At 29.1% G+C, this 72,089-nt stretch overlaps 1 pseudogene; it reads right to left on the bottom strand.

The window, feature by feature from the left end:
* Positions 1–46,828: 46,828 nt before the first annotated feature.
* LOC113376055 lies at positions 46,829–47,518 on the bottom strand (annotated as a pseudogene).
* Between the last annotated feature and the right edge of the window lie 24,571 nt (positions 47,519–72,089).

The following is a 72,089-nucleotide window of genomic DNA, read 5'->3' as shown; positions in this document are numbered from 1 at the left end:
CATTCAATTAGGACATGTCTGTGCATTTTTGTATATACATAATAATATATAATACATACCAATATCAAAAAATATTCGGTTGATTTAGTTGACCACTGGGTTGCCCTCTCGATAATAACATATTAAGAATGTAAGTTAGCAAACACAGCTCATGGAACACGTAGTTCTGAACGCTGATAAAAAATGTTTTGAAGTTATATCTTTGTTATAAGTTTATTAATATAATAACTAAACGAATTCCGATTCTAGATAAGACGAAATACGTGAAAATATTTGTAAAATCACATATGCCCGAACTATATTTCGGAAATACGAAGCTCGCCAATTATATAAAATATTATTAAACGCACAATAATAAAAAAGAATTCATAGATTTTATGCTATCATTTTTTTAATTCAGTTGATCAATAAAGATTACGATTTTTTACTGTCAATATTTTTTGTATTGTTTCAATTGTTAAACTTCAGGAATTTTACTCACCTTACTTATATACAATACTTAATTAATAATTTACTTTTTATAAAAAAACGGAATTTTAACTATGATTGTTTTGCATTATTTCCATTTGCTTTTTGAATAACATATAAGGACAATATCTTCCATATAATTAATAATGTAGTTAATAATGTTTTTATTAATTATTATGTTTGAATTATTGCTTATGCTTATTTCTCTCAAAAACTGCCATTTTTGTACATTTAGCTGTGTATCTTTGAAATGGCTGGACCTACCTTTGCCAAAAACCAATCACCACTTCTTCCAATCCCAATTACAAATTGAATGTTTTTTGGATCATTCAAATCGAATACTCCGTTCTCTCAAAAATTCGATTTCCATTTTCTGCACTCCTTGCTTCGTATCTCCGTAACGACTGGACCTGCCTTTGCCAAAAATTAATCAGCACATCTTGCTATCAATAGGAATAAAATATTGTTTTAACTATTCAAATCGCTTAAGCCTTGCGCCCAAAAACTTGCTCGAAAAATTGCGGACACACAAACAAAAACATATACACATATCCATTTTTTCTGAGGTAAGATATGCAAAAAAATTTATTTTGCATTTTGGGCTCATTTACCCTACGGGAAGTTAAACTAGTGGGGCGCATGGCATCGTGCCTTAAGGCAAATTGCTGGAACTTCCCGTACTAAAAATTATTTTTTTTAAAAGAAGATTAACATGATTTAAATTAGATTTTTGAGAAACTATAAATTTTTGAAAAAAAATTACTTTTTTTGAAAAAAAAAGACTTATTGAAGAAAAATTTATTTTGAAATGTTTTGGAAATTCTGAACTTTTTTCAAAGCAATCGTACTGCTTTAACTGCCTAGAGACGAATTATCGACGGGCGTAAGCGCCGCGTCGCCGTCTAACGGATAAACGTTGGTACGGAACCCATAGGAATGTAAACAAACTTTATACTTATTGTTAAAATCTCTATAAAATATCAGATAATTTGATGTGCATATGTTCAATGATCATTTGTGACCGCCAAATGGCATTTTTTTTTACTTTTTTAACTAGATCTCCGAAACCGCTAGAACTGCCTGTAAAAGATGCAAGAGAAAATATGTAGAAAACAACAAGCATAAATTCAATTATTACAGGAATCAAAAATCTTTCTTTAAAAACAATCGACATTATTTACCCATTGCCTTACCGAATTTACGTATGCCCTGCCGGTAGTAAATTTATATATGTTTGAGATCTCGACCTTTAGCACCTGTAAACCAGTTAATATACAGACCATAAGATCGTCTTATTCGACTTAATACGAATCTAAATGGTAATATATGAAACACAACATTAAATGAGCAAATTTGCAATTAGATTTGACGACTCTGTTTGAAATATCTTTCATCAGTCGTTCATTGTTATGAATGCAGTGTGTGGTTTAATTTCACTGGCATTGTTATCTTCTGCTGTCGGTCGTATTCTGTTTATATATCATTTACCGAAGCTTTAATTATATTCGTTATTTGAAGATGTTTATTTCAAGTACAATGGGAACAATTTGATATATCGTTTTAAACAGGAGCATTCCACAGAATTACAATCTCTTGTTTTAGAAGATACACAAACGCATATTGGCATATGTATAATAATTACAATCGGTCTCAAAATAACCGTAATTGTTTTATGATAGCACTATATTGTTCCATCTGAACTCAATAATAATATCGAATTTTTTTTCAAGAATTTAATCAGTGGAATTTGCTTATGTTAGAGCGCTAGATTCGTGGGCCTATTATTGGATAACGTAGCTATGATTTGTTATCAGTTTCCTGTGGTAACATAACATATTTTCATTATAATTTTAATTTCAATCTGCTATACTAGGATGTTCAGTAATTGTTTTGGGCGATTAATGTTGTGTTTCTTATATTACCATTTTTTTATTCTCACATCTTAACAGCAATCAGAACCTTACGTCCTTATAGTCCAGTCATTTAAGCTTAAATTAGGTAAGAATCTCAGAATTCGAGATATCCAGCTGTAAGTCTGTAAATACTTGTATATTGACATCCTGAAGTTGTCTCAAAACCTACATATGGCATTGACACCCTACCAACATAATAAAAAAAATTATGAAAACACCAGTTTTTTATGGTGAACCTTTTTTTTAACAACATTGCTTTCTAGAAGACAACCCATCGGTTGACCTATCTATGTTTGATATATTTTTATTTTTCAAATGTTTCTAACACTTATTGGGTTTTCTATTTCCAAGCAAAAATAAATATCACTACTGCTCAATATCATGTTGGCCGACGTGGGTATCAAACTTGAAACTCTGTGGTTATACGAGTAAATTTCTTATTTCTGAATCAAGACAAGCCCACATATTAAAAACGTTACACATCATTAAATTTATTGATTGTAATTTTTCTGAAAAAAAAAACAAAAAAAATAAATTGAATATATTCTAAATAAATATTTCCTAATGTCAGAGGTATAATTAATGTCAACCAATATCAGAACTAAATATATTATATGTAATAAAGTGCAAATATAATAACATGGCGTCTATAAATAACACCCTGTCACTCAGGTTTATTATTTCTGGCAGATACTGAACTTAACAAGTTTATCATTGCACTTTACATCGTTGCACTTGAATAACATAATTAATTATTTTATTACATCAAAGAACATTTGGCACTTTTAGCACACCTTGTTTATCAAAATCTTCAAATACCGTAGTAGTAAAATAGGTTAATTAAATGAACTAGGACATTAAGAAATACCAGAATATTATTTCATGGTCCAAGTAATGAGTTTAAAACTAAATTATTAGGCAAATTTTTGGATAAATTAGCTTTGTTATGTTACCAATATCTTTTGCTGAATAATCGTATGAGATTTTAGTCACGAACGGTCAAAAATCATGCATTTTACTAAGGTGACCATATTTTTTTGAAATCCGGAACGGACTAGAATGTGTGTGAGAGCGGAGGGGGGGGGGTGTTGGTGAACTACAAACGTATATACACATTTTAGGGTTCATATTTTCTAGTTGAAATATATTTAAAAAAATATCGGCAATCAAACTATTTTTAAAAATCCGGGACAATCCGGGACAAAACACCTAAAACCGGGACAAAAATTGCTTTTAGAAAAAACCGGGGCGCAAGGCGGAAAATCGGGACTGTCCCGGCCAATCTGGGACGTATGGTCACCTTAATTTTACACTTAAATCCTATCCTGCATAGGCACAAACGTGATAATATTAACTTTAGTTAGACTTTACGTATGTATTGTTGAAGTCACATCAGATAATTGTGCTAATGATAAAATTATTTAACATCGCTTTTGTAGTGTATGTCATCAAAAATAGAAGTACTAAACATTATGTAAAAATTTACAATCATCCTAATGCAACAATAATACATTTGCTGCATAATTCGCTTTTAAGAAGACTTTGTAAGAAACTGCCTACAGACTTTTTATATTAATGGGCCAAAATTCAGCCGTAAAATAGACCAATGTTGTAACAAAGCTATGTTACGTAGTGTTTTGCATATAAAATGGTACTAAAAACTGTCAAAATGCTATGTATTTGCTATGCAGTCAAGCGTTTTACACATAAAATGTAACTTCACTCATATGCTATTATGCCACATCACAAAGATGCACTTATGATAAGATTTTTTTCTATGTTTGTGCGTTTTCTAGGTTATGTTTTATATCTAAAACGTCCTACTGCACAGAAACCATATATGATATTGACAGTTTTTGCCTTGCCATAACATTGGTCTATTTTATGGCAGATTTAACCCATTAATGTAAAAAAATAAATATTACATAGTCAATTGTTTGTTGGAGCATGGACTACCATTATAAAAAATATTTTTTAAATATTTATTTTTCTTTATTTGTTATTTATTTATTAATTTTTTATGCTTTTTTTGTTCTTTATCTCATTCCCTAATTATTTATTTATTCATTTTTATATGAAATTAAGCCATTAGACATTATACTACATGGACTGCTAGTCTCCTTATGTTTTCTGTTGTATATAGTGCTCAAATATAGAAGAGTATGTGACGTCACATGTCTGAGCGAACAATGTCGACGACAATTGCGGAATCTCCCGATTGATTAAATGTCATATGTCATGTTCGTGCCTATAATAGGCCTTATAATATATAAACTGATTTCAACAGGTGGATTCGATTTTATGTACATTTATTACATAGGAGAAATATTATTCATATTTTTCTTACAAAATTATTAGCCATCACAATTTCCATTATATTATTGAAATAAAACTATCACAGATGATATTTAAGTTAAATCAACTATTATGATAAGTATTATTAAATACTATTAATATCATTTCTCACAAAATGATCAGCCATCACAATCGCCATTATATTAATAAAATAAAACATATGGCATATGATATATAATCAATTGGGAGAGTCCGCGATTGTCGTCGGCAATATTCGCTCAAACATGTGACGTCACATACCCTTTTATGTTTGAGCACTTATTTTGCACGCGATTAGCAGTCTATGTAATATAAAGTCCATGAATCTGTGCCTTTAGGTTTTATGTGTGCAATGCACAGCAAAAACATAGATTTTTGATAGTTCGTAACTACCAATACTAACTCATACGATTATAGACCCGTTGCATAATTTTTTTATTTTTGCCGACAATTGGCCCCTAAACTGCGTTATAACATCCACAAATGCATAGTAAAATGTTTAGGTCTCAGCGGTATTTATTTATTCCTCCTCCCCCATTACTCACTTTTATTGCCTCTGGCAACCGACCACTATAAGTTATCACCTGAAGTTGCAAAACATATATAATTTTATGAACTTCGAACGAATATTTGGCAGTTTTAGCATACCTTGTTCATCATAATTTTCGAATCCATCACAGAAGCATAACAGGTTAATGTTTGCTTCTGGCAAATGTATAGACTTCCAAACCTCTCAAATCGCACACGTCTGTCAGTGCAGCGCCAGCCGTCGCTCAACGCACGTGGTAGGAGGTATCGGCAGTCGTCAGTCGACACCACGATCGGTAGCAACTGCGGAAGATTTAGTGAGTGAATATCGTGATAAGTTGATACAGTGAATAATTAAAATTGATAATAAAATACAGGTACACTATTCCATTCGTACTGTTTTATTAACACTTTCGGGACGGCACCGTGAACGTAAACTTGATTTCATTGTGTATGTTATGCAATTTGTTTGATAAAAATTTGTGGTCATTGAAGGACATACATTTATAATATTAATTTATTTTTGATCATTTTATAAAGAATGGTGACGTTCAAAACAATTTCCAAAATGCATAGCTGGTTGATTTTGACATGTTTTACAATAAAATGTTGTTCGCCGCCTTCCTCCTGGTGCTTTTCTGTCAGAACAGACAATACAATCCCTTTTTCTTTTAGAATTTAGAATATGCCACTGATTAGTCAGTATATTTGGTCATTTTTTTGCTGCCATAATGGTTTATTTTTTCTATTATATTGTTTAATAATTCACTCATAAAATATAAAGTAAAATAATCTATTGGATGTCTTATATTGCTTGGTATTTGTAGTCGGGGTGTTTGTTGATGTATGTCAAACTCGATTATGGAAGGAGAATCTGCACATTCGCTATTGTCTTCCCGCTCTTCATTTATTTTGTCGAACTTCTTCTATTTGTTGGTTGGAAAATATCATCATCACATTCATCACTATCATCGGTGCGAATAGTAATTTCGTAAAATTTGTCTGTATGAATTTGTCTATTTGAAACTCATCTTCACTACTGCTTAATTCACAAAATTTACAAGTCGTTTTGCCATATTTAAAAGCGCTTGGTCGTTTTAAATAATAAAAAAAGACCATATAGCAAAGAAAAGGGCTAAAAAATTACTAAAATAATTTAAAATTATTTTCAAAATACAATGCTGTTTATCACTGCTATATGTAATTTATTCAGCTTTTCGATGCAAACTGAGTCATTGTTTATAAAATAGCCTGTGCCTCACAAAGTATGTTTGTCCACTGAGGTGGACAGCCGTCCCCAAAGTGTTAAGCGCTGAATAACAATGCACTACTTACCAGTCTCGCTTTGACATCATCTATAATCTGTGTTTTGTAGTAACATCGTTTCCTTCCTCATTCTAGGTCAGTAGTGTACACAGTCCTTTCTACTAATTCATTTAGTGAGTGGTGTGAAGTGATTTTGTCGTTCGTCTTAATTTATCGTAACATTCTTTACATTTTTGGAAAGTGTGATTTGTGCTTTTCAAGCACTTGGCATGGTGCTATAAAATGCGAGTCTTTTGCGACGTCGTGGCGGTTTGCCTAGCGTCCTGCACGCTCGACAGTTCCGCAACCAGATATTGTGAAAATATTATTAACAACAATAACACCGTTGACAAATTCATTAGCGACAATAGTAAAAACGATCAGTTTAGCAGGGGTTCGTCAAAGGGATGAGTCTGCTTCGAGTCCCAGGCACCTCCGGCGCTGGCACTAGAAGACGACATTCTTGGATCGCTGGGTAAGTCGACCACTTTTAGACATTTATACTCTTATATATTAAAAATATAAGATATTTGAAAAATATCTTATTATTAAGTCGAAGTCATAGATCTAAGCGAACGCTATATATTTTTCGTACATCGTGTATCAGATTGTTATTTCAAAGTCGAATTTTTAACGAATTTTAAATTGTTCAAATATTAGTAGAAGATGCAAATAAATTATTTATTTCTTGAAAAAAATATATTATAAATTACATATCCGAATCTCGTGTTGGCGCCCCCTAAGGCGTGCGCCCGTATTTTTCGCATGCATTGCATGCAAGGTAGGACCGGCCCTGGGTATTATATCTTTGAATTAAATGTCAGATATTTATACCAGAACACTTATATATATATATATATATATATATATATATATATATATATATATATGTATTATACAAAGCAGTTTCTTTCTATACATGTGGCAGAAACAAAAAAGGTTAGACACACTATGTATTCCGTTTGTAGTTAATATTATTAATCCCTCAATACAATTGCCTTCTTATCAGTATATTTTTACCGTTCCAGTTGCATAACTGTGCATGCACCAGAAACAAATTTATAGGAATTATTAAGAAACTTGGTGCAATTATTTATACTTAAATATATTAACGAATCTTTCAAAACTATTAGTGTTTAAACAAAAATACGAGAAATAACTCATACAGAATTTCTGGAATACAATTATAATATATTCAATAAAGGGAAAGTTTTCTAATTTTTTCATGTAAAATATCTTAAGGCGCTATTAGGGGTTAGTGAAGCTTTCTTGTTCCACTTTTTTTTGACAATTAATGACTGATGTGATCTGTAATGACTGATAACGACAATCAAGTTTATGTTCTTCGACTTATGATCAAGTTTATACTATATCAAATTATTTTATTAAATTGTTAGGATACAATCTTATATCAGTTAGGTATAAGTTCCTAGTCTGACTAGAATATACTTCCTAATTTATTCTAGATATACTTCATTAAATTATTTGTGTATTGGTATGCGCTAGGTTTATGTTTTCAGTATTTTGATGTATTCTAACTTGTAAATTTTAAAAATATAATATACAAATTCATAATATTAAAAATCCGTCTAAAAACACCTGAACTATTTCATCTACGTAAGCAGAATTTAGGAATTTCCTTTAATACGTGTTAATGGAGACGTTACTACTGTACATTGTTTATTTGACAATATTTCTTTATAAGAGCAATTTTCTTTCGGATTCAAAAAAATTAAAGAATTTACTTATATTAGACTATTGTGAAACATTGTTATATTTGTGTCCGGTGTCTACTTAAAATTAAACTAGCTGTAAGTGGAATTCTGTTTTAAGGCAATTAAGGCATCGTGCCTTAAGGCAAATTGCTGGAACTTCCCGTACCAAAAATTATTATTTTTTTAAAGACGATTAACATTTTTGAAAAAAAAATTACTTTGAAAAAATAAGATTTTTGAGAAACTATAAATTGGCCAAAAAATTACTTTTTTTTGAAAAAAAATTTTTTTTAAAAAAAAAAATTTTTTTAATTTTTTTTTTGTTTTTTTTTTTAAAAAAAAATTTTTCTTTATTTTGACATATTGTGGAAGATCTGAACTTTTTTCAAAGCAATCGTACTGTTTTAACTGCATAGGGACAAAATATAAAGCGCGTAAGTGCCGCGTCGCTGTCTAACGCATAAGCATTGGTACGGAACCCATAGGAATGTTAACAAAATGTATACTTATTGTTAAAATCTCTATAAAATATCTGATAATTTGATGTGCATATGTCTAATGATCATTTTTGACCGCCAAATGGCTCATTTTTTTACTTTTTCCTCCATATCTCCGAAACCGCTAAACCTACCTTCATGAAAATTTTATCGATTTTTCATCTTGTCAATACAAGTGAAACGTTTTTTGAATTATTCAAATCGAACGCTCCGTTCTCTTAAAAACTGAGTTACCGTTTTCGGCACTTTTTGCCCCGTATCTTCGGAACGGCTAGACCTGCCTTCGCCAAAAACTAATCAGCACGTCTCCTTATCAATACGAATCGAATGTTTTTTGAATTATTCAAATCAGTTGATCCGTGTTCCCGAAATCGTCGACGAAAATTTGTATCCGCACATACATACACACACATACATACATACACACACACACACACACATACATCCATTTTTTCTAAGGTATGCCAAAATGTTCAGAAACCTCTGAAACGTAAATATATATAAAAATTTTCATTTTTGATTTTTTTGCGATTACTATAACTTGCCCTACGGGAAGTTAATAAAATTTCACCAAATGGTACATCGACAATAGGTGTATCATTATTGATTGCTTACTTAATTGTTAACAACGATTGGCAAGTTGTTTAATGTAGTTGATACCAATATACAAATATTTTGTTAAAAATTCTTTTAGAATGTTTAATGATTATATTATTAACTTCCCGTAGGGTAAGTTATAGTAATCGCAAAAAAATCGAAAATGAAAATTTTTATATATCTTTACGTTTCAAAGGTTTCTGAACATTTTGGCATACCTTAGAAAAAATGGATGTATGTGTGTGTGTGTGTGTGTATGTATGTATGTGTGTGTATGTATGTGCGGATACAAATTTTCGTCGACGATTTCGGGAACACGGATCAACTGATTTGAATAATTCAAAAAACATTCGATTCGTATTGATAAGGAGACGTGCTGATTAGTTTTTGGCGAAGGCAGGTCTAGCCGTTCCGAAGATACGGGGCAAAAAGTGCCGAAAACGGTAACTCAGTTTTTAAGAGAACGGAGCGTCCGATTTGAATAATTCAAAAAACATTTCACTTGTATTGACAAGATGAAGAATCGATAAAATTTTCATGAAGGTAGGTCTAGCGGTTTCGGAGATATGGAGGAAAAAGTAAAAAAATGAGCCATTTGGCGGTCAAAAATGATCATTAGACATATGCACATCAAAATATCAGATATTTTATAGAGATTTTAACAATAAGTATACATTTTGTTAACATTCCTATGGGTTCCGTACCAATGCTTATGCGTTAGACATTGACGCGGGGCTTACGCGCTTTATATTTTGTCCCTATGCAGTTAAAGCAGTACGATTGCTTTGAAAAGAAAGTTCAGATCTTCCACAATATGTCAAAATAAAGAAAAAAAATTTTTTTTCAAAAAAAAAAAAATTAAAAAAAAATTATTTTTTTTAAAAAAAATTTTTTTCAAAAAATTTTTTTTTCAAAAAAAGTAATTTTTTGTCCAATTTATAGTTTCTCAAAAATCTTATTTTTTCAAAGTAATTTTTTTTTCAAAAATGTTGATCGTTTTTTAAAAAAATAATAATTTTTGGTACGGGAAGTTCCAGCAATTTGCCTTAAGGCACGATGCCCTAATTGCCTTAAGACAGAATTCCACTTACAGCTAGTTTAAAAAATGATTTCATCCGATATGTTCCAGTCCTTTACAAAATTATTTGAATATAGACGAATCTGATTTTAAAGACACATTATTATATTCTGTATGTTTAAATAAGGCTTTTATTTTTTGTATCCAGAAACAATGGCTCATTATAATATTATCTTTGGCGTATATCTAACAACTAATGACTGCGCAAAACATGTGCTACATGTCGCAGCGAAAATAACAGAAATGGATTTCTATAATTCTTCAAAAAACCAAAATATTAAAAAACTCTTTCTCATTTGGTATATTTTCTAGATTGTCAATGGTATTCTCTTCATCGGTATGTGGATGATTTCTTCTGTTATTGATAACGCATGTTTAAACAGAAAATTCTTTCCGAGCGTTTATTGTTTTGTCTCCGGTACAAAGTTGTTGGTGAAACGTTCGACCGTTTCAGCACAAATGGATTTTTAACTTCGATGCGAAATCGTACGTTGTCAGTTTTACCTTTGAAGGTTTTTATTATTTTGTACTGTTTTTATTTATTTTATTATAAAACACTTCATACTCAATAATAAATGAGTACTTAGCTTCATAATAGCAATTGCAGTCCTATCTAATTAATTTATGCAATCATTGAAATTCTTGAACTGTAATGCATTGAAATCATTTTTAATGTATATTACTAATGATATAAAATTTTTAACATAAAAGAATTCTACGGTAAGCTCTTCCATAACGCATAAATTTTTACAGCCCTCTTTTAACACAGTTTTCGTACAACAGGGCACAAGTTCTTTCCGCGCAACTGAATTACTTTAGATATTATTGTAAGATGTTGTAAGAGGATAATAAGGTTTTATTATAGATTTCATTAGCCACACTTTTTAGTTTTTGTTAGTTTATTATGCTGCTAGTTTATATAATAGTTGTGTACGACATCGGATTTAGTGGTGTCAAAACTTAGAGATTGTTAGTTTTTCAAAAAAAAAAAAAAAAGAAAAAGAATTGCTGTGTTTTCTCACATTCTGATATAAACTTTCTAATTTAATAAATATCATTTATGCTCGTTTAGCATGTCATTATATAAGCTTTCAACTCAATAAAAACAATTTATAATTTATCCTAATTGTTATTGTATTTATCTCCATATGACGCAGTACAAATATTGTGGTTTGTTATACCATGGTTCCCATACAGCGCGTTAGCCGGTTTCCATAGAACGCGCTACGAATTAGCCCAATTTTTACCTCAAATTATACTTTCTTATAGCACGGTTTCTTGATTCTACGGTACGCATTCACCGCGTTATCGGAGAGTTGACTAATATAATATATTTTATATCCATTATTTTGATCACCTATAATAATCGACATTTTATATTCACATTTTTCTATTATAGCACGTGGAAAAAGTACTGAATACTTTCGTCATTGAACTTATTTTTTTGTTTTTATCTGTTCATACAATAACAACGTGCATAGTATATTTAACTTCCCGTAGGGTAAGTTATTGTAATGGGCCGAAAATCGGAATTGAAAATTTTTACATTTGTCGACGTTTTGAAGGTTTCTGAACATTTTGGCATACTTCAGAAAAAATGGATGTGTTTGTGTGTGTGTGTGTGTGTGTGTGTGTGTATGTATGTATGGATACAAATTTTCGCCCACGTTTTCGGGCGTACGGATCAACCGATTTGAATGGTTTAAAAAACATTCGATTCCTATTGATAAGGAGAAGAGCTGATTAGTTTTTGGCAAACGCAGGTCCAGCAGTTACGGAGATAAGGAGTAAAGAGTGCAGAAAATAGAAATCGAGTTTTTGAGAGAACGGAGCATCCGATTTGAATGATCTAAAGAACATTCAATTAGTAATGATTGGGAGAAGGGGTTATTAGTTTTTTGCAAAGGCAGGCCCAGCCATTTTGGAGATACAGAGCTAAATGTACAAAAAATGGCAGTTTTTGAGAGAACTAAGCGTCCGATTCAATTGATTCAAAGAACTTTCTGCTTGTCTTAACAAAATAATTGATTTTGAAAAAAAAAATTTTTGTACCTTTTTAATTTTTTGTATATCGAAAATAATTCAGATTTTATTTTTAATTCCGACTATAGTTCTAATATACTTTAAACAAATAATTCAACTCTGCAATTCAGTTTATATAATTCTTATAAATATTAGACAATGTTACAATATTTATAATAATCTATTTGCAAACATTCAATATTCCTCGAACATTTCGTTACGGTACGGGAAGTTCCAGCAATTTGCCTTAAGGCACGATGCCACCCACCCCACTAGTTTGCAACTTCAATCGCTTTCTTATAATTAAACCACTTCGCATAGGCCTATAATATTTTAGGGTGTTCGGTTTGACTATCAACTCTATTTATATAATATAAATTATAAATATATAACAATAAATTTTCAAAATTATCTGAAGAGTAAACTTGAGGACCTGTTGCTATATAAAGTTAACTTTTTTAATATAACCTTATGGACACCTATTTCCCCTTTTAGACATGTTTTAACCTTTGCAACACTGATTAAAATACAAATAATATAATAATAAATAATAATACTGATTATTACTGATTAATGTTAGCAACGCTTTCATTTATAAATAACAAAATCTTGTCCAGAATGCACCATCTTCAGACCAAATTGATAACATGTAAATATCGATACTGATACTATTCAAATAATATGAAAATATATATTTTGTTTCTCATTAAAAAAAAAACATTTATATATTAATAATCTTATTACAAAGAAAATGAACAACTACTGGGTTGTCTTCTACTTACACCAGATTACTTCTAATTACATCATAACAGCTCATATATTCATGTTGATGTTCTATTTAACAATTCATATTTTTTTAAATTTATACTTACGGGTACAGATTTTCACTTTTTTATTTAAACTAATTTCACAATGTTACATATTAAATTAAGTTCGCAATAAGTAACAAACAAAATCAAAATAAAATAAAAAAGACTTGGTAGTAATTGGTAGTATATGTCTTTATTTAGAGTCCTGAACCAATTTTGAAAATTGAAGAATCGTTCCAAATATATTATTGGGAATCGAGCTGATTATTTTCCGGCCTGATTTCCAGAGTTGTTCTTCGTAATAAATTTTATTTGTTTAGCATTTTTTCAAGAACAGAACAATTTTCTGAACAAAAACAAAGTTCAAAATTTTGTATGGGCATGTTTTTAGAAACCTTAAGGTGGGGGTTAAATAAAAATTGTATGTTTTTCTTTCATCAAAACAGCCTTGAAACAGGATTAAATAATCTTATTCCTATTGAACTCCATATTTTTCTATCAAATTAAAAATATAATCGCAAGTTTTTATAAAACTCGAGATTGAAGTTTGAGTTTTTCTTGAACTTTTTTTTTCGTTCACTCAATACTGAATTGGAAAGTACTCGAAGAGCTGCTAGAAAAGATTCATCTTTCTCAATATACGAGCCACTTTAGTGTTATAATGGAAAAAGTACTCAGTGACCAGAATACCTATATCAAAAAGTATTCAGGTTTTCATGTGATACAGCAGGCGTGTTGAAAGCACGTCTGAAGGAGTAACACATGATTATAAAGTACAGTCTAACGTGTTTTTAGATGTTTTTTTTTGTAAAGCAAGATGATGTCTATTAATAAGCAGACAGATGGACGACATACAAAAAATGTAAATTCACTAAAAAAATGTTAGAAGCATGTATACTCAAGGGCAGGGTCCAGTTGATCTTGAGACTGATTTCCTTTTACTAAACTTTCAATTCTAGTTATAAATTTATATTATCTTGATATTGATTCATATATTGTTATTATTAATATTGCCATGCTATTATATTACATTAATTTTGAGATACGTTTTTCAAAAATTATTTTTTCTATTTATTTTTAATTTAGTAAATTTTTTTTAGTTATAATCATATTTATAGAAATTGATTTTTATTAGTACCTATATGCTCTGTTAACAAATATATTTTATTAAAGTAAATCAATAATTTTAAGACAAGACACAGAAAAATGGGAAGGAAGTACATTTTGTATTATATAAAAATTCATCTGATGAGTAAATATAAAACCTGTGGTGCATGACATCATCTTACCTTAAGGCCAATTGCTGGAACTATTATTCATTTTTTAAGTACTTTCAAAAAATTTGATTTTTGAAAATTATGAATTTTTTTTATACTTTGAATTTTTTTGAAAATCTTCAAATACAATCTTACCTTAAGGCAAAATGCTGGAACTGTTATTCTTTTTTGAGTACTTTCAAAAAATTAGATTTTTGAGAATTTTGAATTTTTTTTATAGTTTGATTTTTTTGAAAATCTTCAATCAGTCTAACGGATAAACATTGGTACGGAACCCATAGAAATGTAAACAAAAATTGTACTTATCCATAAATTTTTTATAAAATGTTATAATTTGATGTGCATATGTCTAATGAGCATTTTTGATTGCAAATAGCATTTTTAAACTTTTTTAATCGTATGTATAAAACCCCTGGATCTACTATTAATATTAACAATATTACTACAAAAATATCGAGTGTAGTCAGTTCTTAAAGTGGAAGTAATTTTTAAAGGAATCAAATAATTATTCGAACATTCTAGCTTCTAAAACAACAAATGACAATAATAATGGCTAAAACGAAATATTTTACACCAGCACTTTATCTACATTCTGCATATATATAATTTATTGAGCTTTATTCATTTAATGCCTCCATCAATTTAATAAGTTAACTGTTAACTATATAGAATAATTTGTTTTTATATATGTTCAGTCCAAAAATAGAAGTATGAATCCATATGATTTTGCAGGCGAAGGTAGAACTATTTCAGCAACTTGCAACTTTCCTGTAAATGCAATTTTCTATAGCGTTGAGAAACGTTTCGAACGTTATTTATTATATATTATATGTCATATTTTAAAACAAAAATTTATAAGTACATTATATCGTTATTGAGCGAGCAGAAAGTTAATGCATATTAATGTTTACTTACACTTGGAAATTCTAGACGCGTTGTCTGGAAAATCTTGGCGCGTTGTGTGCTTCAGTTAAGTGCTTAGAGTTCGAAAATAAACATATTCTGCAATTGGCTTCGACAAGAATAATATACATGGTCGCAATATAATATAGATCAACCAGAAATTTTAATTTATTTAACTAAATACACGTCTGAAAAATACGAGAGCCGACGACAAAATTGTAAACAGAATTATATAAAGAATTGATGTTCTTTGAGTAATAACGAGTACGATGTGACTTTAATTTTCTCAAATTAAGATGTAAAAAACACGTATGCACTAGTTAGTTGGGATTGACGAGGATACTTGTCACGTTAACGTAGCGTAATTTAGTGCCTTAAATCTTTGAAAGAAAAAAACACAAAACATATTCTCAAATTTCATGATATTAATTTATTTCCACATATTCCATTTTGATTGCCACCCAATCAGTTTCTTCATCTCTGTGTCATCATTTTATCATTGCAATCTCTGTAATAGGGCGAATATTTTGTTGATGCAGCAGTGTCTGATGAGAAATCTGTGCAAATGCAACGAAATAGCGTTACGCTAGAATAGAGTGCCAATGATTCGCCATTCGCTCTCGATGAAATCATCTCTACACGGGTCGATTGTTATTGGTCGTCGTGTCACGTGAGAGGGTTCTTTGATTGTATGTGTATACGTAGTATTCCCCTGAATGCGAGAACCTATTATTCAGAATGTCATTAGATTTTAAGGTTACGTTCTAGTAGAAATCTTGATATGGTAAAAAATATCTGGATCGGAATAATATTTTATCCTGTCTCCAGTAAATAATTATAAAGAAAATAATGAAATACATGACACATTCGTGCCGTGTAAGAAACGTAAGTTTATTGAAATAATTTCTATATTATTCGTACTTTTTCTAAATCTTTGAAGTTATTAAAATAAAAAATCTTTTTATAGGCAAGACAGATATTACAGCTGTTCAAAGAATGAGATTATATCGCCAACGAAAAAGTAAAAAAAATACAAGCAGTCAATGAATGTATGTTAATTTTAATTACATGAAGTTCTTGATGAGTGAAATATTTCTTTAGGCGTTGTTCAACATAATCCACTGTGGGAACGAATATTATAGAATTTATTAATCATTTCATAATAATTACTTCATTTCTCTAATGAAGGTTCAAGTGTTAAATTATGTATTTATTTTTAACTTAAATGCCATCTTCTACAATAGCAAAAAAGTATACTTGATGAAATGGCTCGGATGATATTCAAGTTTAGTGTTCTTTTTTATGCTGGAATTTTTTGATATTTTGAATAGTGATATGATTTTCTCCTAAAAGCAATTACTTTTTCTCCTAAAAGCAATTACTTTTTCAAAACAAGCAAAAAGTTATTTGAATCATTCAAATCAGATACTCCGTTCTCTCAAAAACTCGAATTCTATTTTATGCTCTGTATTTCCGTATCGGCTGGACTTGCCTTTCCCGAAAACTAATCACTATTCACATCTTTCTTGTAATAGGAATGTGATGTTTTTTGAACCATTCATATTGGTTGATCCGAAGGGAGCAAAAATTGCTCCATTTTTTCTGAGGTATGCCAAAATGTTCAGAAACCTCTGAAACCAACGAAACCAAAAGATATGCAGACATTTCTATTTTTGATTTTCGGCTTATTTCTATAACTTACCCTACGGGGTAAGTTAATAATGTTCGAATTTATATTTATTATAATAAAGTTTTGTTTCTGAAGAATTTTTTTTAATTGTATACAGTACAACTATAGTTAATGAAATAAAACTTCAAGTATCATCAGAAACAAAATAGAAATTTCTCAACATTTGAAAATGACTTAATATAATTAAAAACTATGAAACTTCAGGATAAGGTGCAACTTTGTCGGAAGTTAAATTCCTGAACTACTAATTGGCTTCTTGATCACTATTATTATTATTTCCGGAAAGTTTTACGTCTGATTTAGCCGATATCATAGTTTCACAATTTCCCAGTTTTAATTCTATTTTTCTACCACGCTTTTGCGTCTCTGCGTTTTTGCCACTCACCTTTTATGGAGCAGTTGCCAAAAATTTACACAGTCGATCTAAAACAACATCTTGTAAATTATGACGATGCTAAATTGAGGTAGTGCTTATGTATTTTTGTAATAATATCATAACATACTATAGCATATTTCTTTCTCTTGTGTAATCCTGCGGGATGCCAAATAGAATGACAACTCTTGAATTCGATGTCAAATTTTTAGAGAACACTGTTCTATATGATTCATGATGGAAATTGGAAACAGGTGCGCAGGAATAAATATTAAAGTAGATTTGTCGTCGGTTTAAAACTATAAACCTCAGAAGTGAAGAGAAATGAAATATATTTGACAAGTTATCAGGCAGAACGCTATGACAGCAATTATATGCTAATTAATTACAGTTATTTTTGTTAGTCGTTTATTATGTAAAGTTCTTGAGTGGAGTTTATTTTGAGATGGTGTTGGAAGAATATTTTATGATCATAATATTCATAAATGAACTTCATATTTGGACCAAGGATTAAAGCTTTTTGTAATTAAATTTTATGTTGTCACGTGCGAACTGACGTCTATAATCGATTTTTTACTCCTGCAAGATAGATAACTTATCTATAAATACTATTAGAAACAATTGCAAATACTGACTTCGTTTTCTATATATGATTTTGAATAAGTAGCACCAACTAGTCCCGGGCTCGCTAGTTCGATTTCCGCTACTGCCAAGCCTGACATCAGGCAACTTTGATGTCAAATTTCCACTTGAGGTAATAGATCTCAAACATAGCTTCAAGTGAAAATCGCCTCTCGTGAGTATAGTTGCATATATAATAAAAATGTCAGCAAATACTTCGAGTATAGATAATTACTCATAACTGGACTGGACTACTACTGGGTTGCCATCAATTCAAGTTTCATATAATAAGAAAAGCCAAAACAATTACTGAATATCCTAAAGTGTGACAGATGGTTATTAAAAAAAAGTAAATGATCTCTAGCTTCCAATAGAAATATATACTATTTTTATACACATCAATGTAATTTTTTTTATATTTTTAAACATTAATAATTTTATTCAAGATTTTTAGATATGATGAATGTGGAATATTTTGTCCTTTACGGGTGTTCTTATATATACAGGGTGTTCCAGAACTCAATGTCAAGCCCAAACGAGATAATATTGTATTAACTGTAAGTCCTGGCAAAAATAAAAAAAAGAAATTATTTCACGTTGTTTGGAAATTATAAGCTTTTAAGTGCATCCTAGAGCTTTAATAAAATTCTGACCAATTTTTAGTTATTGTGAGTTATGTAATTTGAACTTTTTAAATGCTATAGAAAATTTCATTTACCGAAAAAATGCAAGTTGCAGAAGTACTTTATTTTCTCATATTTTGAAACATAATTTTCTGGCAAATTTACAGATTTATACTTCTATTTAAGGACTTAATGTTTTTTAGTTATTGTGATTAGCTTCTGTTAACTTTTCATGAAACTTGGCAATACACTTTAGTGTATATTTTTTTTAAGAAAGGCTTCTTAACGTCGACCGATTTTGGAAATTTTAAATCCAAAGTTGAACAAACAGTCTTAATTCTTGAAAACCTGGCAATTGTGTAATTATTTTGGATTGTGGTTCTAGAAATATTTTTAACGGGTACGGTGCCAATGTTTAAATAAACAAAAGTAATAAAAATTGCCGAAAAATGGTCACAATATAAAAAAGGTCAAAGCTCTATATTATACTTAGAAGCTCATGATTTCCAAACATCGTGAGCTTTTTTTCCTATTTTATCCGGGACAATTACGGTCTACACTCAGGGACACCCTGTATTATATATAGTAATATATAATCGTACTCTCTCAACCTCCATTTTTTATAAATATTAACAAATATTCAATTCTCTAGTCGAGAAAGCAATAATTTTATCATTATTTAAATTTATTTATTAACTTTAACCATAGTCTAATCGAGATCGAAATATCTTACTATTATGTTAGTAGATTATTATTACTAGTATATTTTATCAATAATTTATTAGATTTGTCTTTTTGTAATTAAAATATTTATTGTATATTGATAAATTGGAATGTAAGTTCTTAATTTTGTGAACATGACAAGTTTTGTGATTGAAACTTCAGCCTATCGAATAATTTTATCAGCTATATATATAATAATTTATTCAAGTGAAGCCGCCTATATTCCAGCCTCATTCAATTTTACTATAAAATATTACCAATAATATATATATTACCAATAATATATTTATTGGATGTTACCCCATCCAATTAATTTACGCCAAGTATTACAAATGTAGTCCATTACATGTGGTAATTGTACTCAAATAACAATCAATATATTCTAGGTAATATTTGGTTATTAATTTGCATTTCTGTGAATCAAATATTGCCCAAATTGCTACTCGAACCTGATATTAATTTGCGGTGACACATTGATATTATTGTCATTTAGATTTGTACGTCGTACAAGCAACTAGTTTATGAATTATGTGTAGCAATTATTTTGTTTCAATTAATTTAATTCAACATTGATTCTGGATATTGTTATTTTCATTGTTATGATCAATGAAGTTCGAGGCTGTCATTATGTTTTGTGTGGAAATGTATTTGTTGGATTTGTTATAGCCATGGGCGAGACGCATTAGGAGATTACATGTAATGAATTTTATAGCTTTGGAAGGATGTAGTTTGTTACATTTTTATTAAACTATTTTCAGTAAACGTATCTTTAAAAATTTATTTATGGATTACTTTTAAAGTATTTACTTTAATGCTCATACATTGTGTTACAAGTTGTAACTAGCATTGCTTTTATATGTAGATTCTATGTAAAATTGAATAGAAATTGCCATCTTATCAACTTTCATTTGGTCACTTACATTATCGAGAATGATTTGCACGAGGCATCTATTACACAAATTCACATAACAGTAGTTGTACTTAAATTCTTTGCTAAAAATGTTGCTATAAATAAATATTAGTTAAATTAAAAATTTGAAATTTGTAATCACTAGCCAATAATATAAAACTGCAAGCTGCAAGAAATATTAAGACAACAACGAAAACAATTCTGTCATTAATAATAATTTTTAAATACAACGAAATTAATTGAGAAATGCTTGATTTTTTATCTTTTATTATCTGCATCTATTCCACATATGCGACATTAGCAAATTTTTGTTAAACACCTAAAATTGTCTAAATCGAATGCCAATCCAATCATTGGACGTCTCAGTATGATGAATGCTTGAAAATATTCATTATTTTATTTTAAAAAGAGAGATCCTAAATTAAAATTCATAAATAGCTAAAAAATTCATAACATATACGGAAGAAATTTTAATTGAAAATTTCACTAATAATATCAGGATCAAATGTGATAGTGAAAAAAAAAACTCTGGAGAAGTATTAGCTATCCTTAATTGCAACTTAAAATGAAACAAACACCTAACTTTTCAATTTTATAAACTGATATTAGTTAAGTCAAATCTGGATTTGAAACACAGAAAAAAATACATTTATAATTCGTCTAAATATAATAAAACGCTACTAATGAAACGACAATTTTTGAAACAATAATAGGCACTAATCTATTCAATGATTAAAAAAAAACAGTTATCTGTTTTTAAAAGATCGAATTTACTAGAATACTGGAAATTTTATAAAAATTTATAAGATTTATGGATGAATTTTAGAATTACTTGAACGTACTAAAACTTTCATGCCATGTCATCTAAATGGTCATCACCTTAAATGGCAAACTTTTTATTCAAAAATTCCAAAATATATACGAGAATGATTTGAATGAAATATTTGGTTTCAGTAAAATTTTGATAGTCAAGTGTATCAAAATTTAAATAGTAAAATAAATTTTAATAAATTTAAGTAAGAAATTATAAAATGTATAAAACGTATTTCTCATATATTTATTGTCTTGAAATACTTTTGTACTTCAAATGGATCAAATCGAAAAATTTGTCCGATGATGGTCTGTGAATTTATTTATCAATAAACTAATGTGCATATGTATCATTTAACAATTTGGATCTAAATTATATTGTTTAAATTTTGGAATACTTTTTCCATTAAATTGGTTGATTTAGATTCTCAAAAAAATTGTAACTTAATAATATTTTTATTATATTATAAATAATAAATACAAACATACTAATTTATAATATCCTTTCAGAATAAATATATTATATTTAACATTTATATAATATATGCATTCCTCGATGTAATCCGTAAAAACAAACTCGGTGTATGGAATTTTCTTGCTGTTGCTTGCGGGCTTTGGGTTGGCTTTAGAAAGCACTAATTAACCATGTTAACATGACTAATTAGTCAATTCTCAATAAAAAACACTTCAGCTGCATATTATAAAATTAGCAACGTCGAAAATAGTAATTATTCGCTCGGGAAAATGTTTTACTACATATTTGAGATCATATTTTAGGAAATGTAGGAGATCTTATATTCCAAAGAAAGGCATTTACTTATATATATATATATATATATATATATATAACTTTAAAAACAAATAAATATTACACAATAAAATATATAGTTCAGTGTTCGCAAACCGAAAAAAAACTTAAAACTACTGGAAAGCTTTTCCCATAAACATTTTTTTCAACTTCACAACCATACGTCATACGCTTTTATTAATATTTTAGTTTAAAGTGGTTTCGCTAATTAGTTGGGTTTAATTAAACCAATACTTAACAAATAAATAATAATTTTATTAGACATGGATAATTTTGTTACACTTCTTTGTTTTATAGAAAGTCATAGCACATTTAGTCTATATTGCAGCTAATTTGCTTTAACTATTGCATTTTCTATATGAAAGTCTCTCATTTCAGAATTGTCTTTCCTAACATTTTATACGACTTTAGTGTGAATAAATGTCTGTAAATTCTTTGATAGTTGATATATTCAAAAGAAATAAAATGAAAAATAGTTTTTGTTGAACAATGCAAACCATATACGATAATAATTATAATTATTTATTTTAGTAATAGGTAATGTTTTGGTTGAATTTTACAATTATTACTATCATTGTTTTCATTTATTTACATTTTTTTAAGTACGACCAAAAATTTGCTGGTATTCAGGATCTCTGGTATGAAAATCCAGTATTTACATACTGCTAAAATATCACGTTCCGAATAAATATATTATTTTCTACACTATTTTGACTAACGAACTAATGAATTTATTGTCCATATTTTTTTGAATTTTTAACTTCCCGTAGGGCAAGTTATAGTAATCGCAAAAAAATCGAAAATGAAAATTTTTATATATCTTTACGTTTCAAAGGTTTCTGAACATTTTGGCATACCTTAGAAAAAATGGATGTATGTGTGTGTGTGTGTGTGTGTGTGTGTGTGTGTGTGTGTGTGTGTATGTATGTATGTATGTATGTATGTGCGTGTGTGTATGTATGTGCGGATACAAATTTTCGTCGACGATTTCGGGAACACGGATCAACCGATTTGAATAATTCAAAAAACATTCGATTCGTATTGATAAGGAGACGTGCTGATTAGTTTTTGGCGCAGGGAGGTCTAGCCGTTCCGAAGATACGGGGTAAAAAGTTCCGAAAACGGTAACTCAGTTTTTAAGAGAACGGAGCGTCCGATTTTAATAATTCAAAAAACATTTTACTTATATTGACAATGTGAAGAACCGATCAAATTTTCTTAAAGGCAGGTCTAGCGGTTTCGGAGATCTAATGAAAAAAGTAAAAAAAAATGCCATTTGGCGGTCAAAAATGATCATTAGACTTATGCACATCAAATTATCAGATATTTTATAGAGATTTTAACAATAAGTATGAATTTGGTTTACAGTCCTATGGGTTCCGTACCAATGTTTACGCGTTATACGGCTACGCGGCGTTTACGCGCTTTGATATTTCGTCTTTATGCAGTTAAAGCAGTTAAAGCAGTTAAAGCAGCAAAAAAAAGTTTAGATCTTCCAAAATATGTCAAAATAAAGAAAACTTTTTTTTTTCAAAAAAAAATTAAAAAAAAAAATTAAAAAAAAAAATTTTTTTTTCAAAAAAAAGTAATTTTTGGTCCTATTTATAGTTTCTCAAAAATCTTATTTTTTTGAAGTAAATTTTTTTTCAAAAATGTTAATCGTTTTTTGAAAAAAAAAATTGGTACGGGAAGTTCCAGCAATTTGCCTTAAGGCACGATGCCTTAATTGCCTTAAGACAGAATTCCACCTACAGCTAGTTTTTTATTGTTCCAACAGCAATCAGTACTCTTACTTTTACATGCTGTATAAGCTGTTTGTTGAAGACTTATGACCTAACATATTATATGAGAGGCAACCCATCGGTTCATCATTCTCCTATGTGTGGGGTTTATATCAGCTCTTACGTCTAATAATTCTCCATATTTCAACAATAAACATTACTCATTTCAAAGTATTTGTTTTTCATAGTAAATATGTGTAGGTCGTAAGGTATTCAACTTACTAAGTATATATATAGAGCTGGCAAAAATCCAAATTATTTATCATTTATAACGTATGGTTAATTTGTATCACATGGATACTTGAAGCTGTTTCAATCATTCATGCAAACTTACATATATATTATAATTTTGTATATATATATGTATATTTATATATAGATAATATATGGATATAATATATATTTGAAGGCTCCGCCCAAAGGCAAGCTCGTGAGTCAAATTCATAAAATTTAGTGTGAGAGATTTCTTGTTGCTATTTGACACCCGAAAGTTTTAGGGGAAATAAGGACAAAATAACATGTTGTTTTGGGTTTGAACATGGTGTTTTATTTTAATGATATTTATTTATTTAATAATATTATAACCCACCTATATCGTTTTTACTCATCTTTAGTTCATTGACTACCAGTAAGATTGTGTTTCAATTAAGTAGGAACTACAGAAACATATTTATTAAGGAAAAATGCAACATATTACGAAAACCATTTTGTTCATAATTTATGAAGCACGAGTTCAGAGGTTCTGTTTTTAGCAATTATTTTTTTGCATACTTGAGGTAGAAATTGAAAGCCAATCTTTATTAGGTTTTAATTTTGTTTTCTTGGCGTTGTATTGCTTGCGAAATAGTACTATGTCGCATTGCCCATTGTATGCCATTATAATTTATCAAAATTCCACTAAACACCTGATTATTGCAATAAAATTGAATAAAAGTTAATTTATTTGAATTGAAATATTCACGAATATCGATAAATAATTCTCCAAAAAATATGAAGAAAGTTCACTCGATTGACAATGACGCTCAACATCTGACTAGATTGTTATTATGGGCTTCTTCATGTTATACAGTCGCGAAAACTTTGATAAAACTACCCCATTTTTAAATAATGCCACTGTCTATATATACCATTTTGTCTTTATATACAATTTTCCTATATTCAATTTTGAATACTTTGTATCACTTGTTTCTCACTTTGTATCATTTGGATATTTTAATATATTATGACAAAACAAAAACTAAATTTGAAAACTTTTATATTATAATAAACATGGTCCTTAACTTGATTCGTATCCACCAGAAATAATAAACTTGAAAAGGTACGAAGAGAACTAAAATACTATGTAAACACAATATGAGGTATAATTATAATGAATCGAAGAGCTTGAACAAAAGTATTTTCTCAATGAAAACGGAGCAAAAATAATAAAATGTAGCAAGTTTAATGCAAAAATATCAAAGAAAGTTCCAAGTTCTATTTACTTTATTTATCAATCGGGATAGATGACGGTGGAGCGACATCTACGTTCCGCAATATCTGAGAGGATGTAATTATATTCATGTCAATTCAGGGAAAATTTTAAGATATTCCTACCGAATGCGCTTCCAAGCTAAGCTGCTGAGATATCTTCTTCATGGGGAAATGTAAATACTGATGTGGTATTTGAAGTCGAGGAATAATAGTAGCTATATGAGGTAAAAGGCATGAAAGGAATTGTCTTAATTTAAACGGTAATACTGCACATATGAAATAATCTTCAGTACAAAAGTCAACGATCATCAATTATCTTCAATCTTTGTTGGTTTCTAGGATTTTAGAATTTTATAAGTCATCGTGGTAATCACGTATATAACTGCCAGAAGACGAAAATAATTTTTAATCACACTTGGCATTTTTTATGTTGTAATGTTTTTTTTTCTTGGATCTATTTAACAGCAATCAGAACTATAGCTCTTTAAGCTAACTTTTTGCTAACTTACATTGCTAATATTCTATTTTCTTTGAGAGGAAAAAACAGTGGTTAACCACTCTTCTTTGCGTATTACTATATACTATATGCTAGATATGCATATTTAATAGAGTTGGCTTGTATGTGATAAAGAATTGACCGCGAAAAGCAATGTTTACCTGAGATTATATTTGAGGACAGGTAGAAATTTGGTACCATACTGCTTGATATCGAGCTTGGCCAAGGTAGCGATCGAATCTTGGACTAGTTGATCCTAGTCCACGTCCTCACTGGTTACGTCATGGATGACTTATTTTTTGAAAAAAAAAAGTTTTTTTGTACCATTGCTTCAAATTAAATTAAATTTGATGTACTAAGCAATTGTGGCAAATATGGATTCATTACCCATTTTTAGTAAGCCTTTTAGTAGAAGCCATGTGTTTTTTTTTGTTCTATATTATTCCTATATATATATATATATATATATATATATATATATATATATATAAAGTCTATGCACATAAATATTTAATAAAATAATAATACATGTGAATTAAATATTACTAATGGCGTTTAATTGCTTTTAGTGCTTCACTCATTATTGTATTTTATCAATAAGTTAACATGGAATATTATTATTAACATCTAAATAATCGCACATATTTAATCCTACAAGCATAATTGTTATAATATATAATTGATGTTGAATTTTAAAAGAATATTTCTTGCTGCTTTTAATTCACATGAATTATCATATCAGAAATTAGCATAAAAATTGTCAGAATGTTACGTTTAGGAAATAAAATTGTATTACATCTCTACTTCAATATATGTTTATCATGATCAAATTACTTTTTCCTTGTCTAGTACCCCGTAATTTATTTAGTCGATGTGTGAGTATAAAAATTCTGTAATTTAACGAAAGCTCAATAAATTACCTCATGAAATTGATTCTAGTTTTAGAAACCTGAAAAATCTTTTTTTAATAATTGCAGTAGGTTTTTTACTTAATTACTTCAAATCAATAATTATTATAAATTTTATTCATTAAAATCAGTTCCAATAGTAATTTATAATTTGTTCGTCATGAATTCGAGTTTGTGACTATAATTTTAGATCAAATAATTTGTAATAAGATATTCATCATATATAGAATAAAAATACTTGTAACACATACAAATGATCACAAATACAAATGATACTCATTTACTTACATATTATACATGAACTAAAATACTAAGTTTATATTTATTGTCTTTGCGGCTTCTAAATGGATTAGTGGTTAGAGTTATGGGCTTTCAATCATAAATTCCACCAGGTTCGATGTCCGCCTCGGCAGCCTGATGCCAAGCCTGTTGTCAAGCAGTGGTTAAATTTGTCGGTTTTTAATATATAGATGGTAATATGTTTCCAAGTGACAATATCCTTGGCATTGCAACATCAATAAATAAATTCATCATTATTATAGCAATTGTATTAATGAATTCTTCAAATAGAGCAAGCCCAACCGTATGGCTGCCTTCTGGAACAACGAGGTAGTTAAGTGAAATCATCACAGCAGCTTTTATAGGGCACTTAAACTCTGATTTATGTTCAAATAAAAATACAAAACAATTTTTTGCACTAGATACAAAAGTTTGAAACAATATTTATTTATTCACAGCTATAAATTTGTTCTAGCTGCGGATCTATTCAATGGAGGGGACTACTGAACGCCATATAAATGATCACATAGGCTTATCAGAAACTATGTATTCTGATTGTCTATTTACATAAAATAAAATAAAAATATTCTTGATTTAGCCTTGCTTATGAATAAATACATTAAATGAATAAGTAAAATATAATAAATCACAGTTTAGTTTTTGATAACTAGCGAATAAATCAGTATTCGGCCGAGATATTTTCTCGTGGTCTATCCACATTTTGGACGCGTCCGGGCTCTGAAATAGGTCAAGTGACAATAAAACGTGCGTGATCTGCCGCAATAACCGAAAACTGATCAGATTTATTCCCGCTGCCGACTATAAAGAGATAGAAACCCAAATTAAAGGTTTATTTAGTTATCTTGTCTTGGATTACACAAATGATTATATTTGATTACATTAATTAATAAAATTATTTGAAAAATTATTAAATACTAAATTATTAACTGTTGCATTGAAAAATGATTCAATATACGGGCTTATACTCTTATGTTTTTTCTAGTACATATATAACGCTGCTGATTTTTTTAAACATACTCAATAAATCAAGTTAAATCATAATTTTGAATAAGGAGTATTTTAAGAATTAATTATATTGTTTAATTTCTAATGTTATTAAAATCATTAATTTATATTATTAGGTTTATGATATTTATATTAATTTGTATGTCGTGTGGACAAGGTCCAGAGTTTGAACCCTGGTTTTGATAACCTGATGTCATGCACTAGTGATATCAATTTTCATTTGAGGATATAGATAAAAAATGTTTTAAAATGACAATAGCCAATTTTAGGCATTTTTTGCGCATTTAACTCAGTTAACGGACCTTTCCTGTGAACTGTTCATTATATATGCATCGTAATACTTTTGTTTAAAAAAATCTAACATTTAAAAAACGTTTCATATATTCATGAAACATATGATGCGAAGTAATATCAATTTTTAAAACCTATCTTAATAAGGCAAATAAAAATAAGTAGAAATTAAATATGATTTCAAATGACATTAGAGTTTTTGCTGCAATATATATTCAGATCACAATTAGAAATATGTCTAACAATGATCTCATTAGAAAGAGAATGGTCAAGCACAGGGTTGCCTTTTAGAAACCCTAGTTAGAAAAATTAACTGTACAACAGCCAATATGATACCATATGGGGTAAACTTATAAGAAATGAGTTTTACTCTGTTTTAGTGTTTTTCGCATTCAACAGATGGTGTACTGTGTCCGAATTAATTGCTCTTTTTTAGAGAACTGCTACTCCTAATATAATACTTAGCTTCTTATTAAACTAATTTGCTTATTATAATACACGTACTTTAAACGTTTAATATTATATTTTATTTAATTACATTCTTTTATGAAAACATATTTGTGGTTAAGGTAAATACACACACACACACACACACACACATATATATATATATATATATATATATATATAATACAAAATTATCTAAAATTAAACCTAGGGGTAGATTTAAGTGCTACAGTTTAGAGGCGCCTCTATGTATTTTGGACACAATTAAAATTGAAGTAATGTCAAAGCGGCTGTGTTTGCGATCTATCTCAACTTGTTTATCTACGTATGATACATTTCATTATAAATAGAACAAATAAATACCAATCTATTTTATTTTTAGAATAAAACAGCGTCAAATTAAACAGGAAATAACTAAATTAATTTCCTAATACACGCGTGTATTCTATGTTTATTGAAGTGAACAAATGTTTAAGCTTTTGTGTTTCATTACTCAGTTTAATTATTAACATTCCTATATTATTATTAATTTTTTAATAAATAGTTTATTTTATTACAAATTAAATATTAAAATATAAATTAATCGCAGATAACTGTAGAATTATAAATGCATTTATACCATCAAAGAGTGATGGATTCACTCATAATTAATTTAATATCATGTAATTTCAATTAAAGTCGTCGATATAATACCTACCTTGAAATAGTTCATACCAATTAGAAATGATTGCATTTCACAGAATATAGTGGGTAATTCGATTTTCTGGTAATATAATTTCAACTACCTGTGCAGCAGGTAATCCATATATGCAATATTTCATAAATATGGTCGGATGATGATTGTCGCATTGCATTATATCGATTCTGGTCCTGGTCGGATTTAGTCTGCAATAGTACGGGTATTCCATTACGGTACACCCGTAAAGCTCTGTAAAGGATCTTGTTAGTCCGGCATTTCTGCACTGCCGGAGTTTACAATCTGCCCCGAAGATATATATATATATATATATATATATATATGTGTGTGTGTGTGTGTATATATATGTATTTCTGGAGTGTTTAAATTTGATGTAAAAATGTAAGATTAATTTCTTATGACGCAAAGGTTTTTTATCACGAGTCGAATTTCTTACAAAGCCGCTTTGCAGAATCGGCTTTTATTTTACTAGATAAACAAAGTACTAATAAACGTAATAATACTAGCTTCCTCTACGAGTAAGTCTGAATAACAAGTGTTGATCTGATCTATCTGTATGTACCTGTAATTAGTTCTGTTTTATTTATTTTAATATTTATTAGTAATTATTTTTAATACTTTCTAATTTTTTAACATTTTTAATATTTTGTTATATAATTTACTCATTTATTTTTATCATTTTCATTTTGATTATATTGTCATATTTTTGTACACTATTTTTTTCTCAATTTTATTCATTTAAAAAAAATAAAAAAATCCACCATCTTCCGCTTTTCTTTAACATATTGTTTTCCTAAATCGTATCAAGATCTTGTTTCTTGACAGATGTCCTGAGGATGGAACGTACCTAGTTCCGAAACGTCGACAGTAAATAAATAAAGAATTGGTTTTTGTTTTTTATTACTTTTTGGATTCTTTGATCCAAGCTCTACAAAATATTTACAAATCCAAGACTCTACCATCATGTATAATCTTCAAAGGCCATACGTCGCATAATGTAATCTTCTCTTACCGTCAACGGTATAATTAGCACTATCCTGCATGTTTGTGGTGTATATAAAATAATATAAAACTCTAATGCTATATTCACTGATAATAACATAAGATTGGTGTTTTCTCAGAAATATTCTTTCATGTTTGAATTTTGAATAACTTATACACTTGGAAGTATTGCGGCGTAGTGCTAGATGGTGCTTTCTGAAAAGTTCAACTGAAAAAAAAATCATTACAAGAGCTTACAGGATTCCTAGGTTCTGATCACAAATAAAAATTAAAAATGTTTGCTGTGTGCAATTAAAAATAAATCTGGAAACACATACATTGTTTTTTTTTTCTGAAAAACCCTCAGATAAGGGCGAAGATGTTGAAACTTCACATAATACCGAAAAATAGTACATGTAAATTTATTTAATTGAAATATATTTTTTATCTTTATAAGTGACTTTATAAAGTAGTTTTTATAATAACTTATTGTTAGTATGTTTTAGTTCGATTTACACATTCACAACTTTACTTTGTTAAAAATAATCAAGTAAAATTTATATAACTTTAATTGTAAAATTTACCTTTATTTACAAAGTTTACATATTACATATATTCAAATACAGTTTTGTATTTTTAGTTGCACAATTCATAAGCATTTTTGTAGTTGAAAATGTAATTTATTCGTTTCATTAATTTCAATATTATTATTAATTAACACAGCCCATAGTTATAACATGCCATAACTGGATTGCAAATAATGATTAGAATCTATTCTAATAACAATGGAATTATCGACAAAAGAATTCTAAATAATTTTAAATCATAATTTACACACGTGTATTATATATATATATATATATATATATATATATATATATATTCTGGGAAGAACATTTCTTGTACTACCAAGGGACCAGAAGATTAATTGCGAATACCTCTATAATAGTTCTATTGTTAATTCTGTCAATCCTAATGGGAATCACCATCGTCTAAGGTTGACAATATTGATATCATTATCATAGGCTGACTGACCGACCATCTTAATAGGTTAACAATAAATTTATTGGATCAATTCAATACCAAGTTGTCCTTGTTGCATATTTGGTATATACTCCAGCTTCACCAAATTCTAACTACAGGCTTATTATATTTTAATGAAAATACCTTTATTAAAGGTCACGAATTGATTCTGATAATTTAATGATGCTTCTCTTATTTGGTTGTTAGCAGTTTCACGAATTTCCCAGTTTTTAGCATTTAGATAATGACGCGTTTAAATATATAGGTCAAAGTCAAGAACTGGTCGATTATTCGTGGTTTCTCTTTTAGTTATATGTATGTGTGTAAATATCCATATTCGTATGGGGCTATCATAAACCCTAACCGCACATGAGGCAAAACTATTTGCTAACTCCAATATGTTGTGGTTTATTCGCAGGATTCAGACTGATTATCTCCGATAACAATTGCAATATTATGATTTTCCTGGTCTTTGGACATATGTATAGAAATTTAAGTTTTAAAATTATGTTAATGATATTTAAACTGTGTAAATAATTAATACATAATTTAAAGCTAAGTAGCAATATATTAATTCAATTACTTAAAATTCTTGTCATACGAACAACATTCAACGTGCGAGAGAGAAACATTTGAACTGAAGAGTAAAAACCGTGTCATATTTAGGTTTTTATATTTTTATTCAAGAAAATAAATATTATAATAAGAATCAAAATTTTTCAATAATAAAATTGTCAAGTATATTTCAAAGCCCTGATTGAATACGCCAACTTTTGATAGAACTTGTCAACACACTTTAATACCTTTTTTTTAAAGGAGATCTATTCAAATTCGACAAATTTTAAAAAATTAAATTCATAGTACAACAAAAAGTATTAATTCTTGAAAACTTAAGGTAATTATGGTATTAGTTTTACTGTAGTCCGAAAAATGTTGTTCCCGATTACGGTTCCAAATGAACAAAATTAATAAATTTAACCATAATAACTAAAAAATTTACATAATTTTACCAAAGCTCTAGGTTGCTCTGTAGAGCTCATTATTTCCAAACGAGGTATTATTTCTAAATTTTTTCAGGACATCAGGACAGTTAAGGTTAATATATCACCCAGTTTTGATTTGACGCCAAGATCTGGGACACCCTATATTTATAAACTATAAAATCTAATTTACTTTCCGATAACTATCAAAACTTACTAAATTTCTGAGAATCTCAGCCTTTGATTTCTTAATTCCTGTTATCCTACAATCATCTTCAAGCACTTTTTTTGCCTATGAAGTTTTATCTGGACTACAAGATTCTCAACACCTGAGATTTTTTAACCTAAAATATATAAATTTGGTTTAAAATGTTAGTTGATTTTTTAAATTAATTATTTTAGTGCTTTTCCTCGGTTATACCTACAATTTCATTACCTAATATTATGATATTATAGTGCTTACTTACTTATTTTTTAGTTGAAACTTTAGACACATTTTGTTCACGAAACAGAACAATTTTAAATCTTATGCTTTTTTCCATGAATTGACTGACAGATAATTAATGTTTCAAAGTCGAAAAAAACATTAAAATCTATACAATCATATATATTTATAAACCAAAATAAATACTGGTATATACACTAGATAAAATTCGACTGAAAGATCAACAAAGAAAATTGACTAGTTCGATATATTTTTATAAATTGGTATAAATATTACGAAAAAAATTATATAGACATTAAACAAAACATATTAAATAAAACTTCAAAAATAATGAAGCAACTAACGTATTTTGTTTCATTAGTATGCACATTCAAGTCTTTTTCATAAATATGACATTTATTTTATACCTTAAAGCACATTTGCATCATATATTTGCATGAGGTAACATAGTAATAATAAATTTTCCTTCTCAAGGAACATCGTTAGTGTCAAAGCAGTATCCTTTCATTTGCACTCCTTCGTTTACATTTTACATTTGCAATCTAGTTTTACATTCCTCAGTATATCCTATCTAGCTTTCAATTCTGTAATTTTGTTATTTTTACACCAGCAATTACCTGCACTTTTCTTCATCCCAAGTCTTTCACATTATTCATCTGATCCTATCGTGTAGCAATAAGGCATCAATTTTATTTGAAAGCTTTAAGTTCTTTTTTTGCTTGTGAAATGTTGAATGAATGAGTTGTTACATTTCATAGTAAATGCGTATTTGAACTCAGTTGTAGATGCACTGGTATAATAATATAAATTAATTTTTATGTATTTTATACTTTTATGCAAATGTAACTCACGTGAATTGCACTTATATTAAATTAATTAATAGATCCATTTATATTTGTCGATTGAACTGCGCATTTATGAAAATACGGCCTTATTTTCCATGGTAGAATTATTGGATATAAAATGATAACGTACGTCAATTATTAAATTATATTTTATACATCGGCGTCGATACATTTTAATATTTTTTAATTATTATTCACAATTATTCTTGTATTCCTATACAGCGAGAAATGTTAACTAAGTTAACGTAATAATTTTGAAATAAATAATAAGTGGTCATCTAGATAGTGTAGAAATAACACAGTTTGATCTTTTGAAAAAGATACTGTAACTTACTTGTATACATTATTCTTTATTATGTAGATGCATCTAAAATTTTATATGTGCTATAAAAATGTAATTTCAACAAATACGACAACGCGTTAACATTTTCTTTACAATTAGTTTTGAAACGTTTTGGTTTATGAATTTGATATTGGACTATGGTAATATCTATTGGGTGCTTTGTATGTAAACCATTTTCATATATACCTATCTAAATAGGCAAATAAATAAAATTGGAATGTCTGCTTTAAATATTTTTTCAAATTTTTTGTCTCTTTTTTAGGCTAATTTCTGTAACGCCTGAACGCATTTTGACGGCAGGTAGTTAATGTTATTGGGTACATAATTGGACTACTTTTATTTTATATAAAATCTTATTTCATCTAGCTGTGACCGCGATTTCGTTCGTATGAAATTCAATAAAATAATTAAATAGTTTAGTTTTTGCATTTTACCTTATATGATTCAAAATATTTTTATATTATATACATTGGTTCATTATATAATAAATTTTACCTTATTTTAATTCGCAGTATTCTGTTACATTTTTACATTTTTTGCTTTCTGGAAATAATTGCAAAAACATCTTTGTTCATTACTCAAATTTACAATAAAATTTATCCACTTAGGTTATTTCATTTAGTTAGTAACATTGACAGTGTTTTTAACTTCCCGTAGGGTAAGTTATAGTAATCGCAAAAAAATCGAAAATGAAAATTTTTATATATCTTTACGTTTCAAAGGTTTCTGAACATTTTGGCATACCTTAGAAAAAATGGATGTATGTGTGTGTGTGTGTGTATGTGTGTGTGTATGTATGTATGTGTGTGTATGTATGTGCGGATACAAATTTTCGTCGACGATTTCGGGAACACGGATCAACCGATTTGAGTAGTTCAAAAAACATTCGATTCGTATTGATAAGGAGACGTGCTGATTAGTTTTTGGCGAAGGCAGGTCTAGCCGTTCCGAAGATACGGGGCAAAAAGTACCGAAAACGGTAACTCAGTTTTTAAGAGAACGGAGCGTTCGATTTGAATAATTCAAAAAACGTTTCACTTGTATTGACAAGATGAAAAATCGATAAAATTTTCATGAAGGTAGGTTTAGCGGTTTCGGAGATATGGAGGAAAAAGTAAAAAAATGAGCCATTTGGCGGTCAAAAATGATCATTAGACATATGCACATCAAATTATCAGATATTTTATAGAGATTTTAACAATAAGTATACATTTTGTTAACATTCCTATGGGTTCCGTACCAATGCTTATGCGTTAGACAGCGACGCGGCACTTACGCGCTTTATATTTTGTCCCTATGCAGTTAAAACAGTACGATTGCTTTGAAAAAAGTTCAGATCTTCCACAATATGTCAAAATAAAGAAAAATTTTTTTTTCAAAAAAAAAAACAAAAAAAAAATTAAAAAATTTTTTTTTTTTAAAAAAAATTTTTTTTTCAAAAAAAAGTAATTTTTTGGCCAATTTATAGTTTCTCAAAAATCTTATTTTTTCAAAGTAATTTTTTTTTCAAAAATGTTAATCGTCTTTAAAAAAATAATAATTTTTGGTACGGGAAGTTCCAGCAATTTGCCTTAAGGCACGATGCCTTAATTGCCTTAAAACAGAATTTCACTTACAGCTAGTTTCAGAAATGATTGGATTTTTCATTTTTTAAATGTTAGGGATTATTAACAAGAAGTCAAATCACTTTAAGAGCTTCAAAAAGGCCAAAAGTGTTGTTGTATTAGCCCAAGAAAATCTTTTACCAAATACTGTATATAACATTTTGTTTAAATAAAGCGTTTAAATAAATACATAAAACTGAAAATAAATGGCTATTAAAATAAACATGGAGAGACCTAACTTTTTTTTTGTTAAACTCTACGCGAACGAAACTGCAGGTAGAGGTAGTAATTTATAAATTACAAAAGGCTTCCTACCTAAGTGAAAACCGATGAATTTGGTTTAATATTTGCAAATTTTATACAAAATACTAACAAATACTACAAATTTTATACAAGTATAATATGTTTCCCAACGTAACTAGTACTGCAACAAATATTAATGTTGATATATTTTTTTGCAGTGAGTGATAGCTATAAGTTTACCAAATAAATTTCTCGTAGTTACATGAGGTTTTGGTATTCACCCTTTCGTTTTGAGTGTCGTCTCTGGACGACATTCACTTGAGTACGAGTGTCGTCCATGGACTACAACCACTCGGCTACCTGTGTATATGGGTGTCGCCCGTGTGTATGTTTGCCTTTGGTTCAAGATTTATTATTGAGTTGAATTAATATTTTTCTAGTGAATTAATATCTATTATTTTATTGTAATTTTCAGTTTATTAGCAGACAAAATTTTCAGTCTTAGCTTTTCAAAAAATTTTATATTCGTTTAATATTACTGTGAAATGATCTATCAATTAAATATAAAAGGTAGGCACACATTAATTAAGCTACGTAAAGTGCTTTACGCAGTGGTGACACTGCTGTACAGAAGCGAGCCGCCCAGTCAATTCAATAAAAATTTATTCAATAATAAAAAAAAAAACACTTTACAAATGTACTTATTAATAAAAATTAGAATTGTCAATGATTGATGAATCTCTGCTCTACAATGATAGACTACATCTACTCGGCTACCTGTATATATGGGTGTCATCCATGAACGACATGTTATGTTCGCCTTTGCTTCAAGATTTATCACTATGAGTTAAATTATTGTGTTGAATTCTAGTTTTTAACGTAATATTTAGTTTAATACAGGCGTAATTTTTAATTTTTCATAATTTTTTTTTATTGACAATGATAGAAATATCTTAAAATATAGCGTTGGAACTGGACAGTTAAGTAGCGCTACTAAGGGACACGCTGTTCCGTACAGCAGCAACACTTCTGTAGAAAACACTCTAGTAGGAGTAGTAAACACTCTAGCAATAAAACTAATTTATTAACTGAGGTTCTCAAAATTTTATTAACAATTATCTTACCGCGGTTTTTGTTCACATATTAACGGAATGAGATTTGTAGCTTCTGGAATAAACTGTATTACACAAACACTTGATTTCCTTATATCATTTTGCATTTCAGAGCTTACATTTTGATAACTTGCCCGTGTCACAATTAAATCTTAGCAAATAGCAATTTTAATCCTCGACGTGTTATCCTGATACCTTACGCGACATGTGTTGGCAACACCATCCGTGACTATTTCAGTCAATAGTTTGCGTAAGAGTTTATAAAATCATTGAAATCTATTTGTGTGTTTTAATATATTTATAAACAGTCATAAATATGTCTTGTAGTGTCACGTAGTGCTACTACGTTGATGTTTGTACATTTTTTCATTTGATACAATTTATATTGTGGAACGTATGAAGTAAAACCATACTTTATATGATCGACATAATACAGGTGAAAACGCATTAAATGTGATTTATTTGCGGCTATAAAATGATATAGTGATCGCTTTAGAATGTGACATAGGATACACGTACGCATACGCACATTCGATAAGTGTTTGGCTTCGGAGTCCAATGGCAATACTATTACCATGAGAGATATTTTCTAGCATATAATATATTTTTCCATTTGGAGGAGACATTGTTCCCTCATATCATAATTAATCAATTTCTCAATTTTATAAGAAACTTTGGTTGAATTATACGAATTACTACTGCCATCGTATTCACTGCAACTGTCTCCACATTCATCGTGTTTTTGAATTCGTAATATTTTTAATTCCAATATTGAACATCATTTCGCAGACAAAATTTTCATTCTTTGCTTTTAAAAAATTTAGTATTCATTCTATATATCTATGAAATGATCTCTAAAATGAATCAAAAAGAAATACACATATATTAATTCACATGCTAGAGACGCAGTATTAAAAATTAAAATAACTACACTTCAAATAACATTATTATAATAAAAAATCAAATTTCTCAATGATTGATAAATCTCTAAAAATAGAGCCAACCCATATATTGTGACGTACATGTCGCCTATAAGAAACACTCGTAGAAAGGGTTATATATATATATATATATATATATATATATATATATATATAGGGTGGTCCTTAAAATGGTCATTTTCGAATTTCCTTGCTCCCAGGGGCTCAAATGGTTCCAAATTGATAAAAAACAATTCTCTGAAAGTTTTGGCTCTTAATATTAACGTTTAGATAGAGCGTAATTTAATCAAACTTCGTATGGAAAGAGCATGTAAAAAATTTTGAATATTAAAAAAAAAATGAATGAGTTTTATGCATTCATTTGTTCGCTAAATTACATCTAAAAAACATTTTTAAAATTGTTGAAAATTTTTCCATGCTATTTCCATACAAATCTTTGATTGAATTGCGCTCTATCTAAACGTTAATATTAAGAGCTAAGACTTTCAGAGAATTGTTTCTTATCTATTTGGAACCATTTGAGCCCCTGGGAGCAAGGAAATTCGAAAATGATCATTTTAAGGACTACCCTAATATATATATATATATATATATATATATATATATATATTAATGTAGCTTGATTTAAAATAAGAAACTTTGCTCAAGAAACCATACCTCCAAAATTAATTCTGTCCAATGTTAGATTTTTAAAAAATCCGTTTTGACCCATTTAGTATGTCGTAGACCATATATTATATATTTAGGTAGAATATTTAACAAAATAATAATTGTTATTATTTATTATAATATTTAACCAGATCTAAAAATTAAATTTAAAAAAATATGTAACTCTGGCAGAATATTATTCACGGGTTTGAACCCTGCCAGAGATCTATATTTTTTTAAATTTTATTTCCAGATCTAGTTTAATATTATGATATATATTAATATTTATTGAGTCTACATGAATCTACACTGAGTATATATGAGTCTACAAGTCGATCAAAATGTTCACATTATGTGTGTTTGTGTTTACTTACTTGTTTTTTGTCATTTTTGTTATTTATTTTTATGTATTTATTTTTATTGGCTCCGCAATAGCATTTACATTATTTTTATTCACGTCGTATTCTACCAATGTTTCACAATATATTGGTTTTACATACTGCTTTGTTTTTACATACTTTTTTATCATTGTCTATTGAATTTTTTACGTCAACTTTTTGATATTCTGACTACGTTCAAATTGTATTAACATTATTTACCACGTTCATATTTTTCATATATTCATTGTAATTATAAGTATATTAGATTAGAACAATCAGTTTTTTAAAAGTACTGGGATTCGATTTTGGTACATCTTTCAAGCTAGTTGTGCTCGTCGCTTTTACTATCATAAAAATACATGATTAATTAATAGAAAAGATTTTTTTATTTGCATATTTAATCAATGAGTCATTAATGATGTCGTTAAGTAATAACTTGCACATGACATTAAATTCATGTATGAGTCATGAGTAATCCTAATAGAATAATTAAAACGGTATCATCTTACATATAAATGCTAACTTATTTTACGTCATATCAAAGTTCCTTGCGCCAAATGTCAATAGTTGAATATACCTAATCTCATCTCAAACGCTCACAAAGAATTCTCATAAAACATAACACTAAATGTTTTTTTGAGATAATAGGACAATGATTCGAATTTGAGTGTCCCAATAATTTTGGCAGATGTCCCATCATGATTCGAACTCTGGCAAATAATCGTGCCGGCAGATTTTTGGTGCGACGTCAAATCAGTTCTTCCGCGTATGTGGCTGATGTAGAGTCATTATATTTTCTTTTATGGCCGAAAACTTGTGATAGGAATAAGTCACGTGTTTGTGCACCTGTGATTTCGAGTATAAGTGACTCATATTTTTTCAGTGTTCACTGTGCCTATTGTGTTTCACGATTTATTCAAACGATTTTTCTTACATATTCGGCCTCCAAAACTATCACCTGCTATCATCATTTCTGTATGCAAAATCATAGCTAATTTTTTTGATCAACCTTTACCCGAAATTTAATAAAATTACTTTCAATCTCATTACAACTCTAATTTTAACATCAAATATGCTACAAAAATTAGTTGATTATTGTGATTGTGACAATTGTATTTAAAACCATAAGTGCCACCTGATGCTCTTTATTTTATTAACAACTTTGACCAATTGACCATAACTCATTTTCTTTATGTAATATTTGTGTATTTATGCCTGTATCTTTTTCCATGCATATCATATACCTAATATAAATTGGACACGAACAAACTACTTATTTTGCATATGAACTGTCATGTGTAGGATCCTTGTAAAATCATACATTCAGAAAGTCATGTGACATATTCTTCCTATGAAAAGTTTATGAAGAAGAAAATAAACTTGCATTTGAGATATGTGAAGTAACTTTAACAATGAATAGAATATCATTTTGTCAATAATTTACTCATTCAATTCGAAAGCAGACAGTGGGTAATAACTAGAGTTGAAGTGATGGGGAATTACGATATTGCAATTTTGCTTGAAATATATTAAGAATGTAGTTTTTTTCTAGTGACACAGTAGTAACGTGCGATTACTTTTTTCTTCACAAATGTCAACTAGTAGTGCATGACATCGGATCTTGAAGCGAATTGCTGGAACTTTGAGCACCGTAATTTAAAATTTTTAAAACCTTTCTTTTTTAATTTTGAGTTTTCTTAGAAATTTTGAAATCCATTCAAGTCGGCTGCTCTATCCGTCCGACATTTGATTCCACCATATAAATGAACTATGAAAATTAGTACTCATTATTAAAATTTGTATAAAATATCTAATAATTTGATTAGCATATGCTCAATGATCATTTTTTGCTACAAAATGGCGCTTTTGTCAACTTCTTTTTAACTTTTTATAAAACCTAATCAGCACGTATCTACCCATCAATGGGTATGAATGTTTCTTAAATCATTCAAATTGGTTAAAATTTGCTCTCGAAATAGTCGACGAAAAATTTCATTTAGATAAATAAAAATAATAATTTTCGATTTTTTCTTATTACTATAACTTTCCCTAGGAAATGTTAAAAATTAATTACAATTTTTCTATAGTAACTTGACACAATAAACACCTTAGTTTGTTAAGAATAAACAAGTGCAATCAACTAGAAAACATATTGGGAAGAACCCGATACTTTTATATTGGAATAGTACATGTCCAAACTCATTAAATCAATTTTCTCTATTTTTTATATTATATATATATATATATATATATATATATATATATTGGTATATATGTATTTATTACATAATTAAAACATGTTAATGTCAATCGCGTATAAAACTCGAAAGAAGCTTTCATGAGAAATTCATGTATAAACGTGACTTTTACAAAAAACCAAAATTCTTTGATATTTTTTAGTATAATCTTTTTAATAGTGTGAGGTTTTATGATGTGACAGTGTCACTACAAGAATAAATGGCTCCTGCTGAGAGCTGCGTGTTTTTATTTTCTTGTCAGTATACGCCCCATAAATAGAACGAGATTATATTTATATACTATTTCTTCAAATAATAAAGTTACTTACTTGCACACTTGAGTATACGCGTAGATTGAACTACATTTTTATGTGGATTTTTTCGAAAAGTACTTACTAATAGCTATATTTATATATATATATATATATATATATATATATATATATATCGTTATTTCACCGTTGATACATATGGGACATGTTATTTCAGCCAATACGTCGAATAAAAAATAAAACTGTAGTACAAAGTGAACTGCGATGTTTGTTACATTGGAGAGTTTTCAATATAATTATAAGAGAATAGGCCAGCATATCTATAATTTAAAAAAAATCCCAAAGAATTTAAAGTCATATTTTCTAAACAAATAGATAAATTCAAACCCACTTCGATTAAATACTGATCTTAGAAAATTTGCTAAATCATGTTTCGTTTTTCTAAATTCTTCTTGCGTTTACAAACGTAGTTTATCACCATTTCTATTTGACAAATATCCAATTCTTTTTATTTCCTTTTTTCTTTTTTATTATTCCTTTTTCTTTATTTTTATGTTTTGGGCACTTAATTAGAAATAATGTTCTAATTTTATAGCTTCTAGATCCTATTATATCTTGATAATATTTTATTCAAAAACAAAAATTTTTGTTAATTTTTATAGTTAGAAGTTTTTCGCCGGGTGTATTTTATTTATTTATTTTGATTTTTAGTTATTATATTCTATTCAATTATTTTTTATAGAGTTACTATATTTTAGCAGAAAGATGACACCCATTATGATGTGACAAAACTAGTATTTTAACATATTAAATTTGATATTCAAAACATATTTAATTTGGGTACTTATATTTTATTCAACGTGTTGGTTATTTATATATATATATATATATATATATATATATATCTGTGTGTGAAATTTTCATAAATAAATTAATTAATGCTCGCTGGCAAGATAAATATCATTTCATTATATGAATATAATTAGATTTCTGAGTAGAAGAGATCTTTCGTTTGCCCATTAAATAAGGAAATTGTGGTCGAAATTACTTCTAAGCGTCTGAAATTTGACTGAATGGTGACTAATTAAAAAATATATTTGAAAATATACATATTTATCAAAGTGTTTCAGCAAGACATTAAGGGCCAATTAGGACGCTTTTAACATTTTAATCGCATGGATTTGTTTAAATTGTGATTTATTTTCATATTAAATGATATTTCTGACATAATTGTAATGCGATATTTATTTTAGTGGTGTGAATATTATATTAATGTATTAATTTCGTACGTTTTTAATTATAATGATCGCATTTTAGAAGTACCAAAGTTACATTGGGGTTTGTTTTAGTAGGGAAACGTAGTAGAGAAAAATTCGCTGGGTTATAAAATTGATTGAAAATTGGACATATTCCTAAAAAAATACCTAAACTTATAAAATTTTCAATAAAAATTTAATTAACAGCAATTAGTATATAATCATGCCTAATACTATGTGCATAGCCGAATATGGTTATGCATTATCTAAGAAATACATGACTCTTCTTCAGAAAATATTTTATTTATTCGATGATTTTGGGTTACATATAATATCTAACAAAATATTTAATCTTGATTCCCTAATATATTAACTATGTTATTAATATATGTATTGCAAAAAAATTACAGTATCATAATGTCCCGTCGTTTTAACTCGAATTATTACCCACATTTTGCTTTAGTATTGCATCAGTAAATTATGGACAAAATGATGTTCCATTCATTCTCAGTTTCTTTACATATCTCAAATGCGAGTTTATTTCCTTTTCCATATACTGTCCAAGGCTTATTTTTCTCTTCATAAATTTTTAATTATATATAGTATGTACATTAGGGTGGTCCTTAATATGAACATTTTCGAATTTTCTTGCTCCAGGGGTTCAAATGGTTCCAAATTTATAAAAAATAATTTTCTGAAAGTTTTAGTTCTTAATATTGTCTTTTAGATAGAGCGCAATTCAATCAAAGTTTTATATGGAAAATGCATAAAAAAATTTTCAAAATGTTCAATATTCAAAATGTTATAAATGAATATTTTAAAAATGTTTTTAGATATAAATTAGCGAACAAATGAATAAGTTTTATTCAAAATTTGTTGCTAAGTTATACCTAAAAAATAGTTTTTTAATTTTCAAATTTTTTTCTATGCTGTTTCCATACAAAGTTTGATTGAATTGCGTACTATCTAAAAGTTAATATTAACAGCTAAAACTTTCAGAGAATTGTTTTTTATCAATTTGGAACCATTTGAGCACTTGGGAGCAAGGAAATTCGAAAATGTCCATATTAAGGACCACCCTAATGTACATATGCTTGAATCCTTATTTTTCATAAATCAACTATGCTCATTAAAAACCCCTGCTTCTTAACTACCCAGTTGAATCTTTGCCCAAAGTACGTGATCGTAAATAAATACAAGTGCCTTTCAGAATTTCGGGAATATCGGCAAATTAACAAAATAGCTTTCGAAAGTTGGGCTCGCCATCTGTGAAAGTTTCAGAGTGTTAGTACGATTGTAAATTGTGTCGAGCGGTTGACGGTTCAGAACAGCGTCAGTTTTGCATCGAATGCCCGCGCTGGCGCCCTTCGCTTGATCGATCCGCGGCAGAATGTTGCGCAGGCGACTGTTGGAGCAGAAGGAGCTAGAGGGCTGCAGTCTGCAGCAGCAGCAAGATGCCATCGCAGGCCGGAAGGCGCTGCGCCGAAGAAGGGGATGGACCGTGGTCATCGGACCCGAAGTCCGGTACGGTAACGTCTACGACACGCTAACCATTTACTACGTCCTACGATCCTTAGTAATTATCCTGTTGTCTTATTACACTGTAAACAGCTGCTGCCCGATGTCCTAGGTATTGGACGTCCGAGATTCTATACGGTTGAGGGTACACGAGACATATGTGGTATATTGATTAAAGTGACCAAATTGGATTAAAGCTCCCTACGTTCATTAATTATTACAACTGCTCTATCGTTGTTGACGAGCGTATTTTTATTCAGAGTAAATTGAATAGGACTTGTTGATAGTATAGAAGGAGTGATCAGAAACTAGATCAACTTATTTTATTTATTTAACATGTTTTTTAAGTAAAACTTCTTTAGGCGCCACTAGGGAGTAACTCAGCGTAAATGCGGCGTAAATGCGGCATAAGTGGCAGCTTATTGTATGGACAAAGTTAGGATTTAGTTCCTAATAACCAGTAGAGCTTCTTTAAATTTTATCTAACATGATGGAATGTAACCCTATGTTATGTATATTATGTACATTTTTACTTACACATATACACATTTTAGCATACGCATACACATATATGGACATTTTACACACCAATCCATGCACTTACATGTAAACTTATACATATATACTAATAACACCAACAAGTTCTGTTTATCATTTTTTTGGACAATTTTATTTTATTCTTTTGAACAGCATTCAGAACTCACAAGTTCTACAAGCTGTTGGGCTAATTTGACTTAATTTAACTTGTCGGTTTTACAAATGGCAACTCAAATTGTTTCATCTTTGTGAATATTTTATTATCACAATTTTCATAATATTTTATTGATGCAGCAATGCCTGATGAAGGTTACTTTTACTTAGAAACAAATTTTACTTGTTATCTTTGTTTCCAAGTGAAAACCGATGTCACTACTGCCTGACATCAACCTTTTTGAAGCGGGATCGAACTCGGGACTTTTGCTTAAAGAGAGTATTAAAAAAGTTTACGTTCGAGCACTGTTTGTTGACTACCATAGTTCAATATATAGTTTTTTAAGTTTTTAAAATCTGCACAATACGATTTGATCTTAGATCTTGTTTCGGACAGATCAGATTGATTATTTTTAAGTATTTCTGGGGATTCAATTAAAACATTTTACTCTCTTATGAGAGAAGAGAACACTAATTCGCTGTCGTTTGCTTAGATTATTATCTCGCATTTCTGTAAAAATTTTGTTGCTTTCTTGTACACCATTACTTTCTGAGTGCGCAAAAAGTGGCTTAGGTTTTTTTTAAAAAAAAAGCACTTTGACACTATTAAGATTATTGCTTATAGAGTGTCCACATTATTGAAAATTATTCTAGAATAGTTATGTTTTAACGAAGGCAAAGTACAGAAGGTATAGAGTGACCATACAATTTATAAATATAAATATATCCATAAACACAATTTTTTCCGTGATATCGCATTGCCGAAATATTTTATTTATCTAACGATAAAATAACCTTTACTCTTTCTATATTATATTTAAAAAAAAACACAAAATCCATGTATTTCTTACTCACTTAATCACCATTTTTTAATATTATAACTTTATGTAATTCTTTTAATAAATAAATGACATTTGCATAATTTTCTCAAAATAACGTTATTTTATATGTTCAAAAATTGAATGTAAATATCCTGTAAACAGTAAATTCCAGGCGCAAGTTATTACATAGTTTGTGCCAGTTCTATGTTCGATATCGAAAACTTCTATAATTTATAATTGGCTTTATCGTTCACTTATAGAATGATAATTATTGCAGCTAAACACACTAAGCATAAAAACTGTGTGTTTGCATATAAGTATAGAAGTTCTGTATTATTTCTGGTAATCGTAAAACTTTCGATAGTTTTGTGTTCTAAACAGTTTTTTTCCTAGAACTACTTATAAATTTTTGTTTAGAACGATTTTAACTGAAACCACATTCCCATATATTCCTGAAAATTGCAAAGTTTGACGCGCGCATTGTAAGAAATACCTTTGTGCTGGTTTGAATATAAAGTTGGTCTCGTACTGCACTCAAGAGATTTTGAAGGATTGGCATACGGTTTATCCACTGGATCGATATGATAGCTTTTATGTACTAGAACTTTATGCACTACTAAAACCTGGAATGATATTAATTTAATACCTAGCAAAATTTGCATTCCAAAAGGTTATTGAACATATCACGTCAAACAAATGTGGGTTTTATATTCAATTCAGATATGAATTCTGTCCTAAACTTTCTACGACTTTAGCACCACCAAAACTAGGATTGCAGATTGCATTCTTTAGTTTATATTCAAGTTTAATCGTACAATTTTGCGTAGTGATAATAAATTCCATCACTATAAACTGCAAGTTCAATAAACAAATAACTACTGCTATATATTAGGGGGACCGGAAAGTAATGTCGTTTTCTTACGCTAAACAACAAACACATACATTTTTAAGGAGTCTTTATTTTTAATCAATGATGTATTCCCCATCATTGTCAATAACCTTTTGCCATCCAGTGAGTAAATTTTCAATCCCTGATCGATAAAAATTAATTGGTTTTTCGGCAAAATATCTAGAGATGGCATTTTGGATATCATCCAAATTCGCAAATGTTTTGCCACTTAAAAAGTGTTGCAGCCCTCGGAATAAGTGGAAATCCGATGGTGCAACATCGGGCGAATATGGTGGATGAGGTAAAACGCTTCTGTGTTGTGTCGTTGAAGCAATAATTTGCATGTGATTGATCGGTTAGCCTTATTCTGTTCGGACAGATTATGCGGGACCCAAACACCTGCTCTGCTTACTTTCCCAATCTGCTTCAAATGTTCTTGGATGGTCGACCAAGGTTGTTTGAGACTGTTTGACAATTCCTCGATCATCTGACACGGATTTGCTTCCACTTCCGCCCTTAACACGTCGTTGTCTAACGCTGATGGTCTTCCTGATCGATACGAGTCGGAAAGATCAAAATTACCCGATTTGAACTTGGAAAACCACCTTTGGCATTTACGAATGTCCAGTGCATTTGGATAAACATCGCAAATGTTTTTGGTAGCAACTGTTGCGTTATTTCCCTTGCGAAACTCAAAGAGCATGCAATGCCGGATGTGTACCTCTTCTGGTATTTGGCTGCCATTTTACCCAAAATTACAAAAAAAAAATTGTAATTCAAATGTCTATAAGTAAAGAAATCACTATGTCTCACAATGTCTTTGGTACGCCTCTGAACCAAACAATGAGCTGACAAATGACAATCAAGTATTGACATGCGCAGAAACGACATTACTTTCCGGTCCCCCTAATATAATACAAATCCAATGTCTTGTCTCAATATTTTAAATGACGCCTTTGGTAAATCAATGAATTTCACTAATATATCTTTAAAGTTATTAGAAATACAGCCTGAAAATAAGTGTGGCTCACTCTTCCTGATCAGGTTTATTAGATGGCAATCTGATGGTTGCCTTTTCTCTTTCTGATGAAATTTTTAGTTACTTGTAATTGTGATCTGATATATTACAACTATGGTCTTTAACGTTTGAAAATACAATTACATTCATAAAAAATGTATGAAATAACAATTTGTATTGTTCATTTATTGGAAACCTGACAGTGCTTTACCATAAAAAATTGAAAATATTAATTAAACTAATGGCGATTTTCCAGTTATCAGAAACAATGCTTCTTTATTAGATTTTAATATAATAACGAAATCTTGAAATTATCCTGTTTTTTATTGAAAAATGTTACATCATGTATATGTTTTGATAATATTTCCACGTCCTATTCAAACTATTTTGAGGTGCATTCGTAGCGTTGTGGTAAGAGCCTCTGCCTCGTTAGTTGCAAACACAAGATCCAAGTTCAAATTGAAAATTTAGACCCAAATATGTTTGCAGTGAAGCCTGCTTTAGACGCTTAAAAAAATCGACTTTTTGCAAAAATGTCTTTCAAAACTAGCAAAGAATATATTCCTAAAATTTCAGAAACAAATTCAAATTATTTTCGGAGTTACAAAAGAAATAGTGAGCAAGCATGCATACGAGCGGAACGAAAACTTCGAAGCGCGATATCTCGGCTTTTCATTTTCACGATTCTTTCTAATTGGCGGGAAAAATAGGAAAAAAACTAAGCATCCTATTGAAACGTGACAAAATTCATTATATTCAGGATTAAATTCTATTCAAGTTGAACCTGAAAATGACTTACAAAAAAGTTATAACTAACTCACTTTTTGAACAATCTGAAGTAAAATTTTGTATAAAAAACATGATTTTATTTTCAAGTTGCGAAAAATTGGTTCTTATTTTTTCTGGATTTTTTAGATTCAACTAGAATATATACTATGGGAAATATATATTTGTTTAGACTTTTTTGTTTCGAATGGAAATTGTGATCTGCATCTTTCCCGCTAAGTGGCACCGGCACGCTCGTGACGCATCGGAAAAATGCTTGTACCCGGCATATTATAACATATATTTTGATGAAAAAATTTGAAAAGAATTTTGAAATATAAACAATAAAATCTGAAAGTTCCGCTTCAATTAAATATTTATTTCCTTCCCTGAAATTTCATCAAAATAAGCCATTTTTGAAGCCTCTAAAGCAGGCTCTCTCCTTAAGGTAAAATCTTTTCGTCCCATTGCTGCCAATATGTCATGTCATTGGAAAAAAGACAACCATTGGGATGTTTTCTAGTAAACCTTCGCTATAGAAAATACATCAAAAATACAATCAAAACTTTTGCATTCTTCTACAACTTATAAGTTCTAGTTCAAAAGTAAGATAAATACTTAGGAAACATTCGTTGGGTTGATTTTGAATTAAATTGATGATCTATCGTAATTCACGAAGATGAACGCTAGGTATGCGCTTGACAGCAAAGAAATTAGCTAAAACAAATGTTTACTTAAGCATTGTGGGATGGTTCATTAGCAGATACGGTTATCGTGTTATTGAGCGACTATTTAATTACATCAATATTGGTTCGTTTGATGGAGTTTTTATCTTCAAATTTTAATTAGTTTTCTACAAATTGTAATTAACAGATTACTTTCATATTTATACAACTTTTGGCTGCGGAAAATTTTAGTTACTTATATTATAGTTTTCCTTTCTATATATAGAAAATCAACTTGACACACACATACACCCACACACACACACACACATATATATATATATATATATATATATATATATATATATATATATATATATATATATATATATATAGCGTCCTAGAACTCAACGTCAAACCAAAACGGGGTGACAGCATTGATCGTATCTCTCATGAAACATTTTTAAATAAAAATTTTTCCATGTCGTTTGAAAATTGAGAACTTTTAATTGCGGCCTAAAACTGTTCATTTGGATTCGCAATCGTTAATAACATTTTAGAACCACAGTCAAAAATAATGGCACAATTGCAACAAGTTTTCAAAAATCAACACTTTTTGTTGATCTGTAAATTAACAATTTTTATCAAGGCAAGTTTCATCAAAAGTTGATTCATTTAATCAGGATTGTAAACTAGTAAAATACTTGATTGTTTCATAATAAAAAAATAAAAAAAATCAAGCCTTTCATGCATTTTATTTCTTAAGTATGTTTATTATGGTGAACATAGTATACCAATATTTGATCGTAAAGTATAATATTTGATTAAGAACTTGATCAGTTTAATACCGAGCAGTAAGGAAATCTGATTTTCACTTGAAATTAAAGATCTCAAGCATGATACCAAGTGAAAATATTCTTTTAAAGCATTTTTACAAAAATATCCTAATATGAAAATATTAAGTATGCTAAAAATATATCAGAAGTAGGAGAGACAACTATGGGGTTTCCTACTAATAGCAAAGTTTTTTTTACAATTAAGACTTTTTGTTAAACTATGAATTTTAATTTTTCAGAAATGGTCGACTTTAAAAGGCTCTACTTTAAAATTAATGTACTAAAGTGTAAAATACTTGTATTGTACTGATTTTTTCATAATCATAAAAAACGGATAAAAAATAAAAAAAATTAAGCTGCTCTGCATACATTTTCTCTCTTAACTATATTAAGTATGTATGTATTATGGCAAATATACTAGTATTCCAATATTTGATCACAAAGTATAATATTTGGTAAGAACTTGGTTTAGCAATCACTGGTTTTCAGCTCGAAACCCACCTTGGCCAGCTTGATACCTAGCAGTAATTTAAGATTTTTACTTCAAATTGTAAGTCTCAAATATGATACCAAATAAAAATAGTATTTCGGGGAATTGATACAAAAATACGTAATACAAAAATATTGAGTATGCTAAATATATATCAGAAGTAGAAGAGACAACTACTTGATTTTCTAGGCAATGTCTACTAATATCCATATGTGGAATTAGACAAATGGTAATTCAAAGAGAAATAAGTAATATCACAAACAATATTTTAAAATACAATCAGATAAATAAATGTAATATGTTCGTATTGTACATCTTTCAAGGAAAACCTCAGGGTTACTGAGGTTCTGGGATTTTGATGGATCTTTGCAAATTAACTATGTAATTATGTTTTTATACTTTAACCGCTTCTCATTTGCCTATAATATGTTAAGGTGTTCGGTTTTACTATGAACTTTATCAAAATCCCAGAGGAGTAAACCTGAGGTTCTCCTTGTTAGTATTGTTATTTATTAGTGCATTGCATTTGGTAAATAAACTAAAAATTTACTACTATTAATTTATTAAGCGCTGTATTATTTCAGAATCATTATGTGGAAAATATAGTAATAATTTTACAAAATATAATTTCATTTATCATGAAATTTACTTCTACAAACTTGGAATTAACTTTTCTGCGTTTAGATACGCTAGACCTAAGGCTGATATTTTGAAATAATTATACGGTTTTAATTATTTTCCATGTACCTGTTTTTTTAATTTTTGTAAAAGTATCAGCATGATCTGGCATTTGTGAATTTTCAATTTCTAAGCATCCAACATATATTCGAGTTTTATGCTGATGTAGGGTTACTTAATGCAAAACACCGCCCGCGGTAAAATGGCGTGTGATTATTCAGTGGTCTGGTATTCAAATTCTCCCCAAAGCTTATTTTAAAAACCATTTATATAAGAATCATCTGTTTCATTTTCCATTATTCTACGCATGAGAAAAGTTCACGTGCGATTTAACTGGTAATATATTTTTATCAATTTAATTTTTAATTTGGTTTTCAACTAAAATGGTAATAGTAGAAATTTTATCAGTTAAAAATGTTTCTTTGCAACTTATGTAACAACATAGATAATAGATCGCTCTTTAATTCTTTTTATATTTTTTCAGTATTATATTTGTGTGAATATTTTCATGTTATTAGCAATTTTAATAAAAACGATGGCGATTCCTAACATATGATATTGTACGTAAATTTTTATTTTTTGATGTCATTTACTCCATTTACCCATTTACCCCATTAACTGGAATTGACGTGTATACTCGTCATGGATAATTTTATGTTTGAACTTAAATGATTTAAATTTAAATATGCCCAAATTGCGCTTTTTGAGGACAATGAGATTCTCAAATTTTAAAATATTTTGAATATTGTGAGGTCTCTATGTCTCAAACTTACAATTAGTGGTATTGAATAGGTTGTCATTTTACCTTAAAGCCAGCTGCATAACCTTTCCGATATGTGGTAAATAATTAACCTCAGCAATAAAAATTAAAATTTAGCTAGTTACATATGATTTTTAACTACTTTTTTCCAAAACAAAGTTTTTGAAAGTCGAGCTTTTATTTATTTATTATTTATTATTCAATACAATTTAGTCTATTTCCTATTCTAAAAATATATTTTGTTTAAGACTGCTCGTCAACGGTGATCAGCACAAAACACAAAACAGAATAAATCCAAACAAATTCCGATAATTTTTAAAAAATTTTGAATGTTTGTATCACTTCACAGGAAGAATTTGAATTAATCGTTCTGTATATATAATACGGTTCTAGTATATGCTCATGCAAATGAAAAGATAATAAAAAAATAATTTTGCTAAAATAAAACTATCTTTTTCCAATTCGATATCTCACCAGCGTAACTTACTCTGTGATTGACGAGTATACTCGTCATATATTGTTCCTGACGATAATGAAACAAAACTGTGCTTTTGTTGATATTTACTCGTGTTTTTCTCGATTTTTTTTTGTTATGATACTATGAGGTATTTTACTATTCTGCCAACTTTTAATGGAACTTACCAGCACACTTCAGTGCATCTTTTTTTAGATGGGCCTCTCAAAGTTGCCCTCTAAATTTTAAAATTATAGTAAAACAAAAAGTCTTAATTATTGAAAACATGGGGAAATTGTGTTATTATTTATAACTGTGGCCCTAGAAATGTTATTTAAAATTACGGATCTAATGAACAAAATTTAACAAAAATTAACTACAACAACCGAAAAACGGTCATAGTTTGACTAAAACTCTAGTTAGCATTTATAACTTCCAAACTATTATATATATTATATATATTATATGTATATATAATATATATATATATATATATACATATATATATATATATATACATTTTTAAGTATTTATTTTACTTAAAAAAATCTAACATCTATTGATATTTTTCATGAAGTAACATTTCAACTCATAAAGGGCTGAAAAAATCTAATATTAAAAATATCGTTATTGTGTTATTATTGTTAATATACTTAATTTTGTCGTCTGTTGTAATTATGAATGAAACATAAATACATAAAACAAATAATTTATTAGTAAATTTATTGTAAAAATGAACGCGTCTAAATACCAAATACCGAAGTTCGCGACGATAATAAGATATTACTAGAAATGTTCTCCCTTTTTTCCAAATTTAGCGGCAATGTCTGCTCCCCATAGATTTCCTTTGCCCAAAGGAAGTAAATTTTATTCAGTACAAAATCTGACTTCACCTTTTTCCATTTAACCCGCGTATCAATATTTGAATTCGAATGGCCGATAAAAGGATTTTTGTCCCAGTGGAATTGTGAAACAACGTTTCTTCTACCTGTCCCATGTAAATCTTGGACCGATAGCGAGAATAAAATTTACTCATAGATCGAGATTTAGTAAAGAATTTGAATGTACGGATATTTAATTTTATTTAAATATATATTAAATGGCAATCAGCATAATTAAATTCTATAAGCAATTGGGCTATAATTTTGATCCCGATTTCATGTGGAGGAACAAATGTAGCATAGTAGAAGAATTCCAGTGAGATATTTCTACTTTCTTGAATGAGATCTTAATATTACTATATTTATTTTGAACTTAATAATAAGTTCTATAAAATTTATTTTGTTACTTTGAGATTGTTTTAATATACTATATTAGGAGTACTAAAAAGCACAGTTCTATTCAGATAGCACAAAATTCGCCGTTCTTTTTTTAAATGATTCTTGCAATTATTTTAAGGTTAATAATTACACTGAACACAAACAGTTTGTTTCTCGAAAGACCAAATATAATAGTTATTATTAATAAGGCTATATCAAATCTCTAAATTAATTGAAATGATTGATTCAGTATATTATTTGTGCTTATTTGAAAGATATTTGCTGGCCTAGAGTGATGACGGAAAAAATTTTTTATTAACTTGGTATCTAGAGTTCTATTGATTTAGAATAGTCTGATATCGAGCAGTAGTGATATTCATTAAACTTATCTTTAAGAAAAAGAACCACTTTTTTACTTCAAATATGTAGGTAATAGAGTATATCAAAGCACCTTATAGAACACCTATTATTGCAATTTAAATAAATTAAGCAAAAAGTTTACTAGATCCAATAATTAAATTGCAATGATTTTGAAATATAAATATTTGATTCAACACTTGAAATCTTTTAATCAACTCTTTTATAATGCGTGAGATGTTTTTGGATCTCATCCAAATATAAAAATAAATTGCACGTTTATTTGCTGAATGCTTACTATATCGACTAAGTTTGGTTGGAAACTTAATAAAATTTGATAGAATAATTTTTGAATAAATAGTAGTAATTACATTATAAATTTTTGCTTGTATGATATGAGTATTATTACTACTAATTTACTGGGAAATCTATATTTTGTAAGTTTGTTTTTTATGATTTTATTCAAATTTTTAACTTTCCGTAGGGCATAGTAATCGCAAAAAAAATCGAAAATGGAAATTTTTATATATCTTTACGTTTTAGAGATTTCTGAATATTTTGGCATACCTTAGAAAAAATGGATGTATGTGTGTGTGTTCGGATACAAATTTTCGTCGACGATTTCGGGAACACGGATAAAGCGATTTGAATAATTCAGAAAACATTCGATTCGTATTGACAAGGAGACGTGCTGATTAATTTTTGGCGAAGGCGGGTCTAGCCGTTCCGAAGATATGAGGCAAAAACTGACAAAAACGGTAACTCAATTTTTAAGAGAACGGAGCGTCTGATTTAAATAATTCAAAAAAACATTTTACTTGTATTAACAAGATGAAGAACTGATCAAATTTTCATGAAGGTTTTGGAGATCTAGTAAAAAAAAGCAAAAAAAATACCATCTTGCGGACAAAAATGATCATTAGGCATATGCCTATCAAATAAATCATCCGATATTTTATAGAGATTTTAACAATAAGTATAAATTTTGTTCACATTCCTATGGATTTCGTACCAATGTTTATCCGTTACACGGCGGCGCGGCACTTACGCGCTTCGATATTTCGTCTCTATGCAGTTAAATCAGTACGATTGCTTTGAAAAAAAAGTTCAGAATTTCCAAAATATTTTAAAATAATTTTTTCTTCAAAAAGTATTTTTTCCATCATACCCAGACGGCCCAGTCAATGGATTGGCATCCGATTCAGACATACTATGTACTACCAAAAAATCATTATAACATAGGTGCAAATATTAAACAAAAAAGCTTGATATTATAATAAACTTTTCTTTTATAATCAATAATTTTTGCATTATTTTGTATACATACTAGTTACATACATTTGGTTTTGTATAACATTCTCTATTTTAACTAATTGACATACAAATCGTAGATGTCACATACTAAAACTTCAACTGGAAATGTTCCTCTATTTCACTAGTTTAAGTTTTAGAACGTCTTCTCTCGAATGCAAAACTTGTGTCTACATACAAACAGCCTTATCTTCATCCCACAATTTCACTATTCTGGTATTAAACGATTTAGAACAAGTTAAGTTTTACTTTGAAATTTTTAAGTTGATTAATAATAATAAAGTTGCATTTGGAATTTCAATTGATGAAAAACAAAAATTATTAATTCATTCGCCTTAATGTGTGTATGCATCTCCATGAGGCAACCTGTCTAGGGTCAAGTTCGTTCGGGTTCATCGGGCTGTGGATCACTTCATCATCCAGTTGAAAAGTTTTTCGGGTCAGGCAACCTCAGCTAGCTCTAGATTTTCGCCGTTCGCCATACGATGTTCAACATAGATGAATAAATTTAATTTGGTCATTTATATCCCTCTGATAAACGAATATTCTCCTACCCTTTCATCGTGGAAATGACAAATTTTCCGTGAGGTTTGTTTCAGCGCGTTCATTTATGAAAGGTGTAAATATTTACGGTTATCTATTCAGGAAGCAAAGTTAAATATAGGTGATATAAATATGCATACTTCATTTTTGTATAGTTTTTTTTAAATATTATTTGAACATCGATGAAAAATTAAGGGTTGTATAATATAAGCTGTTGTGAAGATTTTAGACTTAACTACGGTTTTTCTAGATGACAACCGAAAGAGTTATAATTTGAGTTTCAACGTCACCAAGTAAATAAATATTTTGATGCAAAATTACTCTTGATTCCATGATGAATAGGATTTAATTAGAGGTTAAGTGGTTCATAAATATTCTTGTCATAATATTTGAGTTCTTTGAATACTATACAGATGGCGCCAGAATTTACTTAATGACGTATGTTAATAACAAATATAAGAAACTTTCAATTGGCGTGCGCTCTATCTATATGTTTATATTAAGAGCTAATACTATTAGAGAATCGTTTTTTATTTATTTGGAAGCATTGGCGCCCTTGGGAGCAAAGAAATTCGAAAATATTATATATATATATATATATATATATATATAAATATGTGTATATATGTGTATATATGTATATATATATGTGTGTGTGTGTTTATACTAATTTTATTTAATATTTAATATAATAAAGATACTTCCCATAAATTAGAAAATTTAAAAAATATTACGAACTATTTCAACTATTTAAAGTAAGACCAAGTTTCCATGTGATAACAATAGAAAGTTCAGAGAAACAAACTAATAAAAAATTTGGATAAGGGAGACTGGGTACGGTTGTGCCTAAACTATACAGATTTTGAGATCTATATCAGATTTGAGAAAGGAGCAAGATGAATTATGTTTGTTCGAATAATTTTTCAATATTGCATTAAGTCAGTGCTCTACATCAACATGACATGTAGACCGCATTTCTTCGAAAGACAAAGGTGAGATTTTTTGTTTGATTACTTTTAATAATAACTATTACATGTTCGCGGATATATCACATCGTTCGTTAAAACTAGTCTTTTATTTTCATGTCATTTCAAACAATTAGGTGTTGTAGCCCAGTGGTAGATACTCTACCATTGTAACCACATGGTTTCATGTTAAAAACCTGATAAACGCTGTACTTTTGGTTAGGATTCTTTAAATTTGTTGACCTTATATCAAGTACTCCATTTCATTATTTTTTATATTCATTTTTCTTATAAATATGAATAAAAAATGTTTTTTGTTGAAAGTAGCCTTTCCAGACGTTGCTACGAAATACTTGAAGTCAAAAATCTTGATTTGTGATAAGCATTTAAAAATGTTCTAAAAATATGTATAACAAATTAAATTAAATAAAATAAAATAAATAAATAAAAAAAAATCACCATATGTTAAATCTAATAAAATGATTATTAAATAACCTTATAAAATATACAGGTTGTAATTCATATAGAAATTAAATAAAAAAACATGGGTAATGGTTATAAATAATATATTGATCTTTTCCATATCATCTACGATTTTTTAATTTAAATATACTCCATTATCGATATAGCGATTTAATCCTATAAATGCAATCCCAAGCTTGAAACGTCGCAGCATTTATTTTAACTAATTTTATGAAGTAGAGGCAAAACATTTTCTCTGCATGCAGTGAAAATATTTCAACAACTAAGCATTAATTCACGGCGCATTCTCGAGGATTTTATTTGGCACTTTTAATTAAAGTAAATATAACTGGCCTCTGTATAGGATTTTGCACAAGCTTTCATAATGCGGGTAATCGTTCTGAATAACCACCGTTCTATGTAAATTTTCCTAATAAGTCACTCGGATTACTCATCTTGTTTTATTGTAGTAGCGGATTGCAAAACATAACAGAGCCGGATTTTAGTTGTAAAAATCATATGAGAATAGTTATTTTTTATAAGATTAACTATAAAGAAATGTTTAATGATATAAGATATAATAATGAGCATGCCTATTGTTTTTGATTAGGATACAGTTTTGGACAGTATAATTGGCTTAACACAAACCAATAATTTTTCTTCTTATATATTATCATTATATTTTGGTTCTAAAAAGTTATCTTCTTTACTTAGCATCATACATAATTCTATATTAACCATATGAAAGTGAATTATCACTATAGCTTGATTTCAGGATGTTCAAGCGGGAATTAAACGTGAAAGCTCCTACGAAGCTCTTTCGCAAGGCGAAAGCTCTTGCCACTAAACCATGAGGACAAGCTTAAAATGCATATATGAATCGAACGTTTTCTGCACCATCTAAATCCCTTAAACGTAGCAGAAAAGTCTGTACAGTGATACATTTATTTTTTCATTGTATTGACTGACTGACTGAGAGCATTTAGCCACTTATATTTATTTTTATATCATATTCTAAGTCTCATCTTTATATCGATTCAATTTCTCTATTGCAGTTCAAATAAACTAAAGCCCTGTTAGAACGACGCTTGTTTTCTGGGCTGGATTACATGCTTGACGTGATTTTGTCATGGTAGATCCCATGATAGTTTTTCACGTTGCAAGAAAGCTTGCTTGCTCTGAGTGAGATTTGTTTTAGCTTGCTAGATTTTCAAATATGATAAACCACATGGCAAAATATTGATTCTCTATTGGTTCGAACGAACGAATTCCTCCACAAAAATAGCGCACTTTCAAAGTCCAAATCACACGAGGCTTGTTTTGTTGCTTTTTTGGTCAATTGGCTAGCATGCTGGCTGTCAAGTAGGCAAAATGTCATCATGGAAAAGTTAGAACGTGCGCTATTTTTGTAGCTCCCATTCTAATATGAAAATCTCGCTTGCTGGAAGCAAATCGAGATTGATACGACGTTATTTTGCCTACTTGATAACTAGCATGCCAGCCAGCCGACCACAAAAGCAACGAAACAAGCGTCGTGTGAACAGGCCTTAATTATTATATGGTATCAGTGCTCGATCCAGGTACTTTTGGCACTTGATTTGGATATGTCGCAAGTAAAACCATCTCCTTAACAATGATATATGAATAAAATGACACAGTGGTCTTATTAAAAAGTTAAGTAACGTTTTCACGACTGTTTTTCGCGACGAAAGCCAAAATCACAATTCGGTCAGATATTTAGCGTCATTGTCATAGTCTTGTCAGATATTTAACGTCAGTGTCTCATAGGAATCTTTATATATTTCTGATTGCTAAATAAAACAGAGTTAAAAAAATTGTCACAGTAATCAGTTAAAACGTGTATCGTGCCTTCCAAAGTTTCTTTTGACGGTGGTTGTCTCATGTTTCTCAGTGAATAATTTCTTTGTAATTATTTAAATTGAAATATTATGCAAGTACTAGTAATTTTGATAAAATTCATTGCAATGAACAGGTGTTTGATGAAATTTTATTTACTAATTTTTATTTACTTTCGGACAAAATGACATACTTATACAATGGGATTAATGACGTAGCATTTTTACTATAGGGTAGTTCATTCGAGGGCTCCTACTTTAACTACATCTAAACATAAACTGAAGGGCGCACTCTAAGAGAAGAGACTTGCATTTGTTGCAAAGCTTTTCTGATTATTCTGAGTCTGGCGAAAGTTGGTAGTGATGTCTGATTTGGTCCCTTTGAGCTTTTGTTCCATGTGCTAGTGTCCCAAAGAGCGCCAATCGATTTGTTTATAAACTGTTTCACCAAAAATTAGAATCTCAATATGTATCACATATGGCAATTTGTTCGTACTATATGGACAAAATGGTTATTGTAATTTTTCGCATTTTTCCTTAATAAATATATTGCAATAGTTCATACTTAACTAATAGGCCGATTCTGTACCACAACAGACTACAACTTCCATACATCATGCTACCGCACCATACTGAATAATGTCAAAATGTCACGTATTTGCTGTGCATTCAGGGAGTTTTACACATAAACTGCAACGTCACTTGTATGTTATGAAGCTGGGTCAGAAAGACCCTGTTATCTAAGTTAATTTTGTTGACATTTGTGCGTCTCTAGGTTGGGTTTTCTATCTAAGAAAATGCCTGACTGCACACCAACCACATGGCTTTTGTCAATATTTAGTATGGAAAGTTCTTTATAACATAGCCTTGCCATAACATTGGTCTGTTGTGCGGCAGAACCGGCCTATAAAAGACTATGTTGCTAGTGGTAAATGAACCCAATTAAAACCTCATTAAAAACCGAAACACCATGTGATTTTGTCCGTACTTCCCCTACATACTCGTACATGTGCAAGCATGTACAGCGACTGCATCCAAGGTATACTACAAAAAAAAGTTATGTTATTTTGAAAAATAAAGGTTTTGGCTTTTTTTGTACTTTCAACGATTTACTTTAAAGGAAGTTTAAGATTGATTTATAATAGTTGTAATAAAGATAAAAAACACACCGTCAGTTTATATTGTGGCTGGGAATGTGTTTGAGTCTCTTCTCTCGTCGGATTCGCTCCGCTTCGCACGCAGTATGGTGGCAACCCGCTCTTCTGGTGTTCATGGCATGAAAATTTATGTGAATTTATTCTAATAAAGATATACGGGACGAACACTACGAGCAATATAGGAAGTCATTAACCATGTTCCACAAGAGCAAATTAAGTAATTACTAAGATTGTGTAAATGGTCTTATTGTTAGAGAAACTGATCTTTAATTATTAAAACTGAGGAAACTTGACTTCTTCAATCAAATATGATGAAATATTAACAGAAAATACTTGTATTTATTCTTGAATGATTCGTGTGCCGTGAACTTACTATTTTATTGTTAACTCTATTTTCTATTTAGCTAAAATTGCAATTCAAATCTTTCAAGCGAATGCAATGTAATACCTTATTTGATTAGTAGCAAATTGCAAATAAATTAGATATATTGGAATATTATATGAAATATATTATGCTACATATATGATGATTTTATGTTTATGAATCATCATGAAGTATATTTTTTTTATAATTTGTGAATGTATTATATATATATATATATATATATATATATATATATATATATATATATATAGCGAGTACTTTCTATTAAGTTCAGATGCTCCAGAGTTCATGAATAAGGAGACTTTTCATGTCTTCTAGGTTCATGAAACATAAAGATAATTATAAGAAATTTTGAAATGCTTCAGCAACTAGAGGGCATAAATTTAAGCTTTTCCATAAGCTCAGAAAAATGTTCATCCAAATTAAATGAAAAAATGTTCACAAAAAAAGAAAATTGATCAGTTATTGAGCTAGATGAAAAAAGAAGAAATACGGATTTGTAGTAGGAAGGTAATAAATTAGAGTTGTATATATTTTTGCGCATTAAAAATTTAAAAATATAAAAATTTGGTCCCAACATGGAAATAAAAGTATTAGACAATCCTTGATCAAAATGAATTGTTTTTTGAAGTAAAATTTAAGCTTTTGCATAAGTTTCAGAAAATCTTAATGTAAATCAGCACAAAACGTTCATTGAAAAATGAAATAAATAAAACTAAAAGTATACTACAAATAATCTACAAGATTGTTTATAGATCTTTGTACTTAAATCTGTATCTTAAAAACATTTAAGTAATGCATTTTTAATATTTTGACATAAATTATTAAAGAATCAATAGTTTTAATATATAATATTTGACCTAGCCAAAAACCAGATATTGTTTATCTGAATCCAGGTATTGTAGTTGGCTTTTTCTTGTGATGTAGTTTATTACAAGTCGTTTAAAAATTGTATTGGTTAGCTATTTTCAACAATCTTATTTGAAAATCTGCTTTGTTAGCGAATTACAGAGTTAAAACTATTATATTTTCACTTGAAGGCATATTTTAGATGAAAAAAATTTTAGGTGAAAGCCAATATCAGTAGGGGAGACAATAGATCACTTTTCTTCTTATAATTAATGAGTCATCATCACGAGTAGTTTTGTTATAAATTTTTTTTTTGAAATCAGTCAAAAATGTTAACTACTAATCATCAGTTTACTAATCAGTCAAAATATTACGGTAATTTAAATTTATATACTGAGATCTAGTTCGAATCATCATTATAATGGTGACAATCACCTGCGCTTTTTCTTTTTCTCTACGTGTTTATCTCTACGTGTTTTTTCTTTCTCTCTACGTGTTTTATTTTAGTTTTAGTTTAGATTTTTTTCTACATATTTAGTCTTTCACCTGAAAAGACACAATACGTAAAACATGTCACAACCGTACCCACAAAATTTGTCACAACCGTATCCGATGCACACTTTTGAAAACAAATCATCGTTATGACCGTGCTAGATTATTTATGCAAAATTTAATTACTGATAATTAACTACTATCTGTATACAAGTAACAGTTATTATTAAAAAAATCTAACATAAAAACTTACTTCTGACTCGTTAAAAGCAATGCGGTCTACAGATCATGTTAGTGGTGGGGCACTGACACAATGCAACAACGGAAACTTGTTCGAACAAACATACTTCATCTGCTCCCTTTGGACCCTATCTTAAAATCAGTACATATAGTTTAGCTGTTATGACGACTGTCACTACCGTACCTTGGCACAACTGCCATAGTCCTCCCTAATGTTTCATATAAATCTGTACGAAGTGGGTATTGAATCTGAAATCTTTGGATGGAAGGGCCAAAGGTTTTATCACAAAGCCACAAAACATCAGAAATAACATAAATTTTTTTTTTTTAAAAATAAAAATCAGTTGCATTGCAGATTTAAAAAACTAATTTGTTTATAGGAGCAAAATTAAAACAAGTAGGTAATGTAATTTAGTAGTGTATTCCAAACATAACCGAACTCTGGGTGGCATTATAAAATACATGCTTGATATCACGAATCAATAATATTATAATAGTGTGCGGAAATTTCACAATAGACAACATTCCTGTGATCCTGTGTAACCCTAAGCAAACAATACTTACACGTCGTGTGAATGCATATACATAATCCGTTAAGAGCAAACAATAAAGCAGCGCGTGACAATAAACATTGATAATAATCTCTATGCAAAATTATAATTATAATTTAGAGAATATTGTGTTATGCTTTAGGAAATATGCTAATTAGTTTATATCGAATAAATTTATAATCAAACTGAATTCAAAACAAGCTCAAACACGTAGTAGTGCGCTGTGTGGAAGAGTAGCATATAATAAGTTACCGTGCCATTCATAGCAGAGAGTTATAAAATTAAGTTATGAAATTCAATATGGAAAATTTAGCACGAAATTTGCTTTTAATTGTTTCGACACATATGTGTATGTACACGCGTGAGCGTAACTAACATATAAATACATTAATAAATAATAAAAACTTAACTATTTTGATGCCAGATTTGTACAAATAAATACATAAATAGTAAGACAAAATTTGCATTTGAATAATTAATTAATATTTTCATTATTCATTTATGAAACAAACATTTTGATGTGATCATCATTCACCTAAAAATCAAAGTATTTAATACAAAGATACAGATTTATGAGTATATCTACTAGACTAGGAAAAAAACTAAAACTAAATCAGAACTAATGCAATTAATCTATCGAAAAAATCCATTCGAGCTAACAAACTGCTTGAATATATTTTTAAAAATTGAGGTTATGTTACCACGAGAGACCATGTGGACAATTAAGACTAAACAAGGTTGACATGTTAAGCATGTAGTTATAGAGGAGAGTAGTCAGGGGTAAAGGAATAAACCAGATTTACAAACATTATTTATATTTTGGGATAACTTTCAGAAAGTGAGCAAAAAGAGCTTTGTTTGTTTATAGAGGGACAATTTAGAACAATAAAACAAGATTCAGCAATTCTTCAAAGATCAACATTTTTCTCTCTACATCTAAATAATAGAATGATCTATGGAAAACGTTTGACATTTATCATATGCATTGTTTCATACCGTTTAGAACTTTTTGATCTATTTCTAATATATTTGAAGCTCCAACATAACATATGTCACAATCTAAACATTCAGCGTTAAAAACTGACTCGGTGACTCTATAGGAATGAGATTTGAATTTTAAAGAAGAAAAAAGGATAACTAAGAATATTATCGAATTTAAAGACTAAGTAAAAACCTTCATCAGATAATAGCTTTTTTGAAAAATAAAAACAAATATATATACCGAGAAAGAAGAACAATTTAAACCAGAGACAAATGATGTATTAGGTAGAGAGGAAACATCATTGCAGAATTTATGTAGATGATTAAACATGTTAATTATTATATTATTTATTTAAAATAACGAAATAAAATTATCCGTTACATTCATTACAAAAATAATTTATATATTTGAGAGACGATACTGGCGGTTATTCAAGTATTAATAAGAAAAAGCTCATTCAGGTCCTGCACAGTGATTGTCAAATATATTTCAAAACTAAGAACAATATTTTGGTGAAGTAGGAAGCTACTTGCACTACAAAATATTACTCTCCTACTAAAGATCTACCTATTTAAGAAATGGAAGAAAATCCAAATAGCTGTTGGGTATGCAACAATAAATATTTCACATAAGCTCGTAAAAATTAATTTTCATTGATATGAATAGATCATATGTGTTCATGTTATTTACATTTATATTATGTAATATTTTATGATGCAATTAAATTTTTTTCATATAAACCACCATGAGTAAATGAATTTTGATATTTAAAAAATCACGATTATGTCGAACATTTATTCTTGCAAAATTTGCACAATAAACTATCCAAAATGAATTTGTTTGAGAAAGATGAAAGAATGAATATGAACAGTTCCACTTTTTATATACAAAATACATACGGAAAATGATATTTATTTCTGGTTGGTATAATTTTAAAAAATATAGGTTCACAACGTTATACATGTAAAATTATATATACCAATAATTAATAATATCTTTGCAATTTCTTACCTAAATATCTGTTATGGATACTCTATATTGTCGTTTATTTCTGTATATTCATAGAAGTGTACCAATCTTCTCGGATTCTTCAAGTGTCTTATATACATCAGTCTTATTATATCCACCAGCCCTTCAACAATTTATATCGGCAAATGGGAGCGATGGCGAGTTGACCTTTTGGCGCTACCAGCCTGACACGAAAGTACTCAGGTTTAGGATTTGCACGATTTGTGTGTGCGCAAAGATTTTGCGTGATTCAATTTTAATGGTAACATTTTGACATTTGCAGTTATTCGAGATTATTCGATTTTGATGAAATTGCAAATGCTGTTTATACCCAATAGTGAAATAAGGATAACCTTTCATTTTTAGGTTTTGAATTTCACATAGTAAAGGTGAAAGTTTAATATTTCAGTAAAGTGGATTTTTTGTGGTATATTATAGGAATTGATAAAACGGTATAATTATAATTTAATACGCAAATTACCTTCAAAGGAATGTACACTTATTATATAATACTCTTTTGTATTTTAATAGCAATAAGGTTTCAATAGTCAATTCTTACATAAAGCCAATACTGCTTAATTGAGCTTGTATTTTATCTTAATTATTGTTATATTAGTTTTACAAAAGCGAGGCTAATCAATTAAAAAATGGGATTGCCCATCAACCGCAATCAACAAGATATATATTGCTCTCTGCATGTTTTTTTACAATAGATACATATCGTCTTATTATTTTCTTGTTGTGTATGCAATGACCTGCTTATACATTTTTTGATACACACACAAACACACACACACACACACACACATATATATATATATACATATATATATATATATATATGTGTGTGTGTGTGTGTGTGTGTGTGTGGTTATATTGACGTTGATATTATATGATACATGTTATTTCTTACGTATTAATTTTACTAGTTTCGACACTCGATGGGTATCATCAACGTAGTTTTAAATTGTGTGGTATTATTTTTATTCCTAAATATGCTGACCCATTCTCTCATAAAAATATTGGGAACCCTTTCCAATATAACAAACATTGCAGTCGTAACAGTTCACTTTGCAAACGGAGCCTGTAATTTTTTCTTTGGGTCTTGGAAATTTTAAAACTGAAAACATGAAACAAACCATCACAAAAAGTAAGACTTGAAACACTAATGATAGTTCTTTTTAAATAATGCTTAAAAAGTAAAAACGACACATAACTAATAACATAAATCAAAAACTAAATGTAAGAACACATTGCCTAAGTAGGCAAAATAATGCTTATACTTTAACAATCTAATCTGAAGTCGTGGAAGAAAAAAATACAGACTCCTTTTACTAAATGAAATGTAACGATTCCAATGTTTTGCACAGAAGAGGGTTTCCAAAATATTTATAAGAAAAAAGGTCAGCATATCTATAAATCAAAAAATTCCAAACAATTTAAAACTATGATCTCCGAACACATTGCTGGAAAATGACACCCATCAAGTGTTGAAACTAATATAATTAATACATATATAAATTGAATACTGATTTTTAATTTGACCTATTGGCTGAAATATGTTAACATAAAATGTATACCGTTTATTCTGAATTTTGCATCTACTGGTACATTCATGTTTGGAGCAAAAAAGAGTTCTCGATAGAGGCCCACATTTACCAATATATATTCATATGTAATACATAAACAAAATATTAATACTTTGTTGTTGTTTTCCATTACATTTTTTTAATTAATCTAAAAATCATGCTTCATTCTTGCAAACTGGTTTTGCTTCCTAATTAATCATGATTAGTACGTTTCAAATGCACATGTAAACAAACAGCATATAGAATTTATATTTATATAAACAACTAAAAATGTAATTCGATATAGCAAAAAACTAATTATATAAATATCGTACACAATTTAAATAGTTCTTGACCTTTAGCCAATGTTAATCGCGCGCATGGCTTAATTCATCGTAGGTGCGGCAACCACGTGCAATTTCGAAAATCGTGCGCGCTCATGTGAACCGCCTCAAGTTTACTTCGGCAAATCGCGTGTTCATTGACTCATGCCATCTGATCCGAACCTTATCACTTACATACACCATACATTCATGCGGTCGATAGTCCGAGGGGCGCAGACTGAATACTGATACGTTTTAGAATAATGTGAAAATAATTTTTGATACTAGTAACAATTACATTTTCAACTAAAACTATATAAGGCGAACTATCTAAGGTAATTTATTATCAGCAATTCATAATATTTTTTTTATTTACATTTATTTACATTTATGAATTACAATATGTCGTTATAAACAACATTCAGTAATTTTAATGGTTTATTAAATAAGGAAAAAAGGTAAAAAGGTAAAAAGGTCACCCAGTGGTGATCCGATTCTGGGTTGGATATGTTTAGCTTATAGATGTAGTCCTGATGTAAAAAAAATTAAATAAAGCCTACGTGTAATTGTACATATTATATGATTACTGAAAAATATCAAAAAGGGGCCGTTTTCTTCTGAACTGAATGGCATGGTTGTTTATCAAGTTTTTCGCCATGATGTTTGGGTGGTTGTGTATTCTATCCTGGTATCTCAGACTGAATTTTGAATATCTTCCTAAACTGTGTTTATGTTCAAATCTGTATGAACCAACCAATTTGGGACATTAATATAATTTCTTTTGAAATCTTTGAAAAATGGCGATGATGGATTTGCGCGCCGTTCCTCAAAGCTGTATTCCGTACGTCCAAATTGGTTTTAACATGTCTTTGTACAGAAGGAGTTAGCAATTTATTATAAATACCAGGAAAAGTTTTGGTCACATATTCGAATTAGTCAATGTTTGCACATAATTCTCTGTAGTACATTTTACAATTTAAACATTTATAAATCATTTGCTAAAGATGTCAAACAATTTTTGGTTTTCTTGACAATTATTTATTAGTTAAAAGAAACCTAATAGGATTGATTGTTAATTGCTGATTGTTGTCTGCTGATGGTTTAACATAACAGAAATTTTTATTTTGTGGCAATTCAGTATTTTAATCAATATATAGATAGTGGACATTTAGTGTTTTATTTAATTTGGCATGCGGTGAGTCCAAGATATAGATTTGAATAATATTGCATCACTTTCAATTTTTATCAACATTTAGCCATATTAAATTCCTTTACTTTTAATAGTAAATTGTTGTTTCATTATATGCTATATCACAAAAACTAATTAATTTTATCAGTATTAAAGAAATTGTGATAATAAAAATTTATCACGTAAAAATAGGACTGTTTGGGTTGCCATCTATAAAAACCCATCTAGTTATCTAAGTCAATCATCGAAACTGTTTATAAAACACGTAATTTCTGATCGGTGACGTGCAGACTTCTTGAATTAACTGATTAGATTATATTCTATTTACTATTAGAAATATGCTTATAATCTGTGAAATTTTCTTAGTCAAATTATATAATATAGCTTTTTTATATACTGTATATTGATATACGGTCTACTACAGGATAGCATTTTGAAAGTCAATTTAATTAAAAGTATCATTCTTATTACAAAATGTTTAAATATAATTAAAAAGTGTAATTTATATTGGGAATAAAAAACATATTTAAAACAACGTCGAATATTGTATAACATTAAACTAAACAATCTTACTCAAAATTTGTTTTTTTTTTGCTATGACATTCTATAGGTCATATGTACTAACATGCTTCACGTTAATACTTTTAACATCAAAATATTTTCATTTGATATTGCCAATAAATATATTCATGAGTTATCTATTTACCTAATCCATGTCGTCGCCTCTCGTATCAATTATTACATCATATGGGTACACATATTTGCACAGAAAATGGGGGTTAGGCTGAGGAATCAGTGTGTGCAACGGCGGTCAGCCCCTCATGAATATTAAGTCAATAACGGCGTTCTCAAGGGCACCAGAAGTGACTCGAAGAACGCGCTCCGGAAACGAACGATACTCGAGCGAGGATTTTAACACATTCATTGCAATTGTGGCAATTTTATCAAGATCGAAAATTATAAAATAGACTTATATTGAGGGAATGGATAAATTTATAAAAGATAATTTTCATATGTATAAAAATATATTAAAATTTATTGATTACAAGAATTGTAGAAATGTCATGACATTTTTGTTTTTGTTCAAATCCGATGTCTATGTCTATATAATTATCTATATTATATTTTTAGCATTATAAATAATATGGTAGAACCTCGATTAACCGGACTAATGGATTGTTGTCTATAGGCATTCGGATAATCAAAATTCCGGATAATCAAATGTATAAAGAATAATGTTGTGTATTTATTAAAAATAACAAATACATACATGGATATCATCAAAAATAATGTTTATTGAGATTTTGAAACTTTCTTATGTATGTACGTATATATTTTCTGATTATGAGATTACATTACATACATATACTAAACTGCAGCATCAATCATGCAAAGTTCGAATTGTAGATATTTACATATATATAAATTGGTCGCGATTGATAGTCCAGATAATCGCGAATCCGTATAACTGAGATCCGGATAAGGTTCTACTGTATATTAAAATTTTGAACTTTCTTCATTTGCCAATCATATTAAAAATGTAATTAATGTAAGCTAACTGGATTTAGTATAAGATTTATTAAATTAGATAAAATTTCATCAGGTTTATATAACTAGATATACTAGAATTGTTATAGTAATCGTTATTACTATAAGTTATGATCATCAAAACATCTAACATGAAATTTTTTTATATCTTTACGTTTCAAAGGTTTTTGAACATCTTGACATATCTTACAAAAAATAGATGTATGTGTGTATGTGTGTGTGCGGATACAAATTTTTGTCGAGCATTTTTTGTAAACATGGTTCAATCGATTTGAATAATTCAAAAAACATTTGATTTGTACTGATGGGAAGACGTGTTGATTAGTTTTTGTCAAAGGCAGGTCCAGCCATATCGAAGATACTGGACAAGAACTGCCAAAGATGATGATTCCGTTTATGATATAATAGAGTGTACAATTGAAATGATTCTGATTTTGAATGATTATGTTTATATTAATAAAATTAAGAAATGATTAAATTTTTATGAGTCAAAATCAAAAAAAAGTCAAAAATGATCATTAGACTTATGCACATCAAATTATCTGGTATTTAATTTATCAAATTAAGAGTTTGGAAGTTTAAGAATTAGAAGTTTTAAAAATCTAATTTTTTCATTTTTCACTCGGATCACTCTGATTAATTAGATATTAAGCGAACTGTAAATTATGAATATCCTAGCACCATAAGAAAAGTGAATAAAACAACGATTTAATTTACGATATGTTTTGATATTGACTTTACAACCTTCTCCTCTCGTTATTTTTGCTATTCTCTCAGTTATAAGTTACAGGTATTTATATTTATACATTAATCGTGTATTTTTAAGTTTAAGACATTTAAGTCGTGGTTAAATCTTGACCACAATATCAAAACAAAATGAAAGTCTTTTTTAAAAAAATAATTTTTGGTACGGGAAGTACCAGAAATTTTACATGGCACGATGCCATGCGCGACTAGTTTCTGTTTTATTTGGAACAGCGATCAGAAGTCCTAAAAGCTATTATGATGATTTATCTTTCACTAGATGTCTTTTTTAGAAGGCATTCTACAGATTAGCTCATCTTCACTTGATACATTTTATTATTATAGAATTTCTCCAAAAATGATGATTTTTAATTTGATGCTGTAATACAAAGAAATATTTTTTTACTCATATTTCTACCAATAATTTTAGGTGAAAACCAGTATCACTACAGCCTGATATAACAGACTCTAGTTTTCTAACCTGAAACCTTCTCGTAATAGACTTAAAACCTCACCACTAAACCTGGGAGAAAGCCCAGAATTATTTTTTGAAATAACGAAATATATTTTCTTTCATTCTAAAGATATAAAATGCACACGCTTGGTTGGATACCCACGGTTGTCTTTATCTATGACAGGGATATTGTATGTTCGTTTTTGAATCTTGGGATCGATCCATCTGCATATTTTCGTCAATATGTAAGGTGATAAAAAATAAGTCTCCTGACTATTACTGTAAACTCTCCTTAATAATTCAAGTTGTTGGGTTATAATTTAACCCTTGTAGCTGTGGACTGTATTAAACACTGATTTGTTTGTTAATTATGTATTTGTTGCAGTTCTAATTACAATCACTGATTTGTCACTAAGTTATAATGAAAGAAGATATATTTATTTATTACTTACTATACATGTTGTTTCGCGGACTTTACTTTTAGAAGTGAATAACTAGTTCAAATAAAACACTCCGCTACCCCCTCTACCAGGGCTAGCAACCATTCCGTGTAAAGACTGATGCCCTGAAGTTTGTCACCTTTATGGCCAATATAATAAAACGAAAAGACGTTTGAACAATTACTATAGCATTTTGATTTTCTAAACTTTTGGCTACCAATAAGTTTTTAACAAACAGCTTATAGAACAAGTCATTGAGTACTCTGATTGCTGTTGAAACAAAAAAAACAAATTCATTGTAACTTAAAATTCGAAGTAATTTGTTTATCTCATAATGGAAGAGTTGATAGCTGATGTACCCAATCTATGTTTTGATAATTATCATGCTACTTATTAAATGCTAATGTGTCTAACTTATATTTAAGTCAATTGAAGTACTTTGCTAACAGATTTTGCATCAACCTGCAGCCGGTCCCAATATAATATTATGTTTCAAACCTCATTTGGGTCCGGATTTAGTTTCCGGAACGAATGCAAATCCTTTTTTTATTCGAACCCGCTAATTTTTGTACTAATTAATCTGACAACCCATAGTCGGAGCTTAATTGCACATAGTACTTTGTTTACAAAACACATAATTGAGTGCATACGGTTGTGGAAATGTAAAAGCACAATTGCACCTACCAATGCAATATTTTTCAAACACATTTTCTAATTGATATTGTCGTATTTTGTCTTAAATAGATCAAGTTAATGTCCTTTGTAACTTCTTTCATTCCTTTCTGACATCTATGCCATTTTCCAAATACTTTTATTCAACTTTTCGCGTTGTCTGTGTTTCTAATCCGTATTAAATGATGCTTATTATTTATAGTATATTTATTCACATAAATTATATTGAATGAGAATATAACGATAGGAAAAAGCTCAATAATGAATTGCTGATAATTTAGTATCGGGTTGTTGAACGCGCAAACTGTAGTACCATTGTAATGAAATGAAAAAATAATAGGGCATTATGTACCTGTTGCAAAAAAAGCTTTAGTGGAACTCATTGTTGGATATTGATTGCAGTCAATTTGATTGTATTGATGATGGTGCGTTAGTAATTGG

The sequence above is a fragment of the Ctenocephalides felis genome, unplaced genomic scaffold (genome assembly GCF_003426905.1).
Source record: "Ctenocephalides felis isolate EL2017-DRISC unplaced genomic scaffold, ASM342690v1 CF-g0.4_SCAFFOLD_01886, whole genome shotgun sequence".
In the NCBI taxonomy this organism is placed as follows: Eukaryota; Metazoa; Arthropoda; class Insecta; order Siphonaptera; family Pulicidae; genus Ctenocephalides; species Ctenocephalides felis.
The sequence above is the reverse complement of the archived record's forward strand: the minus strand, read 5'-3'. Positions and strand labels throughout refer to the sequence as shown.